Source organism: Camellia sinensis, chromosome 1 (genome assembly GCF_055761805.1).
Source record: "Camellia sinensis isolate YWXY chromosome 1, ASM5576180v1, whole genome shotgun sequence".
Taxonomy (NCBI): Eukaryota; Viridiplantae; Streptophyta; class Magnoliopsida; order Ericales; family Theaceae; genus Camellia; species Camellia sinensis.
This window is the reverse complement of record NC_138961.1, coordinates 16,621-88,709: the sequence shown is the minus strand read 5'-3', so window position 1 is coordinate 88,709 and position 72,089 is coordinate 16,621. Positions and strand designations below refer to the sequence as shown.

Genomic DNA, 72,089 nt, shown 5'->3' with positions numbered 1-72,089 from the left:
CTTGCCTCTTTGACCACCTTTTGGCCCTTTTTCTTGCATGAGAGTGCAGCCATACCTGTGTTTGTTTTTGGGGTTTTTACAGTTCTGAAAAACATCATATTTTGGGCCCCTCTTCAACTTTGTTGAAGGGCCCTAACCTGTTTGAGGACATCAGCTATGAGTTGCTTCTTAATCCCATGTTTAGGGCCATTTCTTGCATGCTAGTTTTTCCCTATCTTGGTTTGCTGTTTGGCCATGTTTTGTACTGGTAAAATGCTAATTTTGGGGCTGCCTTGCTTCTGTCTTTACATTCCATGTCCATATTATGCATGTTTGGTATAGCTATAGGCCATTTCGGGTGCCAAAATTCGTGTTTCGGGACTATTCCACGCATCGGGTGTGTTTTCGCCTCATTTCGGGGCTGTTTTCCCCCACTTTTCAGTGCTAAAATCCCATTAGCATGTTTGCATATCATTTTCCATGCTATTGCATCGCATACGCCAATGCCTCGGTTTGCGTGCCCGTGTGCACGCATTTCGAGGCACTTCATTTTCACCCACCGGCCTCTTATGTGAGTGTGGCTGAGGCTCTCTCATGTTAGTGTATGCCCATATCCTATTTCCATGTCATTGCGTTGCATGTGTCATTGCCTCGGTTTGCGTGTCTGTGTGCACGCATTTCGAGGCACTTCATTTTCATCCATCGGCCTCTTATGTGAGTGTGGCTGAGGCTCTCTCATGTTGGTGTAAGCCCATATCATATTTTCATGCCATTGCATTGCGTATGTCATTTTCTCGGTTTGCGTGCCCGTGTGCACGCATTTCGAGGCATCTCATTTTCATAGCATTGTGCATACTAGGCTGTATCTTAGTTGCATTCATGCATATCATGCATATTGCATCGTGTTCGGGATAGGAGTTAGCCCAGGCACGGGAAACGGGGTGCGTTTCGTACTCCGAGTGACGGAACGCGTCTCAATTCCCCAGTCACCGACACTCCGGATCATCCATGATGGAGTTAGGTTTTGTTGTGTTTTCATGTGCATTCATCCTACATTAAATTGTACAATTCGACTCCTCGGCCATCATGCCTCGGTATGCGTGATTGGTGGCACGAGGATCGAGGCATGCATATATTTGTGAAAATACATTGCTATGCCCCTTTCCTGCTCTCTGTTGCAGCAAAATGAAGAATCAGCAACTTTTCGGGACTTGACGCGCTTTCCAAGAATAACTGCTAAACAGAGGCTAATTGGGGCATCACGGTGGATTTCCGCGCAAGACAACCCGGACATGCATCATCCATCAGAAGCAAGGCAGTCCCTGACTCGCATGCCAGTTTTATTTACTTTCTTAGTTAATTTATTAATTAAGTAGGAATTTGTATATTATTCGGACTGTAACATTTGGACTGTAATATTCTTTTATTCGGGATTGTATATTTATTCGGACCCTCTGCGCGAGGGCACAACTGTAATAAGTGTGCGTGTGTGTGTTGTATGCCTTCCAACCCCACGTCTTTCTCCTTTTTATTTACCTGCTTATGATGGTTAGATTAGGGCATGTTTAAATTAGCATACAGTATGACAGCATGTTTGCATCATTCATCTGTATTGCATGCACCAGGCTCGGCACATCATACTAACTGCATTGTATTTCAATTTCAAAGTTGAATACGTGTTAGCTGTAGCATTCCATATGCCATGTTTAGAATAGCCGAGCCTGCTATAGTTACATTTTTGCATGTGTTGCATTAGGCATTTCTGTATACTTAGGATTCATGCATAGATTTCTAATGAATGTCTGTTTTGGCTTGGAGTACTCGGTAAGCTTTATGCTTTAGCATCCTTGCATGCGTGTGAGTGACTGCCATGAATAGCATGCTTACGATGAGGCTATGTGCTTATATGATATAACTGCCTGAATGCCTGTGGGTGGAGGCTGGGTTATCTGAATTGGAGTAAATCATCAAATGTTTCAAGCCTACCTGCGGGTAGCAAACCATTTTCAAAAAAGCGAACATGAAATGTTTTCTTGTTTCAATTCAGGCGATCCAGTCTATACTTGTATGTTGTGCGCATCACATAGTAACCTAGGCTAATAACCGGAATAAGGGCACACAAAGTTTTCAAATATTGATATCATGGTTAGTAGAGGCCGGTCTATGACCGGGCGAGCGGGGGTGCTCACGAAGTGACCTTCCCCAATCGTACCCAAGTTCCCGAGCCGAGGCAACTTTGGTGATGACGGACAAGTGGCCTTTTGGCACCGAGTCAGGGTTTCCTAAATTTCCCAAAATAAAATATTTAGGTGGCGACTCTGTATCTGGCAAAGCAGTCCATGTTTGGCACTTCTTTCAAAAATCTGTTTTCTCAAAACGATTTGCCGGATTTGGACTCTTTGGTTCAGACTTAGAACTGTGACTACAAGTCGAGTCCGAGCTGTGGCGAGGTCCCCCGTGGGCTTGTTACATGTGGTCACGTTTTAATGCATTCCCATTTGACTTGCAAAGTTATTTACATAATTGTCTTTGTAAGTAAAAAATTAAAAAAAAATTAAAAAAAAAACTAAAAAAAAAAAGTAGTGAATACAACTGTTAGGCAATAAAAATATGTTGGGATACCACATATATTATTACAAGAAAATTATTTTAGTAAAAAAATTAAAAAATTATTAAAAAGGTTAAAAAAAATTTAAAAATTAAATTCGTAAAAAAAAATGAAAGATTCATTCCTTTCCACAAAACTTTTTACACTTTTTTTTTTTGGTAAAGTTAAATTTTTTTAACAAACATATTATTTTTTTAATTTATATTTTAGTCAAAAAGAAATTTACTAAAAAATACTTTTCAAACCGACCAAATTCTCGGATCAAATTATAATTTGGGGAAATTATTATACAGTGCGAGGTTGGGGTAGGGGGGAAATTACCAAATGAATTGGCACCTCCACAATTTTTTAAATATTTTTAGTCAAATACGATAAATTATATTTTTCCCTCCGACAGCACAAGTAGAGCACATACGGGACAAAACAAAACTGGGTTATTGACTGAGTTGACCAGCAAATGAGTCGGAGGATCTAATGTGGGATGGAACATTCGAATTAATTAAAAGGACCAATCAAGAACTGAGCCGAATGAATCTTATCTTGGACCCCAAGCCTAAGCCAGATCTCTCTTTGCATGCAACGACATAGTTTTGACTGGAACAGAAGGCACACCAGATAGTCTTCTCTGGCGACGCTGGGGAAAACTTTTTTTCCACCGTTTTGCACACATTTCATATTGCCATGAAAATGCATTAATTGGTGCTTCTTTAAATTTATAGATATATACATATATATACATATATATATATATACATGTGCAGTGAAATTGACCTTCAGGGTTTTTGTTTGCTATTTCAGTGCAAGCAGTGTGATTGGAGTAGGGGTTTTGGGGTTCTATTATCCTTCCTTTTTTCTTCTTTCTTTGTTTCTCTCTCTAAAACTATCCCATATCCCCTATAATCCCTTTCCACACACTCTCTCTCTCTCTCTCTCACTCTCCATTTGGTTTTAGTAGAGCTTAATTTGCTGCTTATTTTTCTTGCGCACAAAAGTTATCATTTTTACACCACTTGCATGACACCGAATTTTACATAAATCCTTAAATCTAAATGTTCTAATTGAATTAACATATTTATAACAATTTTTTTGTATGTATAAATATTAATTATAAAACCAGACATAATTTTTTTTTATATGAGTGGAGTAGAGCGCATAAAAAGGAGAGATTCACGTATAAGAAAGTTCTATTATTAAAGTTTCACCTCAAAATTAAAAGACAAAAATGTTGTGATCATGTTGTTAGTGAATTCTCATTTAACTTACAAAGAAGAAGTTCTTTAGTTGTTTGGTAAAAAATTCAGTAGAAAATTTTGTAATCCCAACATTAGTCAAATACAAAAATGCTGTGGTCATGTTTTAATACCTTCTCATTTGACTTACAAAGTTATTTACCTTATTGTCTTTAGAAAAAAAAAATAAAAGTAGTGAATACAACTGTTAAGCAATAAAAATACGTTGGGATACCACATATATTATCAGAAAAAAAATTATTTTAGTAAAAAAATTAAAAAATTATTAAAAAGATTAAAAAATTAAAAAAAAATTAAATTCATTAAAAAAATGAAAGATTCATTCCTTTCCACATAACTTTTTACACTTTTCTTTGAGTAAAAAGTCAAATTTTTTTAACAAACATTAATTTCTTTTAATTCATATTTTAGTCAAAAAAATTACTAAAAAAATCACTTTTTAAACTGGAAATAACCAAATGAGTTGGCACCTCCATAATTTTATAAATATTTTTAGTCAAATAGGCTAAATTATATTTTTCCCTCCAAGTAGAGCACATAGGGAACAAAACAAAACTGGGTTATTGACTGAGTTGGCCCGCGAATGAGTCGGATCTGATGTGGGCTGGGCCATTCAGAATTAATTAAAAGGCCCAATCAAGGACCGAGCGGAATCTTCGGGCCCAAGCACAATCTCTTTCCATGCAACGACACTGTTTGATTGGAACGTCACAGCCGATAGTCTTCCCCAGCAACGACAATGAATCCTACGACATTGCGGAAACTGTTTTTGACAATTTGCGATCAAAACTTGAACTCGTATTGGGGTGAAAATGCATTGGTGATGTTGAAAAATGCCGACGACACCGTTTTGCACCGACTTTAAAATACTAAGTTTTATGTGATTATCCTCCTCCTGAGTCTTTTTAATGAGAGGCCATTTGAGTTTTTGAGAGATATTGCATATGACTGCCCTCTTGAACCCATGGTGGTGCTTCTTTAAATGTTTTTTTTCGTAGCATAGCTATAGATATATATATATATATATACATGTGCAATGCTGTTTCAGTGCTAGCAGCGTGGTTAGAGTAGGAGTTTTTGGGTTCTGTTATCCTTCCTTTTCTCTAATTCTAATTAAGAGTTTCTTTCTTTCTTTCTGTCTCTAAAACTATCCTCTATACCCTATAATCCCCTCCCACACACACTCTCTTTCTCTCTCTCCATTTTGCTCCTCCTCTCCTTATGGAGAGTGTCACCCACCCGTACTATTACAACTGTCCTCTGCTCCCCTCCCCCTTTGTGTAAGAGGCGCAGCCTAGTTTTTGCAGAGGTGTACTGGTACTCTCTCTGTCTCTCCATGTGTGTCCCGTAGTCTCTCTCTCCCTTTTCTCTCTCTCTCTAGAAAGAAAACACCACACATTTCTTCGGCCTCCGTCTTCTCTCATCCTTCCCACTCTCTCTACTCCATTCTACTCTTTCTCTATCTGAAGAGAGAAAACACTCATTAGTCGCTTTCCAAGAATTCTTACAGCCTACAGGTATTTTCTCTCTACACAAACACAATGTAACACATATTTGCAAGGGTTTTGCTTCTAGTGTACATATTGTTGGCTACATATTTTGTATAAGCCAATTACAATTCAACACGTGACAGAATGAGGGTAATACGGGAAGAATATTCAAGTCTTCGATTATGATCGTACACATGGCAGTTTGTATTGGTTATTACGAGATATGAGTAGCATTGGATTAGCAAAGAGATGCAAAGTGATGTGGTTTCAACGGTTACTCACATTCAAATTCAAAATTAACAGGGAAGCCTAACTGCAAGTGATGGCACAGTGGAGCTAATTATAAGGCAACATGATCAGCGATCATGGAGAAGCAGTTTGACGGTTGAAAATGCAGTTCGATGGTCATCCTTGAAAAGTATAAATAGCAAAGAAGGCCACAGAAAAGACCCTCAGACTCAGATCCAAAAAACCAGTCTTATTCTACTTTATTTCCTTTCTAGTTTTATCTTTCCAGTTTTACATTTACAGTTTTACATTTGCAATTCTTTACATTTTTGTACTTTAAAATTCATGCACTGCACTTCGTTCATAGAAATAGTTTCAAGTAGATTGTTGCTGTAAACCTCTACGAGGCTGAGTTTGGATCATTGTAAGTTTTTCATTTTAATGAGATGCTTCAATTGTTCTTCATTTAATTGTTATTTGCTTAATTCTCCTAAATCAAGCCACCAGTAAAAGTCTTATTCATTGAGGCTGAAAGAACTAAAACACAATCGTCTGATAATTGGTTGGCAATTAATTTTCTGTAAGGACTGATTGATCCTTGCTGGCACGCTCGTAATTACAAAAATAACCTTCGAAAGCCAAAAAGCTAACATATATTTTTGGCACGCCCAGTAGGACTAATTGAAATGGCTAGATGTAGAAGACAAGGAGAAAATGAAAGCTTGGAATAAGGCGTGGAATGAGAGGTAGAGATACCTAATCCAGAGGATAATGTGATAACACATCTTGTGGAAACTCCCATTTTATCAGAACCTATGGTCGAATAGACCAGCACTTCGGAACAAGTACCACATGTTCATAATATTGGACGAGACCAAGGAATTGGACCATCCACTGTTCCATCTACTTAGCCAATAAATCCATGGGGTGGCCTAGTAGATACCATGAGACAGCAGTTAATGAACACAATGGAAAGGTGGGCAACATCCTTTTTGGATCGAATGAATAACCACCAACCATCAAACTCAAGACACATGGAGGAAGTTTCAAATGTCTCTCAGCAATGATTGGCTAGAGATAAACAGCCTATGCAAGTTAATGGACATTCTAATAGTCAAACTCGTAATCCGAACTATAAAAGACTATCACCTCAGTCTTGGTACGAACCTATTCCGAGGCCTATAGCAGGTCAAAATGCCTCAGTACTTAACAGTGAAGCCATGCAAATTGGTGGATCTGGCCCAGTATAAGAAAATGGCATAAGAATGGTTCCAAATCCCATGTTCGAAGCCATACCTGGCACGAGGGGTTCACTAATCCCTTATTCGAATTTATACCTAGGGGGTTGAAAGGTTTTCCTACAAATGGAAGAGACGCAACACCTGTTCTAGCACCGTTCGCAGGTCCTTTCGCGGGACAGGCTTAAAGGGGTTACCCACACCCCCAACAGCAACCTACACCACAGGGACAATCAGTCCCAAATATACCACCTTATGGACCAAGAGGACCACAAGCACAAGGTTGTCTACCAAATCTTGTGTTTGTCCCTCCAATAGTGGTTCAACAGGCACAAAATATGGTTCTTAGGGACCAAATTGTTGATATTGTTAGAGAGATGTGTGGACCGATAGCTCGGGGGGTCCAGACTCCTGTGTACAGGAAACCATACCCAGAATGGGTAGATAGGGCACATAAATACCCAAGAGGTTTCAGGATACCAAATTTCATCATTTTTTATGGGAATGGAAACCAGTCAACAGTGGAGCATATTGCTAGATTTGCTGCTCAATGCGGTGAATTTACTAACAATGACTATATGAAGTTAAGGTTATTTCCAAATTCCCTAACTGGGGGAGCATTTGTATAGTATATTAACCTTACACCTGGCTCTATCCAAACTTGGCAACAAATGGAAGGGGCATTTCATGCCCAATTCTTCTAATCGGAGCAAGAGGTTTCCATGGCAGACTTGGCAAGATTGAGTCAAAGGCCTGATGAGAAGGCTACTCAGTTTATTGCCATATTTAAAAGGGCTCGAAATAAATATAGAGTCATCCTACCAAAGCCAGAATTCGTGAGATTGGCTCAAAATGGTTTAGAGTTTAGGCTTCGAAAAAAGTTTGACTCAACTGAGCTCAAAGACTTAGTGGAACTAACTTATAAGGTATCTAGGTATGAAGCATTACTAGAGGAGGAACAAGATCGAAATAATGCACCGTACAAGACATATTATAGAGATCCTAATTATGAGTTTGATGCAGCAAAGATTGTGGGTAAATAACCTGTGATCTGTTAGGCATTAATTCATACGGATAAAATAATTGACCAGCAGTTTAAAAAGAAAGACCTTCATAGGAAATACTCTTTCGATTTAACTAAGGCAGATGACATTTTTGATAATTTACTTGCGGCCAACTTCCTTAAGTTACCAAAAGGAGTCAAAATTCCATCTCCAGATGAATTTAAAGGAAAAGTATATTGTAAGTGGCATAATTCTTGAACTCACTCGACTAAGAACTGTATTGTTTTTCGAGACAGGATCCAAGAACAAATTCAAAAAGGAAGTTTGAAATTCCTAGCCAAAGCAGAAAAGGTCATGGGGATCGACAGTAATCCATTTCCAGAAATTGGAGAGGTGGCAGCCAATGTCATTATGCCAGACTTTCAGAATTTGTCCTTGAAAGACTTGGAAGAAGTCAATGTGCAGATGCATGTTGCCAACCAGACAACTATCAAGAAAGACACTAGAAATCTACCAGCAATTGGGCAAGGTTTCTCACACCAGAGGGAAGACTCTGATGAAGAAGCACTGGATAACGATTTTTTAGAGGCAGTTGTAATGCAAAGGATGTGTCCCAGGTGTAGACTGAGCCACAAGTGGTTGAAAGGGCTTCCAATTGATGGGAAGCAATATTACAAGGATGTGCAGAGGCGTCCTAAACCAACCAATGTTTATAATAAAAGGCCATATCCATCTGGTGTTAGGCAGCAGCCATTAATGGTTGAACCAACAGCCGATAGAATGCATTCTAAAGGCAAGAGGCCTTTATATGAGTCCAGGCCACCTAATTATTACAGAATGGAGAGTAGTCATTCTGAAAGGAGACTGGAGAACCAAATGATTTGGTTCATAAATTTGGTTGAAATTTTGAAAAGAGAAAAGAAAAGAGTAAAAATGAATAAAATATAATTATATTTTACTTATATTTTATACACATATTGTGTTTATTTTTTAATTTTTTTTTTAAAATTCATAAACCAACACAACCTTAAGATTTTTCAAGTTTGATTGGTTGTTATTGTTTTTGTTTTATTTTTATTATTTTTAACGAGCCCAGATCTTTTAAAGTAATTTTTCATAGAGTGATTTTGAAATAATTTTTCGTATGATTGAGATTTTTTTAAAAAAAAGTAATTATTAATACTATTATACCCTCAACTTAATATTATTGTTGCCAAATCTCAGCTTCTATAAAATTAAATCTTAATCATTTAAAAAATTACTTTAAAATAACTCTAGGAAAAATTTCTTAAGAAGATCCTGATTTGTTTTTAACATAAAGATAATAGGGAAAATGATATTTTATAGAGAAAAAATACTGATGCCTTTGACACATTTGAAATAATATGATAGTTGGATAGCTGTTTTAGTTTTGAAATAATGAGATACAAATGTGCTTTATTATTTTGTGTAATATTTCTGTTTGTATACAAAGAGGTTCATCAATACAAACAAAATTTAACTCATGAAAGCTATAGACCTAGCAAACACTTTCCACAACTTAAAAAAGGAAAAAAAAAGGTGAAACATCAAATTATCATATATGGATTGAGAGAAGTTGCAAATCTTTGCCCAAATGAAATGTAAATTTGTTTCCATTCCCATCATTAAGAAAGTTGAGGAACATTATTGATACAGAGTTGCCTCTTGGTTGATGGGTGGTGGTTCTGAGTTAGAACCTTTCCAATTCTCATCCCCCTGCCCATGTATTTTTATTTTTATTTTTTTTTTTCTCCCTTGTTATTGCCTTGTTTGCTTTGATTTTTTTTTTTTGAACTCCTATTTGCTTTGATTTGGGTTGCACAATATTTTCCCTTTATCTTGGTTTGTTGTGTTTTCTTGTACTTTTTCTCCCTATTTTAATAAAGCTTTTTGCTATTCAAAAAATGTAAGTTGAGAAAGAGATGTTAGAGTTCCTTCCCACTTACTTTTTTGCACTAAAAGACACAAAAACAGTAATAGTCACCCTTGGAGATGAGCCTCAGCTCAAGTCAACCATTGTCAAATAAAAAAGAGACAAAACCACAAGACCTAATTAGTAATAACATTTTCATGCATGCAAAGAATGAATGTGATGAGTCTTCCCATTGTAAAGCCTCAACTTGTATCTCAATAATTAGAATCAACAATATGACTTTGAAGGAGGAATTTTGAAAAACTAAAAGGGGAAGAAATTTCTAGAGGGAAGCAAGAAAACAGTAAAAAAAAAGAGAAAACCCAGGGGAAGACAAAGGAAGAGAGAATGGATTAGGGATTAGGTACTTAGTAGGAGTTTGAGATTGGATTTTTTAGTGTGTTTTTTTTTTTTTTTTTTGAAATAAACCTTGTGGCACATCTTGAAAGTTTAGTCGAAGCTTAGTTCAATTTTCATTTAGTGACGAATCTTCACTGTTTGTTCCTGTTCCATTAATTATTGATCTTGCTTACAAAAATATCAACAATGTTAGGACATAGAAATCAAACACAAGTTGGATACAAAAATAAATAGAAGGATAGGATTTTTAAGAATTAAGTCCTACTAATAAATCTTGAATTTTTTTTTTTTTTTGTCTATTCATGTCCTTTATGTGTAGTGTTAATAGACTCATTGATGAAACATCAATTAGGTTCATTTATTTAAACTATTTGTTACCGTGATTTTAAGGTTGTTTATCTCATTTTCATTTATTTAAACTCAATTATAGGATTGCCAACTATTAGATGTTGGGGGATTTGAATCTCAAGAATTTTCCTATCCGTCCTTATTTAGATCTTGATATTTAGAGTGAGAGAAGTTGAACGGGGAAATTTAGGATAAGAGAATGACGGGGAAAGATGCAAAATTTATTATTATTTTTTGATTAAGAAAGTACCAAGAAAAATGAGTTGAAATTTGTCACCCAAAAAAATTAATAATAATTTATTCAACTACCCTTAAAAAAATGTATTAGCAATTTATGTCCAATTAATTTTCTCCTTTATAAACCTAAGATTCAAATTTGGCACTAGTGTCCCATATGAAGAATGCCTCTGTTTCTACTTTATTTTCCTATATATGAATTAGATGCACAAAAGTAGGTGGGTTATTTTGGAAGTACAAAATGAAAGGCATGAAATATTTATGCATAGCCAATTTCTCATTGGAAATAGGCTACCTTTTGTTGAAGACACCTTTTATTTGAACATGGGACATTAAAAAAAACAAAAAAAAGTCTTTCATGTGCTTAAGACATAAATTCTTGACCTCCTAATCTTAATGAGGTGCAAGCTGATGTATCCCGATTTGAGTATTCATCTATCTAAAAAAAAAAAAAATACAAAACCTATTTATAAATGTCAGTAGCCTTGGGGGAAATTTTTTAAGTTGCCCTACATCATTCTCAAAATATGATTCATAAATCTTTTGTATGAGAATAACTCTGTTTTTTATTTCTATTTTTTTTATTTAAATTTTTATTGATGTTTGATATTTTGAAACTTGTTTTTTTATGTTTTAACTTTGGCCTTCTGCATTCTTTGGATAACTAGTAAAAAAATTACGATCGTGCTACGTAGCTCAAAAACAGGGAGCCCGAATGGCTCGATTTTTTTTTTTTTTTTTTTTGCAGAAGAAGAACGAAGACCAGGAAGAAGAAGGAAAAAAGGAGGATGAGGAGGAGGAGGAGGAGGAGGAGGAGGAGGAGGAGGAGGAAGAGGTGGAAGGAGGGAGGAGGAGGAGGAGGAAGAGGTGGAAGGAGGGAGGAGGAGGACTGGAGAGGGCATAATATTCGGGGGAGGAGGAGGCGGAGGCGGGGCGACGGCGGTCGGAGGCTGCGGGGGGGCTGGGCTGGGCGACGATTGGCGGATCGGCGGCTGGGAGGGGTGACGATCGGCGGCTGGCCGGGGTGACAATCGTCTTCTCTCTCTCTCTCTCTTCCCCTCTCCCTCTACTTCTCTCTTTCTCTCCCTCTGCTTCTCTCTTTCTCTCTGCGTCTTCTCCCTCGAGCCATTCGAGGCAAAATGTTTCGAGCTACGAAACATTTCCCAAAAAATTATTGACTGGTCCAAATGAAAAAGAATAAAAATATGACCCAATTAAACAATTTAATATTGGAGTTTCCGTAAGATACTTTATTTTATTTTTTTTTTCAGTCTTTGTTGTTTTGAAACTTCTATTATTTCTTGACAGGTTATGCTTGACCTCCTTTTTTTAGTGATTAATAAAAATACTAATTCATCTAAAGAAAAGAGTGCAAAATATGGTCCACATTAAAATAATTTGGATGGATTTTTTTTCAATAATTTTTTTTCTCTTCTTTTCTTTTCTTTTCTTTTCTTTTCTTTTGTGTGTGTGTATCTGAAGGTTTTATTGTTTTGATACTATGTTTGTGTCTTGAAATCCCATAGCTCAACCATTATACTAATTGAACCTAAGGAAAAGAGTGAAAATATGTTTGTGTTAAAACATATATAGGCATATAATTATATTCTTTTACATAAATAATAATGAAAAAATTAGGATTTTCATGTTTAAATTTTATTTTTAATAATAAAAAAATTAGTCTATAACTAGCTTTGGGCTTCTTTTTATTTTCTAAATAGCTTTATCCTTTTATGCTAGTTAAAACATATATTTTGCTATGTTTCAATAATCCCCCCCTACTTTGCATATTTCTGTTGGACAATCTTCACTATATTTAAGTAGATTAAATTCTGTTGTGTACTAAATAACAACTAGAATGTAAAGAAATAAAGGAAATGAGAGAATTTGTTTGATTACAAAAATCAAACTAGAAATAAAAATAAATAAATAAAAATAGATTTTATTTTGTTACAAAAATAAAATTAAAATCTGATTTAAATAAATAATAAAATACCGAAAATAAATTAAATAACTTACTTGATTTAATTTGTTCGAATTATAATCTGATCAAGTCTAGTGTTTGACACTATGTCCTTAAAGCAGATTCGTCCTCTCCACGGTGCTTTCAGAATTTGGACGCCTATCTCCCAGGATAAAATGATCTACTACAAACAATAGCAGTACTACAAATTGTTTGCCTTACAAACACACTAAGTGTTTACACTCTTTCTTTTAGAAATTAAATGCAGCAAAATGCAGAGATTTATAGCAGAGGATGAAGTACGAAAATTTGAGTAAAATCCAAATGGGAGACTAGTCTATTTATAAATGTAAAGGTGGCTGTTGGTTTTGAATTGAACAAGCATGAAACCTGTTGGTTTTGAATTCAAACAGATTTGAATCTGTTGGGTTCATAATTTAAACAGATACAAAAACGGGACGGGACCTGTTTGGATGTATGTTAAAAACCAGACTAGTTTATTTCGGGAAGGGCCCTGTTCGGATGTACAATAAAACCAAACCAGTTTATTTCCGATTTAATTTGAATTCTGGATTTTATTTTATACAAAATAAAATTAAATTCAAATATTTTTGACCCAAAAAGATTAGTATTGGGCCGAACAAGCCTAACCTAACCTCACACCACGCACCCGCGCCCAAGCCCAGGCCCAGCCCAGCCCGCCCGACCGAACGACGGCGGTAGCGGCACGCGCGCGCGTGTGTGGGGATTTTTGGGTCCAATGGATCTAGCCCATTTTGCCCATAACCTCTCCCTCTAAAACACTTGGGTACCCCTTGGGGCACACCCCAAGTACCAAACCCAAGCCTTATAAACCCATTCAAAACTTCCCACCAAATCAATGTGGGACAAGCCATTTTACAACCTTAAGGAATTTCTAGCAAAACTCCATTTCCATGGAGTACACTTTGTCTTCAATTTTCCATTCACTCGGTAATGTTTTTGAGCAACCAAATATACCACGTGAATCACAACGCGGCATAGAACACGTTACCACTTTGACCCGTGAAAATCGACGCACGGGGCCCACCTAAAAAATAGACCAAACTTAGGAAAAAAATTCTAGTTTATCCAGAATTTTATAACCATTTCCAACAATCCCCCACATGAATGGAATTTGATGATAACGGAAATGCAACAATATGCAGACTTTATCGAAAGAGTATAAGTCAAAAATATGTTGGATCAGGATAAGTAGCTTTCGGCCTTGAACCTTCCCTAGTGATAATCTATCGGACTTACTGGCTAACTAATGAACGCACTGCCTTGAATTGTTCAGCCGTTTGTGTAAGCCAAGACAATAGATTTCACACAAAATATCTTCTAACACATCGTGATTGTCACTGTTGTGTTCATTTTGGCCTTGAACGCTCCTGGTTTTCATAAGTGTTTCTAGAGAATTTAGCCTCTTTATTCTCATAGAATCGGCCCCAGTTCGACACTCATATATGTGATTCTTATTGTGAGTATCTCCTTATACTCGTCTTGATTTTATACCTTAATCAAGATATAAGTAATCATTAAAAGCAAAGCTTATCCTTATATCCCTACAGACAACACATGTTGCAGATATCACTCTCACCATAGGAATGGGTAGGGAATTTTAATTCCTTGGTGATTTCTGGCGAGCCATACATAACTTAGTTATCCCTTTGAACTTAGTTCTTGGGATCTCCAGTCATATAAGTAGGGTTACCATTATGACGACTCTTATGTAATAGGCCTTAATCTCATCCCCTTCGATGAACTATACACTAGCTCTTTTGTCAAACCTTTTGTTAACGGATCCGCAATATTCTCTTTAGATTTTATATAATCTATAGAGATTATTCCATTTGACAACAACTGTCTAACGGTATTAAGTTGATGACAAATATGTCGTGACTTACAGTTATACATATGATTCTGTGCCCTGCCTTTTGCAGATTGACTATCACAATGAATGCAAATAGCTGGCACAGGTTTTGGCCACATTGGAATGTCTTTTAAGAAGTGACGAAGCCATTCTGCTTCTTCTCCCTCTTTGTCTAAAGTAATGAACTCGGATTCCATTGTGGATCGTGCGATGCATGTTTGTTTCGTGGACTTCCAAGAAACAGCAGCGCCTTCCAGAGTGAAGACATATCCATTAGTGGATTTTGAATCTTTTGTATCCGATATCCAATTTGCATCACAATAACCTTCAAGTACTGCTGGATATCGAGTAAAATTCAAACCATGATCACGAGTGAATCTTAGATATCTAAGAACCCGAATGATCACTTTCCAATGGTCTTCTTCGGGGTTACTAGTGTACCTACTCAATTTACTAATAGCATAAGCTATATCAGGACGAGTACAATTCATTAGGTACATTAGGCTTCCAATGATTTGGGAGTATTTTAATTGAGACACTGCATCACCTCTATTTTTCGATAAATAAAGACTAATGTCTACAGGTGTTTTAGCTAAATTCAAATCATCCTTGATAAATTTATCAAGAATTTTCTCAATATAATGAGATTGAGATAATGCATATCCATCAGATATTTTAGTAATTCTCATTCCTAATATAACATCTGCGACCCCCATATCTTTCATATCAAATCTTTTGTTAAGCATTTGCTTAGTTGATTTGATCATGTTTTGACTGCTTCCAATGATAAGCATGTCATCCATATAAAGACAAACTATGACATATCCATGGTCAGTGTTTTTAACATAGACGCATTTGTCACATTCGTTTATCTTAAACCCATTAGTAAGCATTGCATGATTAAATTTTTCATGCCATTGCTTAGGTGCTTGTTTTAATCCATAAAAGGATTTTACAAGTCGACAAACTTTCTTTTCTTGCCCTGTGTGTATTTTAAGCTATATCGGGTTGCTCAATATAGATCTCTTCATTTAGATCACTGTTTAAGAAAGCTGTCTTAACATCCATTTGATGTATTTCTAAATTAAACAACGCTGCTATAGAAATAAGCATGCGAATGGATGTTATTCTTGTCACAGGGGAATATGTGTCAAAATAGTCCAGACCTTCCTTTTGTCTGTAATCTTTTAACTACAAGTCTTGCATTATACTTGTCTAGTGAACCATCTGCTTACATTTTTCTCTTGAATATCCATTTATATCCAAGAGGCTTAGAACCTGGTGGAAGATCCACCAATTCCCAAGTATGATTTTGCATAATGGGTTCAATTTTATTATTAATAGCCTCTTTCCACAAAGGTGCTTCAAGACCTGTCATTGCTGCCTTAAAGCTTTGAGGTTCATTTTCTAACAGGTATGTCAGAAAATCTGGACCAAAGGATTTTGATGTTCTCGCTCTCTTACTTCGTCTTGGTTCATCATCAGTTAAATCCTGTTGGTCGAGACTATTACTAGTCTCTTGTGTTTGATTGTCATTAGTCTCTTGACTTTGTATACAATCATAAGTTCTTTTCTTTGAACTTAATTCCTATCCTTTCTTGTAAGGAAAGACATGTTCAAAAAGCACAGCATTCCTTGACTCTATAATAGTGTTCACATTTATATTAGGTATTTCTGATTTATAAGTCAGAAACCAATATGCACTACTATTTTGAGCATAACCAATAAACACACAGGCTACTATTTTTTGTCCAATCTTAGTCTTTTTAGGAACAGGAACTTCAACTTTTGCCAAACACCCCCACACTTTTAAGTATTTGTAAGAAGGTGGTCGACCTTTCCACAATTCATTAAGAACATAATTAGCAGACAATATTGCTTCCCCCCACAAGTTCTGTGGTAAGCTTGAACTTAGTAACATGGCATTCATCATTTCTTTTAGGGTTCTATTCTTCCTTTCAGCAATTCCATTTTGCTATGGAGAATAAGGTGCTGTAGTTTGGTGAATAATGCCATGTTGTGCACAAAATTCATTTAATGGTGCATCATATTCACCACCCCTATCACTTCTAACCATTTTAATGGTTTTACCAAGTTGATTTTCAACTTATGTTTTGTAGAGTTTAAACATTTCTAAGGCTTCATCTTTACTTGTAAGTAAATAAACATAACAATATCTTGTGCAATCATCGATAAAAGTTATGAAACTTTTTGCCTCCTTTAGTTTGAATAAATTTTAAATCACATACATCAGTATGAATTAATTCTAGAGGTTCGGTTTTCCTTTCAACCGATTTAAATGGAGCCTTAGTTAGTTTCGTTTCTATACAAACTTCACATTTATGATTAGGATTAAGTTCAAACTTTGGTATATAATCCAAACCAATTAATCTATGCAAAGCATCATAATTTACATGTCCTAATCTACCATGCCATAAATTCGACTCAAGAATATAAGCAAAAGATGTGTTATTCTTATTCATAGCAACTTTTGGTACAACTGTCATTACATTCAACTTAAAGAGACCATCACTCATGTATCCCTTACCAACATACATACCACTCTTTGTTAATACAAATTTATCAGACTCAAATACAAGCCTAAAACCATTTTTACTTAACAAAGACCTAGAAACTAAATTCTTCCGGATGTCAGGTACATGTAGTACGTTGTTGAGGGTCAGTTCTTTCCCTGATGTCATCTTCAAGATCACTTTCCCTTGTCCAGCCACCGTAGAAGTAGAAAAATTTCCCATAAAAAGTTGTTCATCATTTGTAGCCTCATTGTAGGTAGTGAACATCTTCTTGTCCGTACATATGTGACGAGTTGCTCCAGTGTCAACCCACTACTCTTTGGGATTTCCAACCAAGTTAGCCTCAGACACCACAGTAGAGAGGTTGATGTCATTCACTCCGTCAGAGATGTAATCTAATTCAGTTACATTGGCTTGATTGGTGGTCTTCTTGCTTGTACTTCCATGATCCTTCTTAGGGCGGTGGCAATCAGAAGCTCGATGTCCAGTCTTGCCACAGTTATAGATTTTCCTTTGAACTTCTTGTTGCTATTACCTTGTTTAGGACCACCTCCAATAAACTTCCTCTTTTTGTTATGTGGTTTATGAACTTGTTCAACCACATTAGCCTTGGACTCAATGGGATTTTTTTCATTCATCTTTTCAGCCTTTCGGTTATCTTCCTCAATTCTTAATCTTACAATCAATTCATCCATAGTCATCTCTTTGCGTTTATGTTTTAAATAATTTTTGAAATCTTTCCAAGCCGGTGGTTACTTTTCCACTAAAGCAACGACTTGGAATGACTCGCTAAGAGACATACCTTCTGAATGAATATCATGCAAAATTATTTGAAAACTTTGAACTTGAGAAATTACCGTGTGGGAGTCTACCATAACAAAGTCCAGAAATTTACCGACGACAAATTTCTTCGTGCCGGCATCTTCTGTCTTGTATTTCTTCTCCAAAGAATCCCACAATTCTTTTATTGACTTCAAAGGGCTGTATACATTATACAACATGTTGTCAAGGCCATTGAGGATGTAGTTTCTGTACAGGAAATCTGAATGTTTCCAAGCATCTACAATGGCAACAACTTGCCGATCACTTTCACCCTCTTTAAGTGCTGGATCCTCTTCATGGAGAAACCGGGCCAAATTAAGAGTTGTAAGATAGAACAACATCTTCTGCTGCCATCTCTTAAACTTGGTACCGTTAAATTTTTTCGATTTTTCTCCATGATTGATTGGTACATGAACATGGTTCTGGACCGGTGTTGGTGTAACAATAGGAGTATCACTACCAGATGCAGTTTCAGTTGCAGTAGCCATAATCTCTGATTATAAAAATCAGAAAAAATTAAAACACAATTTAATTTTCTAGTTACTAAAATCAGAAAATAAATTATAGCACAAAATAATTTTATTTTCCTTGTTACTAAAACTAGAAAAATAAAATATCACAATAATTTTCTATAACACAAATTAATATTCTGCAATTGTTAATGACACCAGTATATTACTACTAGTTGTCAAAGAAAAGAGACAGTATATTGCTACTATCTGTCAAATAGCATAAACCACTATCTGTTTTTCCAACCAGAATATGTCTTATGAAATCACAGAAAATTAAATACAATGAAGATACCAAAAATAAAATTCTATCTTAAGATTGTTGGACAATCTTCACTGTATTTAAGTAGATTAAATTCTGTTGTGTACTAAACAACAACTAGAATATAAAGAAATAAAGGAAAGGACAGAATTTGTTTGATTACAAAAATCAAACTAGAAATAAAAATAAATAAATAAAAACAGATTTTATTTTGTTACAAAAACAAAATTAAAATATAATTTAAATAAATAATAAAACACCGAAAATAAATTAAATAACTTACTTGATTTAATTTGTCCGAATTATAATCTGATCAAGTCCAGTGTTTGACACTGTGTCCTTAAGACAGATTCGTCCCCTCCACGGTGCTTTCAGAATTTGGACGTCTATCTCTCAGGATGAAATGATCTACTACAAACAATAGCAGCACTACAAATTGTTTGCCTTACGAACACACTAAGTGTTTACACTCTTTCTTTAAGAAATTAAATGCAGCAAAATGCTGAGATTTATAGCAGGTGATGGAGTACGAAAATTTGAGTAAAATCCAAATGGGAGGCTAGTTTATTAATAGATGTGAAGGTGGCTGTTGGTTTTGAAATGAACAGGTATGAAACCTGTTGGTTTTGAATTCAAACAGATTTGAATCTGTTGGGTTCATAATTTAAACAGATACAAAAACAGGAAGGGCCCTGTTTGGATGTATGTTAAAAACCAGACTAGTTTATTTCGGGAAGGGCCCTGTTTGGATGTACAGTAAAACCAAACCAGTTTATTTCCGGTTTAATTTGAATTCTGGATTTTATTTTATACAAAATAAAATTAAATTCAAATATTTTTGGCCCAAAAAGATTAGTATTGGGCCGAACAAGCCCAACCCAACCTCACACTATGCACCCGCGACCAAGCCCAGGCCGCCCGATCGGATGGACGGCGGCACGCGCGTGTGTGGTGATTTTTGGGTCCAATGGGTCTAACCCATTTTGCCCATAACCTCTCCCTCTAAAACACTTGGATACCCCTTGGGGCACACCCCAAGTACCAAACCCAAGCCTTATAAACCCATTCAAAACTTCCCACCAAATCAATGTGGGACAAGCCATTTTACAACCTTAAGGAATTTCCACCAAAACTCTATTTCCATGGAGCACACTTTGGCTTCAATTTCCCATTCACTCGGTAATGGTTTTGAGCAACCAAATATACTACGTGAATCACAACGCGGCATAGAATGCGTTACCACTTTGACCCGTGAAAATCGACGCATGGGGCCCACCTAAAAAATAGACCAAACTTAGGAAAAAAATTCTGGTTTTATCCAAAATTTTATAACCATTTCCAACAATTTCTTTATGCCGCTCACTTTGTCTCCTCATTATGCTACATTAGTGTTTTTCTTTGTCTTGAAACAACATTTCAAGCTTTACATGCATATGTTTAACTTCTTCCCTTGTTAGTGTTTGTATAATCCATCGGAAAAGAAATTCCAAGTTCACTTTTTTTTTAGTCAAGATTTAAAGGATAGAATTATGTTGTCTTAAATTTGCAAGATGGAAGCAAGGAAGAAGACTTCTATGGGTATAGACAAGAAGTTGATATCACAAGCATCACAGGTTTGCTCCCAAACTCAAATCTTTGTAGTTTTGCTATTCATCCTTGGGATTTTTGGTTTGGTATGCTCTGATTCTTGAGCAAGTTGATTTAGTTCTTGAGAAAATTAGAGTATCAATTTACGTTGATTTAACTCTAAATTATTAATTTGGTAACCCAATCTAACTCAAGAAATGATGTTTACATCTATATTTAAGTTTTTCTATGTTGTTTAGATGTAAAGTTTAAAATTATTATTTGAATAATTTAACAATATTCTTAAGAATTGTTCTTATGTATATGTTTCATACCTAAATAGTTTATATTTTGTATATATTTCAAATAACTCCAGTAACGAAATAATGAAAATTAATGTCACATGCATCATGTTAACCATCCAAAAATTGAAGTTAAACATATATGTTAAAAATTTGATGTACTAAAAAACTATACATTTTTTTTTTTGAACAGCAAAGCAGAAGGAAATTTTTTATTAAAACAAAATCAAAAGGAGAACAAGAAACAAAAGAAAACAGAACGAGAGCATGGGGGATACTGCATCATTGTCTAAACACCATATCCTAATTAGATTGGCACCAAGTGGTAGACTAATCGCGTGCAACTCGATGCCAAGAAAAAGAGTTCAAGAGTTTCCAACTCAAATAGAACAACCATATATAGGCATAGTACCCTGACCACCCCAATAACAAAAGAACAATCAAGCTAAAAACACCTAGGATCACCTGCCACCGTGGAGGCAAAACCAAATTTGACTCAAATTAGGGACGAAAACATGGATTGAGAAAGCCAATCCAGCAGTGTTATATTTCACCCAGAGTGCAATTCTAACCTTGGCAATTTCACCCAAGTCTGCCGAGTTGGGCTGCACACCATTGAAGACACACTTATCTCTAAATAGACCAGAGGAGATCAAGCAAAATGGCTATTCCTTACAAAATTGTAGTGCACTGCAAAAGGTTTATTAAAACATAAATGTCCTGAATATTCCTTACATGATTAGTAAGTTGTATGCTATATATTAACTTATAGTTAGGCCTAGTTTGGATAAAGTTACTATAGAATGATGAATTGTAAAGATTTGGCATAAACATAGTAGTAGTGGGTGCTTTTAAGTTTGAATCTTGTATAAAGTACTATTTGTTAAAGTTGTACACAAATTGATTATGTAAAGTATATGCCATAATTATTTAATTTAGATTTGATTTTTTTTTTTTGCAGGCTAACTCTTTTGATAACATGCCGACTATTAATTGGATGGAAAAGGGTTTACTTAATGAAGTCAGAGATCAACACCATTGACGTAAGATCATTAAATCTTAGTACTTTTTATATTAATTTTAAACTACATTTTTTTTTCTTCATATGCATATGCTTTTTTTTTCCCCATCTTTTTTCTGCCAGATTGTTGTTGGGCCATTGTTTCATGTGCGGCTATTGAGGCATTGTATAATATTAAGAATCAACCTACGGAGCTATTTCAATTAGCTCCACAAGAATTGATCAATTGTGTGAAGAAAGATTATGAAGCGTGTTATTCATGCTCAATCAATGAAGGTTTTCGGTATGCCATACTATATGGCATAAGAAGCGAGATTGATTGCCCTTTCCAAGCCCAAAAACACCCTTGTGTCAATAAAGACAAGGATTCGGTAAACAAATAAATAATTTTATTTTTATTTTATGAAATCAAAATTACTATTTTGCTTAGTTGATTTGATTTTGTATTATTTTATTTACTTATTTTTTTGTTATAAAAGCTTGCTTTGAGAATTCAAAGCTTCAAGAACATAGACAAAGAAGATGAGGATGGTATAATTGAAGTTCTGAAGAAACATCCTCTAGGTGCAGCAATTCGTTTCATTGCAAAGTTGCAAAAATACAAGAAGGTTTGTACCCAAATAAAATAAAATAAAAATGAGTATGCTTTATTTTATGTAATAGTTGCATTATTTTTATTTTTTATGAGTTATTATTCATATTGCTAATGGGATGTGGTACAGATAAGGAGACGGGAAAGAATTTCTGGGTGATTCAAAATTCTTGGGGTACAAGATGGGGCATGAATGGTTATGCCAAAGTCATGTGGGTAGTCCATCATCTTGGATACAGGAACAATCAAGAGGATTCATAATCAAGAGAAACAGACAGTTCAAGTATTTTCTCTGTCAATGATTTATACATGTGTAATGAGAATTTTAACAACTCTTCTTTCTAAGGCTCTAAAGTGGTTGAACTTGTGAAAGCTAGGGTGGCCTTTTGGAACAAATATATACATATATATATATATATATATATAAAATAAAAAATAGAGCTAATGCTTCGTTTGTTTGGGCAAAAGATATTTTCTAAAACATATTTTTTGCGTTTATTGGTGTTTGTTACAACAGAAAATAAAAATAACATTTTCCATGGTCAACAGAAAACAAGCCTATTGGGACGAAAAATATTTTCTGCTTTTGAAAGGTGAAAAATATTTTTCAAACTAAAGTTTCACCAATGCTACCGCATTACCACCACTACTATCACCTCTACCACCACCATACCACTACCACCACCACCAACACCTCCACCTCCTTCCCGCCGCTGTCGCTACTATCACCACTAATGCAAGTAATAGTACATTAGTTTGAAAAACGCAATTGAACGTAGGAAAACATTTTTTATGGAAAACATTTTATGAAATTTTTTTTGTAATTTTTTACATTAAAATATATTTTTTGTCAAAACAAACAGAGCAAAGTTAGGGAGGCCTTCTGGACCAAAACTAGCCCTCCCTTCTTATATAGACTAGTGAATGACCCGTTCTTAAAGACACTCTAAGTAAAAATAATCTTTTGAACCATCCTTCAGTGAAAGAAAATTTTAATTTATTTCACATAATTGAATGCTAAATTCCCAAATTACAATTACACTATCAATGAAAAAAACTATGTTTACATTATAATAGTTAGTGTACATATTAGCACTCAAGACTTTTAACCCTTAAATGTTAAATAATCACAAATGATTAGATTAAAAAAAAAATAACGGATACAACATGCCTAATGAAAAACCCTAAGTTATGTGATTCATGATTCGAAATATATTCAATTACTACAAATCCCAAAAACACACAAAACAAATAATCTAAATCAACACAAATGAAAGTGATTGAGCTTGTTGTCTCACAATTGATAAATCAATACAAAAGATTTAACGTGGAAAAACTAAAATTGGAGCACCTCTAATTGTGATAGAAAAAATCACGAACTAAAAGCCACTAAACAATCCACTATGAAGATAATGAAATTACACAAGAGTACACGCCATGAACCAATGCTCACTGAAGAATTGACTTCCACTCCTTGTGTCTCTTCCACCAACATCTTCGTCTCAGAATTGCTTAGCCTAGTGTTGAATCCATAATATCCAAGTCGAATCCACGAGGATGAGCTACTTCGAATACCTTCAAAGCCTCCAAGCTCAAACCCTTCGGAATCCACCAATGAATGCTCTAGAAAAGTTGAATCATAACAAGCCCATTGATATGTGCAATTTAAACCATGTGAGGCAAAAAACTCACAAGATCAAGGGAAACAATAGCAAAGCTCTCCATAAGAATATACAAAAGTTTTCAAGTCTCAGATCTGGAAGTCGTAACATTAAAATATGCAATTACGGTAGATTTAAACAAAACAGTGTTATGAATACCACTCAAGTAAAGGAAAGACCGTTCGAGCAGTGTGTCTAAGAGGTAGTGGAACAAACAACACACCTGTCAATTCGCTCGAGCTCTAAAGCTATCGCTTCAGTGGTAAAAGAAACCTCCCAATATCTCAAAGCAAAGACTGAAATACTGGAAGGCCAACTTCTTTGCTCGTGCTCGAGTTCAAGCTCCTTTGGTCGAGCGGTCCATGTAGATTGACAAGATAAACAAGGATCCCATACATAGGACACAAAACAACCAAAAACAATAATACAACTTAAATGTGTTTTTTCGCGAAATTGACAACACAAGGAAGCTAACACCTAACTCAAAATCCATTCAATGCAGTACAAATTAGGTTGCAACACCACCATCATATTCATCAGCCCAACCCAATATTTGAGCAAATTTAAAATGAACCATGAGATTACATTAAAGCATCAGCAAAGATAAAATAAGCATATACCTGTACTTATGATCCTTTAGATATTATATCAAACAACCTATGTATCAAAACCTGATAAGATGTACGAGCAAAAAGGAGAGGTTTCATTAAAGCATTAAGGATGCTACACATAACCCAGTGTTAATACCAAAAAAGGAAAGTAAGAATTTTGAAGTGTCAAAGACTACATTAGATAGAATAAGACGGTAAATGAATGCAATTAAAAGAAAGTTGGAAAAGATGCCATCCATATTGGAAGCTTTCATTGTTCAACACAAAATATTTTAAAAAGTAACCATCAACCACTTAGTTCAAACAAAAACGATTTAAGAATACAAAAATGATTAGTTCAAACAAAAGGGAGAAACCATCAACCAGTTAAAATTTGAAAATTTTACTTGGAAGTCCCATCCTAGAAAAGTATGTACCAAAAAATTTTAAGAATTTTCTTGTAAACTATTAAGTCTCATTTAATTTGGAAAGGTAGCTTGAGGTCCTTTCATTATATTTTTTGGAGATTCCAAATGTGAATAGGTTTCATTTGTGCACTATTGTCTTATTAAATTTTTGTCAAATATGTCATTATTAGAATGTGACATCATTCTAATGTGTACACTATCATCTTATTAAAATTTTGTCAAATGTGTCATTCTTCTTTAATGTGACAATGAGATATTTGTGCACTATTTTCTTATTAAACTTTTTTCCAAATATATCATTCCTAATGTAACAATGTGATATTATTCTACGTGTACATTATTTTCTTATTTAATTTTTGTAAAATGTGTCATTGTGACAATGAGACATTTGTGCACTATTGTCTTATTAAACTTTTTTCAAATGTATCATTTTTAAAATGTGACATTGGGACATCATTCTAATGTATCTAGTATTTTACTATTATTATTATTATTATTATTATTATTATTATTATTATTATTATTATTATTATTATTATTATTATTATTATTATTTAAGTGTGTCATTCTTTTCAAAATGTGACAATGATATATTTGAGCATTATTAAACTTTTGACAATTGTGTCATTCTTAAAATGTGATAATGGGACATCATTATAATGTTTATTACGTTTCCAAATGTGGGTACGTTTCATTTGAGATATTTTAATATGAAATAGGACTTATAAACATATAAAAATATTTATGGGATAAAATGGTCCATAAGTTATGAAAATAAGATTTATTATATTAATGCTCCCTTAAAATTTTCCCACATCTCAAAGGGCACTTCACCAACATTAAATCCCAATGTTTCCCGTGTTTTTCAATTTAAACTCCAAAGTTTTAATTTAAACAATTAAAACCCTGACGTTGCTTTCATGTCACAATATAACCCTTTGTTTATCTCTGTTTGATGAAGTAACAAATATATGTCCATAAGTGGAACAAATTCTAACAAAGCATTAACAAAAGTAAGCATATAATTCTCATCAAAATCATTAAAATGAGCTAAACATGCTTCAAGAGGATTAATTGAAGAAGGGAGCAAAAACTGGTCCTGCACAAGAGTGTTAATCAAGTTCACCTCATAAGTATCCTCAAAATTCCTATTTGAATTCAAAATATAAAAATTATTTAATTCCAGTCATATTACCAAAAGATAATTTCATAACACCACTTCTACAATTAATCGAAGTATTAGAAGTTGCAAGAAATAGGAAACCTAAAATGACTGGACTTTGAGTGCTTACAAATGCTACAGGTTGTGTGTCTAAGATTATAAAATCAACAGGAAAATAAAATTTGTCAATTTAGACCAACACATCCTCTACTATACCCCTCAGTTTTCTCATAGAATGGTCAGCTAGCTGAAGTGTTATTGAAGTTGGTTTAAGCTCACTTAGACCTAATTGTTCATAAACCAAGCAAGGAAAAAGATTCACATTAGCCCCAAGGTTGAGCAGTGCAAGCTTTATCCTATGATTCCCAATCACACATGAAATTGTGGGACATCCCAAATCCTTATAGTTTAATGGAGAATTTTGTTGAATAATATCACTCACTTGTTCTGTCAAAAAGGCTTTCTTCTGTACATTAAGCTTTCGCTTGACTATAATTTTGCATATCACGAGATTTGTTTATATTGCATCTAACAAACACTACAGGAAATCGCACTTTTGCCGGCTAAAAATTTAGTTGGCAAAAGTCCATTTTTAGTCGGCAAAAGTTATTCGCGACCAATTTTTTTGGTCGCCACTTTGGTCGCCAATTGAGGGTCGGTAAAAGTAATTAGCAACCAAAACTGTTGTTAGTCGGGAAAAAGTTAGATTTGCCGAATAAATTTTTAGTCGCTAAAATACTTTAGTCGGGAAAGTGACATATTCCCGACCAAACATGTTAGTCGTCGATTGTCACATTTCTCGACCAAACATGTTAGTCGCCAATTGTCACATTCCACGACTAAACATGTTAGTCGCCAAAAGTCACAATCCACGACCAATAAATTAGTCGCCAAAAGTCACATTCCACGACCAAACATGTTAGTCGCCAAAAGTAATGTTTACATGACTAAAAGTTTAGTCGGCAATCGACCTATTCACGACCAAACTCTTTGGTTGTCAAAAGTTTACCGACTAATTATTTAGTCGCCAAATGTACCATTTTGCCTATCAACATTGTGGTCGGCAAAACCACAATTTGGTCGCCAACATCCAACAAAATAAACCTGTAATTGAAAGCAAATATTCCATCCAATCCATTCAATATAATCTATAATTAAAAATAATTATTCATACCAACATAGTATCTGAATCATGAACATTCAACGAAATACATAAATCATCCAATCCTGAACCTGTTTAATAAAAGTCAGCAACTATTACAAATTTCCATCTACAAGTAATTCCAAAGTACATATTCCTCCAATTTAAATTTTTATCCTTGCGCATCTATCAAAAAATATAACTAGTCTACCCAAATATTTTTCATATACACCCATCCAAAACTATAACTACTAGTCTATCGAAATATTTTCCATACACATCTATCCAAAAATATATTACACTTCCAAAAATGCTTATAGCGCCAATTAGTCCTGTACAATTTAGCTTCGTGCACGAGTTCATCCATTTGTACCAAAGAAAAAGAAAAAGAATGTCAAGAATTCAATAAGGTATATAATTTAAGTAAAACTTGTAAAGCTGAACTTACCAAGGCTTAACTAGATTATCTTGGTATTCAACCACCCAACCAGTCAACTAATTGAAATAGATAAGAACAACCAATGTAATGAAATTACAACTAGAAAAGACAATAAAGCTAAAAAAAAGCTCTTCCCAAGCACCCCCATATAACCCACACATCAGACAGTTTAGGAAATAAATTATAGATGATAAACTTACTTCAAAAATTTATCTAATTTTCCATGGAAAAATTATTGAGAACCGCCCAAAGCATATCAATGACATAGTGCTCCTGTCAAAAGAAATGATAAGTAGCCGTCAACTACAAAAATACGAAAGCTCAAAGTAGTGATACTAAAAACTTCATCATAAAAACAGATAAATAAAAAACTTAATCCTGATCATAATTTGAATTCCTTCGACTTTTTTAAAAACCCATAGAGCAATATACCATGCGTTAGCCAGAAATGAGTTGTTAAGGTAGCAAGATTAAGAGGTCTTAATCCAAACCCTGCACTATAAATTACATGCTACTCATTTCCAATTTAGTAATAGACCCAGTAGAGGAAATAGTTTTCTTTCCAATAAAAGACAGAACATAATGAACAAGAAAAAAGATCATCTAGTTAAGCCCAAATCTGCATACTAGGAAACAATAGAAATGCGACAAAAGAAACAGCACTGAAAATGGACTTCCCAAAATAAAGTTATTCCCAAACTAGGAAACAATAGAAATGCAACAAAACAAACAACACTAAAAATGGACCTCCCAAAATAAAGTTATTCCCAAACTAGGAAACAATAGAAATGCGCCAAAACAAATTGCGCTAAAAATGGACTTCCCAAAATAAAATTATTCCCAAAATACGAGCTCATACCAAATGAAGTTGAATGATCACAATAATTTTACTGGAGATAGTTCAATAAGTTAGGAAGATATTTCAAGAAGAACTCTAGAGCTAAAAATCACTTTATGATGGAGAACTCATTTTTGGAAGAAAACTGGTATATTCAAACAGTGAGTTCAGCAGACTTCAGCACAGGTAGTCTGAGTTAAAAAATGAACAGAGGCATCAAAAGATGTCCAAACTAACTGAGACCAGAACCATAGGAAAGTATTTGAGTTAGGGATATTTTATCAGCAGGATGAAAAGTCTAAAAATCACATCAAGGGGGTGAAAATACAAGTTCAAGCAGTACTGGTCTGTTCTTGTCGCGTTTTAGAAAAATGATCATAACTCTCTCAATAATTAATATTTTTCAGTGATTCTTGTGTACATAGAAAGGTATCTCATATATTTTTTAGTTTTTTAGTTTCCTAAATTTATTCAGCTCCTTAACCTGATTTTGTGATGCAACACTTTCAACTCAACAAATATAAAAATGCTACATATTAAGTGTAATATCCTTTTATGAACTGGTATGATGGTATTTAGTTCCTACTGGACTGTTGTATTATTGATAACATTTCAGATCTCTAATTTGGAATTTTTTAATCTAAATGATTCTCAGAATCAATGAATAAAATAAAAGAAAAGGTTGTGTCAAAGTTAGAGAGCATAGCACCATCATGATTAAAAAATTCACGGCATTATTTTTATAATCTATAGCAAAGGTTAAACTGAAGTTCAAATTAGTATCAGAAACATGGATTAAGTGAATCCACTTCTTTTCGGTAACAATTCATCATTTATTAGGTTTGGGATCACCCAGAAGATCTTGTTTTTGAAAGCTTGGAGCTTGGATTTTCTATGTTCTGAAAATAAGGCAGTTCCAAAACTATGCATTACAGTATGACGAGATTTTGTTCATTACAAAGGAGAAAATTAGGGCATTGGACACAACTATACTCCAAAAGAGCATACTTACATCTTGGACAATTGAAGTCTTTCATGCATGGAAGAATTCTCTTTATGTATAGATTCCTAATAAAAGAAAAAATAAAGAAAATTTGTCAGAACTTAAGAAAATTGCCATTTAGATGGGAAGTATGCAGAAGGAAGGAAGAAACTAAAATAGAGTAGTCTTACATGTTCTCCTGACAAGCAGGCTGATCAGGGCCTTGCCATGTAAAGTTATTGTCAGAACTATATAATTAATTAGAAATAAATGGGAAATATATAATTGAATAATTTCAGGGACACTTAATTTAGGAAGATTTGTAACTTAAAAAAATATATATATACATATACATATACATATACATAAGAAGCCCAAATCCACTCACAAAACCCCAAAACCCAAAACTAAAACCCCAAAACCCCTCACAATAATAGAAAATAGCAATTGTAACCATACATCAAACCATCCAATTAACAATGTTGAACAAGTGAATTTTTATCATTATTGTTGTTACTGTAAATAAGCTAGCACATTTATTTATTTTAAAGCATTGAGCTTGAGGTTATTGATCAATCCCTATAACCCACCAAAAAGGACAAGGTCTACCAAGAAGCACTTTGCAGTCCCAAAAATATAAATCACAAGCATGGTATAAATAATTTGACAATATTAGCAAAGGAGTGCAAGTTGCAGATAGAATCCTACCTAGGCCTCCTGTCCCAGATGCCTCAACATTTATAAAAGCTCCAATTGTGTCACGCCATTTATGTGATGTCATGAAGCCATGTGAACCCTGAAATATTGAGACCGTTAACAAGTTCAATGACTATTAGCTGGAGAACATAGCACTAGACTCTTATTAGCTTAAAATAGGCAATTGTGCAAAATAATACATTACCATTTACAACATTTGCCATTTGCAGTCTATCATACATTTTAAAACAACAGTGGCTTATCCAAAGAAATAAATAAATAAACAACAGTGATAAACGTACCATGATCTGCCAAAATGAGTAGTCACAGCACACAAGTCATGATGGGCCTATTGACTTTCTGCACATGCTTCCATTCAAGTAAAAAAGAAGTTACTCAACATTAAAATATATATGATCAAAAAGACAGTAAAATATATTAGCAATCAAAACCAACAAAGAATATGCAATGTGAGCAGAACTATCCTATTTTTTGCTTCGTCCACTCCGCCTAAAGTGTACAAATAACCCCATTTATAGTGCAGGCAATGTTGGGATTGAAATTAAATGCAAGGAAATGAAGAGGAATAAAATAACTACGCATTTATGTAAATAAAGATATACATTGAAATGGATTAACTTTGCAAAATATCAAGCCAGAATCCTGTGACACTGACAATATGCAAACCATAATCTTCATCCCTTTAACTCTCTCTATGTTTTGAGGGAAAATATTGACAAACAAAAAAGATGATTAATAATGGAAAGAAAAATAGAGGAAAACTAAAAGTTGTGTTACAAATGTCAAATCTCCAAAGGTGACCAGATTGCAGTAGTACAAATTCTGTTTCTAGAAACCACTTTGCCTTGCTTTAATAACTTTTAGATCCATAGGAGAAAAAACAAAGTACTGTTTAAAACATAACCAAATGCAACATAAATTTTGGGCATCATACTTACACAAACTTCAAATTATTTCCAGTAATGTCATTTGGAATTTCTCCCACTAACTTGTTAAAACTAACATCCCTGTCCAAATCACAATACAAAGATATATATATATATATATATATATAGAGAGAGAGAGAGAGAGAGAGAGAAAAAGGATAGACCGTCGAGGCAGACAACATCGAAGGGTTGAACATGGTGGTAATCGAAGAGAGCTTCAAGTTGTTCTTCGGTTGATTCGGCCTGTAAAATAGAGAAATCGGAAATCAAGTTCAGAAACCCTAGAAAAAAAAAAAACAAAACAAAAACAAAAACAGTACTTGGAAGATTAGGGGGTTAAAACTTGAAGTTTTGCACCATTAGGGTAGAAGAAATTGAGGCCGAAGTAGCAGTAATTGTCGAGGAAGAAGCAAAGGTGGGAGTTGGGATCGTGTGGGGTTTGAAGGAAGCAGTTCTGATTGTAGAGTTGTTGGGAGGGTTTGAGAGTGTTGGGGTAGCATAGTGATTGGAGTACAAGGGGGTTGAGGTCGAGGTGAGATTGGGTGAGGTTTGGTGGTCACAGACTCTGTGTATTAGAGAGAGAACAAAAGGAGGTGTAAACAAAACACGGCGCCGATATTAAATAGGAGCGCTAAATTTAAAATGTCAAATATTTTAGTTCTTTTGGCAACCAAAACAGTTTAGTCTTTGAAAATAAATGTTTGGTGACCAAATTTTTGGTCGCCAAAGAAAAAAAATAAAAGTTTTATTTTTTATTTGGCATCTAAAAATTAAATTAAATAATTTTTCATCTGTGCATGAGAGAGAATTGGCAAATGTTAATAATTGGCGACTAAAATATTGTTGTAGCCAAAGCTTAATTAATGGCGACTAAAATATTAGTCGCCAAAAGTATTAATTTGGCGACTAACTTTTTTTTGGACAGAAAAAATAAATATACGACGACTAATTTTTTTTTGGTCGCCGAAAATAAGTTTTTGGCCACCAAAATTTTGGTCGCAAAAGATAAAAAATAATTTTTTATTTTCCATTTGGTGACTAAATAGTTTTAGTAGCCAAAACTTAATATACAATGACTAAAATATTTTTAGTCGCTGAAAATAAGTATTTGGCAACCAAAATTTTGGTCGCCAAAAGATAAAAAATAATTTTTTATTTTCCATTTGGTGACTAAATAGTTTTAGTAGCCAAAACTCAATATACGGCGACTAAAACATTTTTAGTCATTGAAAATAAGTTTTTGGCTTTTGGTTGCCAAAAGATAAAAAATAATTTTTTATTTTCCATTCGGCGACTAAATTGTTTTAGTAGCCAAAACTCAATATACGGCGACTAAACTATTTTTTTGTTGCTAAAAATAAGTTTTTGTCGACCAATCTTTTGGTCGCCAATTCCACAACCAATTTATTTTGATTTTCCGGGACCAACTTAATTTTTGGTCACCAAAAGGTGACCTTCCGCGACCAAATTTGTAGTTGGTCGCCAAAACCATACCACTTTCTGTGACCAACTTTAATTTAGGTTGCCAAAATATGACCTTCTGCGACCAACTCATATTTGGTCACCAGAAACAATGATCATTCACGACTAACTCATATTTGGTAGCCAAAATGTAACTTTTAGTGACCAATTTTTATATTGGTCACGAAAAGTGGTCGCTAAAAGTGCAGATTTTTGTAGTGAAAGGTATGTTGACTTTGACTTGTTTGAAGATTTCAAAAATTTCTGAATTTTGGTTCAACTTCTGAAATGGTGGTTGCAACCTTAGAGGAAAAGAAGCAAAAATAGGACATCTCACCTCTTCATTTGACTCAGACTTGTTAGGTTTATCACTACTTTCAGGTTCTAAAACATCCTTAGGCTTTTGAGCCTTCATTGGAATGGGTTTGTCAATAATTTTTCCGCTACGAAGAGTAGCAACTAATTTAAGATGTTCAAGCTAAGTACTAAAAAGGGAATTATCACTAACACCATTTTGACCTTGTGGGTTAGGTAGAGGTTGAGTATGAAATCTACCGTTTTCTTGAATTCTCAATGAAAAGGTTAATTTAATGAGAGTGGTCTTCATATCATTAATGGCTTGAGATCTTTGAACATTTATAGTCGTCTGTCCTTCACTATAGAAAAATACATCTTCGATGACTAAAAATGCCAACTAAAAAGAATTTGAGCAACAAATGTACAATCTTTAGATACTAAAAACAATCTTTTCTTTCCTTTTTCATGAGAAAATTATTAGGTTTTTGTAATTGACAATCCAGTTTGACAAAATTCCTTTCAATTGTAATTTTATTTGCTCTTATGTTTTAGTGAGGATGTGAGTGTTTAAAAGCGAATCCAACCTAAATTGTGTCTCGTAATTGGCAATCTTGTTTGACAAAACTCCTTTCAGTTGTAATTTTATTCACTCTTATGTTTCAGTGAGGATGTAAGTGTTTAGATGCGAATCCAACCCAAATTGTGCCTGTACAAAGGAGTTTGTGATGTTGAGGATTTCATTGTTGGCCGGTTCGCTGACTCTGTATGGGGATCAAGCTGCCTGGTCAGCTTGCAGGGGTCCATGGGGCAACACCCCATGGCAGGTCCAGTGCAGTGCCCTTGAAGCCCAAGTTGTTTGACTGCTCAAGCTGTCATTTGTGCACTCGAGCTGTGAATGGCATCATCTAGTATTTTGGCAGAGCAGACTAAACTTCTGAGAGAATTTGTTTTGTGCTCGAGCGGTGGAGTCGTGGCTCGACCAATAGGCATGTGTTTTAGTGAGTTCGCTCGAGTGATGAATTGGTCGCTTGATCAGTCTTCGCGATTTAGTTTACTATAAAGTACGAAGTTTGCTATTTTTAGGGTTTAAGCCATCCAAATTCTGGGAGAGCAAGGCTACATGCTACCAAGGTTTTCTATATTGGAAGGTATTTTTATGAGTGTTTCCTTGATGATTTGAGAGTGATCAATAGATCTGTGAACTTCATATTAATATCATCAAGGGGGTTTGTTTGTTTTCTTTTATTCACAAAAGAGAGAAGCATTCTTCGATGGATTCTGAGGAACTTGGGCCTGAAGCTTTGGTGGATTCCAGAGTGGCTCATCGTCGTGAATTTGACATCAGCGTTGTTGATTGGCTCATCGTCGTGAATTTGACATCAGCGTTGTTGATTTAACGTTGGGCAAGACAATTCGAGGTGAAGACGGTGGTATAAGAGACACATTGGGGTCGGTTCAATTCGGGTGTGGATTCACTAGGTAATTGATTGTACACACGTGTAATTCCTTTTTATCTTCTTACTGGATTGTTTTGTGGCTTTGGCCTATGGTTTTTATTTTTTAATCACGATTGGAGGCACTTTAATTATGATGTTTTTCACGTTAAATCATTGTACCAATTTGTCTTGATTGTTTGATTGTTATTGTTATTTATTTTTTTAAATTGAAACTTAATCACGAATTAATATCTTAGGGATTTAGATTTTTCAGAAATCATTTCAATGAGAGATGTTTTGAAAAGCTTGCATAACAACATCAGTGGCGATCATTGCATTTCTAAGAAACCTTTAGGTTTCATATATATATGTTTGAGCTTAATTTGCTTGTTTTGCATTTTTTATTTATTTCTATTAAAATAATTTTAGTAAGCTTGGAGGGCATTGGTTGTCCTTTTCTTTTAGGAGTTTATATTATCCGTAGTAATCTTGTTAAAATGGTGTTGATTAAACTTGAATTAGCAAATAAGAATTACTTTAATTTATTACTTATAATTATTGGCATTCAATGCAGTATGATTTTGAAGGAGAAAAAGATTTAGTTAAATTTAGGATAAACTACCAATAGGTCCTAATAGTTTGACTTAATTCTCATCAAGTCTTATTGCAAATAACTCCTAGTAAAATTTTCACTAAAAATAATTTTTTGTGACGATTTTTTGTACGTCGCTAAAAATTGACAATTAGTGATTTTTTTTTTCTCACGATTTTTATAAATTGTCACTTAAACTTACTATTAGTGATTTTTTCTGTGATGAATTTTTCAAACTGTTGCTGAAAGTTGAAAATTAGCAACTTTTTTTTGTGACGATTTTTTTAAGCTGTCACTAAAACTTATAATTAGTGATATTTTTTGTGACAAAATTTTCTAACTATTGTTGAAAATTAACAATTAGAGATGTTTTTTTAATAGTGTTTGATGAAAAATGCCATTAATTATCATAGGACTATTGAATAATAAATCCACATATTAGGATCAATACGTAAGTCCCCCTTAAATTTATTAAATTGCTTCTTGAAGCTGGTTTATATGCTTATCTAAGGATTGGTTCTTATGCTTGTGCTGAATGGAACTATGGGTAAAGCTTATAAAATTTTTGTTCCAATCTATTGCATAGTATACAAACCAACAATATATTAGTGAACTTTACCTTGTAGACTTTGTCTTTGAATAGTGGGTTTCCTCTTTGGTTGCTTTTCATACCTGGAATTCAGTTTCGAACTGATAATGAGTCATTCAACGTATTCCCTCCCACTTTGTCCTACTGTTAAATTTTAAATTAATGGCCTAAATATGCTCATTGGACTTCTTTTTGTTTTAGACAGAAATGAAGTGATTAAACAACCAAGATTGTGGACATGATGAAGAAAGAAAAACTCTATGCATCCCAAGGCGAACCCATTATCTTATCCCATGTTAGTTCCTTAGTTTTATGTGGATTTTCCATATACATGCACCATTGTGTATAATTAGTGAAGTCCAATCTACCTTTCTAGGTGGAAGACACATCTTTGACGGAATCATGATAGCCAATGAGGTGGTGGATTGGTGGAAGAATTACAAAAAGAAGGGGATTAATCTTAAGTTGGATTTTGAAAAAGCATTTGACTCAGTAAATTGGAATTATCTGTGGTCCATGTTAGCAAGCTTTGGTTTCGGTAATCTATGGATGAGTTGGATGAAAGAGTGTGTGACCTCAACTAAAATCTCTATTCTTGTCAATGGATCTCCAACTGATGCATTCTTACCAAAAAGAGGGCTAAGGCAAGGAGATCCTCTCCCCTCTTCCTTTTCAACATTGCAACTGAATGCCTAAACTTGCTGCTGAAAAGAGCTAAAAACCTAGGGCTAATCAAGGGTGCTTCAGTGGGCCATTCTAAATTGAAACAATCCCATCTTCAATTTTCTAATGATTCTATTTTACTATGTGAAGCTAAGGGAGAAGAACTAGTGACCATTAAAAGAATCCTTTGACGTTTTGAGATAATATCAGGCTTGAAGATAAATTTTCACAACAGTGTGCCTTGTGGAGTAGGAATTGATGATGGCCTTGCCCTGGATTTGGCAACCATACTCATCTGTCAGTGCCAGAAGTTACATCTGAAATATTTAGGGCTGCCACTTGGGGCTAACACTAGAAGAAGAAAGACTTGGTAACTAGTGGTGGACAAGATCAACTCAAAATCGGCCCCACGGGAAAGAAAGTTGCTCTCATTTGCTGGTAGAGTGAACCTAATTAAATCTGTTTTGTCGAACCTCCCATGTTACTATCTCTCTTTATTCAAACTTGCTGAGGGTGTGGCAAAAACCATTGATAGATTGTGAGTTGCTTTTTTGTGGGGGAACACTAAGCAAAAAAGAAAGGCGTATCTAGTTAATTGGAAATCTGTCATAGTCAGTAAGAATCAAGGTGGATTAGGTATTGTGAATTTGAGGGAAATGAATAGCAGCCTTTTATTGAAATGGTGGTGGAGATATGGGGTAGAAGATAAGACATTATGGAAACAGATTATTAATAGCAAGTATGGTGCAGTTCGTGGGGGTTGGCTGCCAAACCTTGACCCCTTGGGGAAAATGTCTAATGCGTGGAAAGGAATTCTATCTATGGTTGAGGCTAATCTAAATCTATTTGACTATTTTCTATCTAGCATAGAAATTATAGTAGGTGATGGCAAAAGAGTACACTTTTGGTTGGATAAATGGCTGAGGAATACCAAACTTAAAGATGAGTTCCCTAGGTTATTCAGTTTGTCTGTTGAGAAGGAAAAATCCTTTGATTATTTTCTACAAAGAAAGGAATTCTCGAGGGGTTGGAACCTGTCCTTTAGGAGGCATTTAAGGCCTTGAAAGGAAGATGAGGTCAATAGGCTCTATCTTATGCTTTCTGAGGTACCATGTCTGAGTGCAATCCACCCTGATTCTCTTAGGTGGCGGTGGTCCTCATTTGGGTAGTTCACTGTTGCATCAATTAGATCATGGTTGGAAGCACATCATGGGCCTAAACTTTTGATTCCAAAATTATTATGGGGGTAATGTGGCACCTCTTAGAGTTCAATTTCTAGGTTGGCTAGCATGGAAAGGCAGAGTTAAAACCACTGATTTTCTGCCAAGATTGGGTGTCCTTAGTAGCAGCTTGAACAATTATGCCTCTTTTGCAAAGCTGAACCTGAATCCTTGAATCACATTTTTCTGACATGCAGTGGCATATGGAAGACCTGGGCTAATCTGCTACCTTGGTGAGATTTTCAGTAGGCAACACCTGCTTCAATTATTGATGTGTTGCTTTGGTGGTTGGGTACTAAATGCAAGAAAGTTCTATTAAAGCTTTGGAACTTAGTATCATTGGCTATGCTCTGGTCTATTTGGAAGCGCATGAATGACTGAATCTTCAATGGATGCCAACCCAATCTCACAGAGTTGAGTGATGCTGCCAAATGGAAAGTTTCTTTGTGGGCCGAATCTAACCTTCAAAGCCTTTCTTACTCTATGTAAGACATTGTCTCAAAACTTAGGCAGATCAAGTTTTGTCTTTAAGCTGTTGCTCTTATGAATCAGTGTAGTTGTCTTTGCTATGGCTGTCTTTTTTGTTCCTTTGTTGTTTGTTCCTCACCAACAGTTGTTTGGTGCTATCACATGATTGTGTGTGCTTATCAATGCCAACCTAATTGGGATTGGGCTGTTGCACTTTGATGACCTCTACACTAGCCTTCCCTTTATTGTTGTTCTTTCCTTCCTTGTAAGGTTTCTATCATCAATAAGTCTATTTTTGTTGATAAAAAAAAAAAAAAAAAATATGCACCATCGTGTAATTGTGGGTGCTGTGTAGCTTTATCTTAATTATTTTATGATGAGTGAGGATTGTAATACGAGAGAAGTGTCTTACTTTTGTGCTAGATTGAAAATGAATATGGGAACATTGACTTAGCATATGGATTTGCTGCCAAGACTTATATTAATTGGGCAGCAAGCATGGCTACATCTTTGGATATAGGAGTGCCATGGATGATGTGCCAACAAGCCATTGCACCTAATCCTGTAGTGAGTTCCTTGATCTTCTCTAAGTTTATTTGTGTAGTTTTTCAACTACAAAGCATTATATTTCGAATTCAAACACTAAACAAGATGTTTTTTTCAACTAAGACATGTTGGTTTCTTGTAGATCAACACTTGCAATGAATTTTATTGTGACCAATTCACACCTAATATAATTCTGCCAAGAAACCGAAAATGTGGACTGAGAATTGGACTGGAAAAAGGAGGTACTTCAACAAACCAGTACTATAAATTTGACAGTTTCACATATTTGTACTAATCCTTGGTCATCCATCATAGCTTTTGTGTGAGAAAAAACTAAGATTGAAAGTTTAATGTCATAGTTAAAAATTGTGACATTTAACCAATTTTGTAGTAGTGTGGATATTCTATTTTGACGTGGTACAAATTACCTTTTGGCATGATATTGTGAATATTACTTTTTTCTGTACAGAGAACATGGTTGTATAATCCTCAATTTTGTATGGAATTACTATTTTAGTTTGGATTATACTTGGTTTGTATAGAATTTCTATTACATTTGGAATTTGACGTTAAATATGATTTTTTTGGATAGTTGAAAGTGAAATATGTTCAGGTTGTGGAATGGTTGATAATATAATTGGTATATATGTATATATTGTTTTGTTTAATATACAAGGTAAATGTTGCACTAATAATGGAATAAATATAGGTGATCGAGAAATGAATAAAAAAGAAACTAAATAAATTTTTTGGCGACTAAACGTATACTAGCCAAAAAAAGAAGTGAAATTTTTGGCGACTAAATATTTGGTAATCAAAAAAGCAAGCAAAGGTTTTTAGTGACTAAATATTAGTAGGAAAAAAAAACAAAAGACTTTTGCCGACCAAATAGTTAGTAGCCCAAACACATCAAGATGAAAGAAGAAACAATTGTCGACTAAATATTTTAGTCACGAAAAAACATGGCATCCTTCGGCGACTAAAATGTTTAGTTGCAAAACACAATGTGACAAAAATATTAATTTTTTTGGCGAGTAAAATGTTTAGTCGTAAAAAACAATGGTGACTAAAAATTTGGTGGCTAAATGTGACAGAAATCGATGAGTAAAACAGTTAGTCACTAAATGTAGTACGTATTGGTGATTAAAATGTATTAGATACTAAATATTTTAGTCATTGGGAGAGACTTTTATTTTTGTTTGAGAACTTTTGGCAACTACACCTTTTTGTTGCCAAAATGTGTGAATTGGTTACTAAGTTTGTTTTAGTAGCCAAAGAGAAGATTATTAGTGACCAACATAAATTTAGTTGCGAATACTTTTGCCTACAAGCCTTCGGCAACTAACTAGGGTGACTAAAAATTTTAATTGCCATTGACAATCGACGACTAAAAACAAGTCTTTCGCGACTAATTTTTTAGTCACTGAAAGTTTATTCTCTTGTAATGCTTACATGAATTGTTACAATGTGTCCTCAAGGATCTTCCAAGGTGGGGGGACATGAAGGACAAAATTAGAAGGCCCTTGAGAAGGTAGGAGAGTTTCAACATTATTATTATTCCTCCAATTAAAATTTGAATGATTCTTACCATCATGAATTGTAGGTTTTAGAATGAGTAGATAGAGTAGGCTTTTGAAAAGTGTTCATAACATTTGCTTGATCATGTAACACCTCTTTGAAAGCAGGAATTGTTAGACACTAATGTGTCGGGTGTCCAATGGTCTCACAAATTCCACAAACATTTTCTATTTGTGCCACAGATGTGACTTCATTAATTCTTCTACCTCCTAGTCAAAGTAGCTACCCTTACACTCAAATCATCTTATTTCCTAAGTTGGTATTTCCCAACACTAAATGTAGATGAGGAAGGCCTGGTCTTGCTTGAATTTCCTAAAGGCTTAATAGTATACCAAGATTGGATATTCTCAGCTAATAGATTAAAAGATGTAAAGGCCTTATCTGGTTTTTCATTAAAAAATTCACCATTACACATCATCTCAATGAGTTGGTGCATTTGAGGAGTCAAGCTTTCATAGAAAAAACCAATAACTAGCCAAGATTCATAACTATGATGTGGGCAAGAGTTTAACAAACTCTTAAAACATTCCTGACATTGATAAAATGTTCCATTTTCTTTTTGAGAAAAATTCATGATTTGTCTTTTTCAAAAATTTGTTCTGTGAATTGGAAAAAAATTCTTCAAAAACTCAATTTGCATCTTTTCCTTGTGCCAATTGAACTAGATTTTTTTTAAAAAAAATTAAGCTATGTCTTCGCTTTTTTTTTAAGAGAAAAAGGAAATGATTTCAACCTGATTACTTCCTCAGTACATGTTTGGTTAACAAAGGTCACACATACTTTCACAAATTCTTTGATATGCAAATAGGGATTTTCATAATCACGACCATGAAATTTAGGAAGTGTGGTGGGTAAAAATTGAACCATTTGACTGCGGCGGTGCTCCGTCGAGGATAAGACTACTTGAGACTTGAAAATACACTCATAAAAAAGGAAAAGGAGTGGCTAGGGAGTAGCCTAGGGACTCTCCGATGCCTAAGTTAGTAAAATAGTAGACAATGGAGCAAAATGTGGGAGTATAGATTCAAGAAGTGTATTAAATTGTGCGTCCCTTAGACTTTGTTACCTTCTTTATTTATACTCTGCTCCCACTAGTCGTTGTGGACAGTTAAGCCTCTTCTCACCCCTCATGTCATCCTCTTTTCTCTAGGGATCGTGCACCAGATTGGCACGCTTATCTAGGAGTTAGTTGGGCCATTATTTTAGGAACGCGCCTTTGATTGAGTTTGACCCTTGCAAGCGTGCATCTTGTATTTCCTGGTCTTGATCATTTGAACCTCTAATTCCTAGACCCGGAGACCAATCGTCCTGCACTTTTAATATTCTGGACCTAGATTTCTGGTCTTGCTTTATAGTTTAATTTGCCCTCCCATAATTGCTTCTCAACTCTGACTTTTTCAGTTTCTGACCTCAAAAGAAGTTGAAGTTTTATTTATTTGGGAGCGGACCATTAAACTTTTGCTCCTCTTTTCTTAGGATTTTGAATTCCACAATGATTCCCTTGAACCAACACTTTTGGGCTGCTGTCCTTTAGTCTAATGCATCACGTCTGTCCTGGACACGTGTCCCCAAGTTATTGGACCTAATCCAACCTGTGCATTAGATGAAACAATGCGTGTGTCAGATCGCATTGATTCAATAAGTATAAATCTTCCTTCCTTGTATTCAAACATTTCACAATTCATCACTATTTCAATGATAAGTACCAAGCGAGAAAGAGAAGGAGAAGTTGAAGGATTATCGTTCGTCGTTCCTCTGCTACTCCAGTGAACTTGTTTATGCACTTTTAGTGGTTGTAAGTCCCTTTCTTCTTCTCTTATTGTCCTTGGCTTCCTTTTTCTTCTGAATCCATGGTTAAATATCAGCAACTCCTTGAGTCACTTGAAGCCCTTTCGGCTTTTTTTTACGATTTGGAATCACTAGATATCCATATTCGCTTAAGATTGCCACTGATGATCTTTATAGAGGTCTAGACTATACTTGTCTCTCCCTTGTTGCCATTGTTGAGGAAGGGGTGAGATTCCCTTTGAACCCCCTTATGCGAGAATGTATGAGTTCTTATTCCCTTGCCCCGATCCGACTTTCCGCCAACATTTATCGCACCATCAATGGCATTTTTGAGTTGAACAGGACACAAGGTGTTCAACTAGGACAGATGGAAATCCAGTCTATTTATGTTCTTATTGCCTATGATGCCAAAGCTTAAGTCAAAGACCTCAGGTGTTACCTAACTCCTAGGAAGATGTCCAAAAATATAGCAATCCCGGTTTTTCCATTCATTATTTACTGTATTTCGGACTCGGTTCCGTGGATGTGTGCTATTGTCGTTGTTGTCTATATCTTGTCTTCACCCTTTAACTCTTTGAATTTGTCTTTAGAAATGTCTTGGGCGTGTTTCGAAACAGGTTGGTTGAGTTTTAGCCTCTAATCTTGTTGCCCAGATTTTTGATGATCCGCTCGAGCGGGTCTTGTTACGCTCGAGCGGAGTTTGCAACCTTTCAGCATTTTGTACGTCTGCAGATATACTACAGAGGTGTTTTTCACGCTCGATCGGCATTCCTTACGCTCGAGCGGGTCTGAGCTCGAGCGGGCATCTTTGCGCTCGAGCGGGTTTTCGAAGTCTACAAAAGTACTGGAGGAGTGTATTCTACGCTCGAGCGGGTATCTTTGCGCTCGAGCAGTTAGTTCTTTGCTGTTGTGCCTTGGCGCTCGAGCGGGTTAAGTTTTTGTGTCTTACGCTCGAGCGGACTATACGTATATCAGATTGCGACTGTGTCATTTTAAATCACTTTTTTTATCCACTCTCTCTCTCTCTAACTTTTCAAAACCCTCATTTGAGAGCTCCTCTCTCTAGAATACAACTTCTCTCTACGAAATCATCTAGCTCTAGTGATCTTCTACCTTAGTCCCTTTATATAAAGTGTGGAGCTTGGCTTGATCTTCATTTGAATCCAAAAATTATTGGGTTTGGAGCATCTCGAGTTTTCTTCATCTTCTCCATTGGGTCTCTTCTTTTGAGGTAGGGATATCCTACTCCATCTTATGAGTTTTGACATAAATTTTAGTCATTTTGATTGAATGGGGTTATTTGGTAATTTTAGGAAAGTTAGGGTTTGATTTGAGGTTATGAAAAGGGGGTTTTCAAATGTTAAACCCCATGTGTATATGAGACCTTGGAAAATGGAATTATTGTTGTTAAATTGATGAAATTGAACCATAGGGTTAATATTTGAAAAAGGGAAAAAATGCCCTAATTATGTTGAATAATTAATTTGGGAAAATGTGAAATTGAGTTGAGAATCATGCAATTGGGGAATTGTGAGAGTGAATGGTGTAGTTGAATAAATTAATCACTCACCTATGAAAATGTTGGTATTTTATCTGTTTGATAAATTTATTAGCTATTTAGAGATAACTGCTTTGGGCTATCGGTGGAGGATAGTCTTGATTGTTGTAGACCCTGTATGTTGATTAGAGAAAATTGAAACTAATCATCCGGAATATGTCATTGAATATGACGGTTGGAATAATACATCGAATATGTGTATTGATTGATCATTATATATAATAAGTGTTTAAATACATTGTATATGTATATTGTTTGGGAGGAGATAGGGGATGTACTCCACGGTTTGAGAGGAGATAGGGGATGGACTCTCAAACCTGTTTGGGAGGAGATAGGGGATGGACTCCATTGATAATTAAGTTGGCCGGAGTGTCCAGGGTGAAAGTCCCGAAATCTTGATTACGTTTGCATGACGTAGATAATTGAAGTATGGAAGTGCTTTAAGATGAGTTGTCTCTCATGTGAATCGTGAATAATGGAAGTGTCTTTATATGAGTTGTAGCTTCACTTGATTGTTTGGCTAGATAACGAGCCAGGTTTATGAATGTGAATTGGACAAGTAAAGGGAAAGTGGAATGAAACATAGATGTATTTGTCATGGAACTGGAATGTGTTAAAATATTGGTTTATAGTGTTAACCATTTATCTAATGCTGATGTTTTAGTTATTGCTCATACGTGGTTTAGTATATTTCTACTGGGCTTTGGCTCACCCTTTATGGGACATCATTTTCAGGTACAGATGGCATGCCACCTCCAAGGACGTAGCTTGGGAGGTTTAGAGGCCGAATGACTCTTTTTGTTGTCTTCCTTTTGTATTACATGTAAATCAAGCCAAGGGCTTATTTTGTATAAAGAGTTAGAACTCTTCTTTTGTTGTACCCAAGTGTTGACTTAGAAAGTTGTAAGCCCGTAGGACATTTACTTTTGTTGTCACCATGTAATACTTTTGTAATGAATACTCTGATATATGGAAATATGTTTTATTCTCTTATGTCCAAGGATGTCTTGAATGTTTGATTTATAGGTTTAATTTTGAGGGTGTTACAACTTGGTATCAGAGCGTACCGAGTTTGAATACTTTGGGTATGTGGGAAGTGGTTAGTACCATACTGGGTTTGTCTCGCTTGTTAGAGACTTACGTATGATGTTATGTGCTTATGTGATAACATGTTTATGTGACTATATGGGTATGAAATTTAGTTTCTAGGATGTTGATTGGATCCTTGGTTTTCTGGGAGTCCTGTTGGAAAAGCACTTGATCAATGCTGTTTCTAACCGAAACTTTAGCAACGCCACGGGACTATCATTATCCGGAAATGAAATTCGTAAGTGCTTATGTGCTTAAGTGGAATGAATTACTGTTGTCCAATGTATTAGGACGCGAGTGAAATAGCTTCGGCACATTTGTGAATGTGCTAATGTCTTCGTTACCTTTATTAGGATGTTAGGACGAGGACGTGGTGGTAGGCATGGTAGGCCTAAGTGGTAGGAGATGCCTATACCAGATGAGATTCTGGCGCAGCAGGAGGGTGTTGGTCAGGCCAACGTGGCCGAGCCAGTAGGTCAGCAGGCCATGGGTGCCTTAACTCGCGAGATGGCCGGAGCATTGAGGGAATCTATGGACATTCTCAGAGTTGAGAATCAAGTCCAGGCCCATGTGGCTGAGGCAAGGCCTTCTTTTCTGAAGAAGGAGTTCTTCCGGTCTAATCTGGATGAGTTTGTGGGTGATCCTAAAGAGCCACTTAAGGATGACGAGTGGCTTGAGCAGATGATGAAGACGTTTGAGATGCTAGGCATCGAAGACGGAGCCTTGAGGGTGACCTTGGTGTCTTTCCAGCTAAAGGGAGAAGTGGGCCAGTGGTGGAAGTTTGTTCGGGGCCGTATTAGAGGGACTTGGGAGGCTTTCGTTGATGCTTTCTACGAGAAGTTTTTGCCTCCCGCTGTTAAGGAGAAGTTGAGGGATCAGTTCTGTTAGCTCAAGTAGCTGATTACACTATGGCAAAGTTTGAGGCCGCATTTACCAGTTTATCGAGGTTTGCACTTGAACTAGTGGCGTCTGAGGAACGTCGTTGTCTTGAGTTCGAAAAGAAGTTGAGGACTGGGCTCAAGCTTAGGGTTGCGGGGTCCATCACTCGGGAGTATAGGCGCCTTATAGATGGCGTGGCCCATCTTGAGATCATTATGCATGAGGAGGAGGAGAGGATGAGGGGCTCCAAGAGGAGTCAGGATGGTCAGGAGGACGGTAAGAGCCGGAGGGCTCCTAACCCTCAAAAGTCCCAGGGTGCGTTTGTGAGATCTACCTTTCCAGTGCCAAGTTCAGGTTCTATACGAGGCAATCAGGGAGACTTTACTTGTTAGAAGTGTGGTCAGCTGGGCCACAAGTCTCCAGCTTGTCCGCAGAGGGGAGGAGGACAGAGAGCAGCTTCATCTTCGGCTCGTCCTCAGAGCTAGAGTCAGGGCAGAGGCCAGCCGCTCTCTTGTTACCAGTGTGGTCAGGCGGACACCTGAAGAGGTTTTGCCCGCAGTTGAGTGCCACATCTGGTGCATCTGGATCGAGGCAGAGTTATCAGCCAGCTCAGTCTGTTCAGGCCTCGAGGGCCAATCAGGGAGCCTCATCGTCTCAGTCCGTGCAGCAGTCTCATGCTCCAAGAGGTGAGCAGGTAGATCAGAGACCTTCTGGGCGTTTGTATGTTGTTACCGCGCAGGATCTTGTACCGACTCCATCTGTTGTGAGAGGTACCTTTTTGTTTTGCAACTCGGTTGCTAATGTGTTGATTGATACGGGTGCATCTCATTCCTTTATATCTGTTGCATTTACATCTGTTTTGGGGTTGGAGTTAGCACAATTAGCATCTCCTATTTGTGTTGTATCACCTGTTGGGGGTGAATTGATTTTGAAACAAGGTTGTAGGGGTTGTGATATTGAGGTCGCCGACCACCGGCTTTCATTTTCTTTTGTAGTTATGGCTATGTCGGGTTTTGATGTGATTTTGGATATGGACTGGTTATCGTCATACCTAGCTATTATTGATTGCTACCACCAGAGGGTTACTGTATGTACCTTGAGCGAGGATTGTTTTCATTTCTTGAGTGATCAGGTTGGTAGAGTTTTGCCACCAGTGTATGATTCGAGAGGACGGAGTGTGCTTAGTTGCCTTATCGCTAGCTGTATGAGTAGTGAGTGTGATGAGACCCAGGTTGAGTTGCTGAGAGTGGTTTGTGAGTATTCGGATATTTTTCCTGAGGACCTTGTTTGTTTACCACCTCATCGAGAGATGAAGTTCTCTATTGACTTAGTGCCTGGTACGGCACCGATTTCCATGGCATCGTATCGTTTTGCCCCAGCCAAGTTAAGTGAGTTGAAGATTCAACTCCAGGAGTTGCCAGATAAGGACTTTATCTGCTCTAGTACTTCGCCGTGGGGAGCACCAGCCCTCTTTGCTAAAAAAAAAAAGATGGTGCCTTGAGACTTTGTATTGATTATCGGAAGTTGAATAGGGCTACGGTTAAGAACAAGTACCCCATGCCCCGTATAGATGATTTATTTGACCATTTGAAAGGGTCCCGTTGTTTCTCAAAGATAGACTTGAGATCGGGTTACCATCAGTTGAGGGTTAGGGAGGAAGATATCCTGAAGACGGCATTTCATACGCGGTATGGCCACTATGAGTTTTTGGTGATGCCTAATGGGCTCACCAATGCACCGGCAATGTTTATGGACTTGATGAACCAGATATTCTGGGAATTCTTAGATCGTTTTGTGGTCATCTTCGTAGACAACATTCTGATTTATTCACCTTCGGAGGAGGAGCACGAGGAACACTTGAGAGTGGTGCTTGAGTTGCTTAGAGCCCATAAGCTGTATGCTAAGTTTGGGAAGTGTGAGTTTTGGCTAAGAGAGGTAAAATTTTTAGGCCATGTAGTCTCCGGGGAAGGGTTGTCTGTTGATACATCCAAGATCGAGGCAGTGCAAGATTGGGCACAGCCTAAGAGTGTTTTTGAGATCCGCAGTTTTCTAGGATTGGCCGGGTATTACCATCGGTTTGTGAAAGATTTCTCCAGGCTAGCTTCGCCGTTGACTAGATTGACGCAGAAAGGGGCCAAATATGTATGGAGTGAGGCTTGTGAAAAATCGTTCCAAGAACTTAAAGTTAAACTTACTACCGCTCCAGTTTTGATTATTCCGGAGAGGGGTTTGGGTTATGCAATATACTGTGATGCCTCACGAGAGGGTTTGGGTTGTGTGTTGATGCAAGAGGGGAAAGTTGAAGCCTATGGCTTGCTGCAGTTGAAAACACATGAGAGGAATTACCCTACACATGACCTAGAATTAGCAGCTGTGATTTTTGCCTTGAAGATTTGAAGGCACTACCTGTATGGTGAGAGGTTCGAGGTGTTCTTGGATCATAAGAGTCTGAAATATCTGTTTACAGAAAAAGACTTGAACTTGTGGCAGAGGAGGTGGATGGAGTTTATTGAGGATTACGACTTCGAGTTGTATTACCATCCGGGGAAGGTCAATGATGTGGCCGATGCCCTTAGTAGGAAATCCATTAGTGATGTAGCTTGTATAGCCATCCGGGAGTGGAAAATGTTGGGTGCACTTGGCGAGTTGGATTTACTTCTGGGTGAATCTGTTGAGTCTGCGGCCTTGTTTTCTGTAGTTGCGCAGCCTACACTTGTGAATCGAGTGTTAGAGGCACAAAGAAGTGACCTTGACGTAGAATCCCTCCGAGAGAAGATCTCCAGTGGAAAGGTTGAGAAGGGTTTGACTGTGTATCCCGATCTGAGTGTGAGGTACCGAGACTGTTTGTTTGTACCAGAGACTTACCAAGAGGAAGTACTCCGAGAGTTTCACCATTTACGCCTTGCAATGCATCCGGGAGGCACTAAAATGTAGCGTGATTTGGGTCGCCAGTTTTGGTGGCGGGGTATGAAGAAAGATGTGGCAGTTTTTGTATCTAAGTGTCTTACTTGTCAGCAAGTAAAGGCCGAACATCAGAGGCCAGTGGGTTTGTTACAACCCTTGCCTATTGCTGAGTGGAAGTGGGAGCATGTCACGATGGACTCCGTTGTAGGTCTTCCGAGGACTTAGCGGGGTAGTGATGCTATTTGGGTGGTCGTGGACCGGTTAACTAAGTCGGCGCACTTTATCCCTATGCGCGTGAGAGATTCAGTAGATCATCTTGCCGACTTGTATATTCGGGACATAGTGAGGTTGCACAGGGTCCCAGTGTAGATCGTCTCAGATAGAGATCCACGTTTTACTGCTAGATTCTGGCAGAGTTTACAGAGTGCCTTGGGCACTAGATTGACCTTTAGCACGGCTTATCATCCTCAGACTGACGGGCAGTCCAAGCGTACTATTTAGATCCCTGAGGATATGCTTCGAGGCTGTGTCCTTGACTTTAGTGGGTCATGGGAGAGGCACTTGCCTTTGATGGAGTTTGCCTACAACAACAGTTTCCAATCGAGTATTAGCATGGCACCGTTTGAGGACTTGTATGGCTGACCGTGTAGATCTCCGGTGTGTTGGGCCGAGGTGGGTAATGCACCTTTGTTGGGCCCAGAGTTGGTGCGAGAAACGACGGAGAAAGTTGAGCTTATTCGTAGGAGGCTTGTTACAGCCCAGAGTCGCCAAAAGAGTTATGCCGACCGTAGGAGAAGGCCTTTGGCATTTGAGGCGGGTGATCACGTCTTTCTGAAAATATCACCTAGGCAGGGTTTGATGAGGTTTGGAAAGAGTGGGAAGTTGTCCCCTCGGTTTATTGGCCCTTTTGAGATCCTTGAGAGGATTGGCGAGGTTGCCTACCGTTTAGCTTTACCGCCACAGTTGTCCAGAGTGCATGACATATTTCATGTTAGTATGCTTCAGAAGTACGAGCCAGATCTGTCACATGTATTGGATTGGACCGACTTAGAGGTTGATGAGGATGCCTCATATGAGGAGAGACCGGTGAGGGTCTTGGATAGGCGGGATCAAGTCTTGCGAGGCAAGACCATTCCCTTGGTAAAGGTTTTGTGGAAACATCACGGGGTGGAGGAAGCCACTTGGGAACTTGAATTGGAGGTCCGAGAGAAGTATCCGGATCTATTTGTCGATGTTTGAGCATATGTTGAATATTTTGTTGTATTGATAAACTTTAAGAACATTGAATATGTCTCAAGTGGTAAAACATTGTATATGTTTCGGTTTATGGAAGTATTGTTGAATATGCCTTGAAAATGAAAGTTTAATTTAACATTGTATATGTTGAATGTATTGTAGAAATGCAAATATATCATTACCATTGAATATGTTATGGAATGGTGGAATATGGTATTAGAATTTGTTGGATTTCGAAGAAAAGCATGTTGTTAATGCATGTTGAATTATATTGTAAGTTGCCTCTTGAAAAGAGATGGGATGACCAGTAATAGGTCAAGAGAATGAATGTTGAATTATAATATAGTGGGAATTGGAAAAGATCACAATTTTGAAACTTATTCATCTAATTTCGGGGATGAAATTCTTTAAGGGGGGGGAGGTTATAGCGATCCCGATTTTTCCTTTCATTGTTTACTGTATTCCGGACTCGGTTCTGTAGATGTGTGCTGTTGTCGTTGTTGTTTATATCTTGTCTTCACCCTTTAACTCTTTGAATTTGAGTTTAGAAATGTCTTGGGCGTGTTTCAAACAGGTTGGTTGAGTTTTAGCCTCTAATCTTGTTGCCCAGATTTTTGATGATCCGCTCGAGCGAGTCTTGTTACGCTCGAGCGGAGTTTGCATCCTTTCAGCATTTTGTACGTCTGCAGATATACTGCAGAGGTGTTTTTCACGTTCGAGCGGCGTTCCTTACGCTCGAGCGGGTTTTCAAAGTCTGCAAAAGTACTGGAAGAGTGTACTCTACGCTCGAGCGGGTATCTTTGCGCTCGAGCAGGTAGTGCTTTGCTGTTGTGCCTTGGCGCTCGAGCGGGTATTTTTGCGCTCGAGCGGGTTAAGTTTTTGTGTCTTACGCTCGAGCGTCCTATTCTTCGCTCGAGCGGACTATACGTATATCAGATCGCGACTGTGTCATTTTAAATCACTTTTTTTTATCCACTCTCTCTCTCTAACTTTTCAAAACCCTTATTTGAGAGCTCCTCTCTCTAGAATACAACTTCTTTCTACGAAATCATCTAGCTCTAGTGATCTCCTACCTTAGTCCCTTTATATAAAGTGTGGAGCTTAGCTTGATCTTCATTTGGATCAAAAAATCATTGGGTTTGGAGCATCTCGAGTTTTTTTCATCTTCTCCATTGGGTCTCTTCTTTTGAGGTAGGGATACCCTACTCCATCTTATGAGTTTTGACATAAATTTTAGTCATTTTGATTAAATGGGGTTATTTGGTAATTTTGGAAAAGTTAGGGTTTGATTTGAGGTTATGAAAAGGGGGTTTTCAAATGTTAAACCCCATGTGTATATGAGACCTTGGAAAATGGGATTATTGTTGTTAAATTAATGAAATTGAACCTTAGGGTTGACATTTGAAAAAGGGAGAAGATGCCGTAATTATGTTAAATAATTAATTTGAATAATTAATTTGGGGAAATGTGAAATTGGGGAATTGTGAGAGTGAATGGTGTAGTTGAACAAATTTATCACTCACCTATGAAAACGTTGGTATTTTATCTGTTTGATAAATTTATTATCTGTTTAGAGATAACTACTTTGGGCTATCGGTGGAGGATAGTCTTGATTGTTATAGACCCTGTATGTTGATTAGTGAAAATTGAAACTAATCATCCGGAATATGTCATTGAATATGATGGTTGGAATAATACATCAAATATGTGTATTGATTGATCATTGTAAATGATAAGTGTTTAAATACATTGTATATGTATATTGTTTGGGAGGAGATAGGGGATGTACTCCACGGTTTGAGAGGAGATAAGGGATGGACTCTCAAACCTGTTTGGGAGGAGATCGGGGATGGACTCCATTGATAATTAAGTTGGTCGGAGTGTCCAGCGTGAAAGTCCTGAAATCTTGATTACGTTTGCATGACGTAGATAATTGAAGTATGGAAGTGTTTTAATATGAGTTGTAGTCTCATATGAATTGTGAATAATGGAAGTGTCTTTGTATGAGTTGTAGCTTCACTTGATTGTTTGGCTAGATAACGAGCCAGGTTTATGAATGTGAATTGCACAAGTAAAGGAAAAACGGAAAGAAACACAGATGTATTTGTCATGGAACTGGAATGTGTTGAAATATTGGTTTATAGTGTTAACCATTTATCGAATGCTAATGTTTTAGTTATTGCTCATACGTGGTTTAGTATATTTCTACTAGGCTTTGGCTCACCCTTTATGGGACATCATTTTCAGGTATACATGACATGCCACCTCCAAGGACGTAGCTTGGGAGGTTTAGAGGCCGAATGACTCTTTTTGTTGTTTTCTTTTTGTATTACATGTAAATCTAGCCAAGGGCTTATTTTGTATAAAGAGTTAGAACTCTTTTTTTTGTTGTACCCAAGTGTTGACTTGGAAAGTTGTAAGCCCGTAGGGTATTTACTTTTGTTGTCAACATGTAATACTTTTGTAATGAATACTTTGATAATTGGAAATATGTTTTATTCTCTTATGCCTAAGGATGTCTTGAATGTATGATTTATGGGTTTAATTTTGAGGGTGTTACAAAAAAGCTTGTCACCATCCTCATCGAAACCAATAAAGACCTGGTGGAGGACATTGTTACTGTTTCTGGAAAATGGGAATTTGATGATGATTCCCTCAAAGTTTGGCCAGTCCCAAGAAAATTTATGCAGCAGGTTCTGGTTTGGAATTCCCCTCTTAACTTTTCTTTTTCGTTAATTCGGCCTTGTTTAATTTGATCTTTCTTTTTGTTTCAAACTCCAACATTAACGCAATCAAAAATTTGTGCAAGTATCAAGTGTGTCTTGACGATTTAAGAAAGATTTGGGCCTTTCCAAAAGCTGAGAAATCTGCAACCAAGCTTCTTGGGCATGTGCCTTTTGGACCCCATCTACCTGACGAGGGAAAAACCCCTGAAGAGTCCTCTAATCAACATGATAGTTCAACTGGTATTGTCTCGAGCAAGAAGAAGTCTGAACCTTTCATTAACCTAATAATGGAGATGCCTGGGGTTGAAGTGGAGGATCTAGCGGCTGCTCTTTTGGCCTGTCACTCCAGTCCTCCTATTCTAGAGAAAAAGAAAAGGTTGCGCAAGTCAACCGAACTCCAATCCTTAAAGAAAGAAAAGGGGAGTGGTGCTTCCTCTAAATCTGGTCTAATTACTGCTATTATCGGGTTAAAGTCCTTTGAGTCTGTGAAGTCCAAAAAGCCTTCTACCATGGGTGAACTTTCTTCTCCAGAACTTCCTGCCCCCAAGCGTCAGAAAGCTGAAGGATCCTCACAAGTTGCGCCTACATATGTGCCTGCTGACCACTTCAGGCCCCAGATGTTTCGACCCAATCGTCCCACCTACGTGTTAACCAATGATAGCTTTATGGAAGCCGAGAATTGGGTTTTCAAATTAGCAAAGGGTTTTTTCTACCCAGGGACATTGCTCTCTTCAAAAAGCTGGATGATGGAATGCTGCATTGAGTTAGCATTTCTAGTGCCATCAGGGTTTCTCCTAACGTTTCCCTTGCCTACACTTTTCCTTTTATCTTCTGGTTTTAGTTGTCTAAATATTTTGTTTTCAAGCCATTCAAGTCTGCCATGAGAGCATAACCAGAATTGAGAATGCAAGGATCGTTGCCCATATTGAGACCAAAAAGGCAGTTGGGTCCATATGCTCTTGTGACGAGTTAGAGCAAAAAGTGAACCACACTATTGAGTTGGCTAAGAAACTTAAGGAGAAAAAGGACATTGCCGATATCGCGATTTAGACACTTCGGGTAGAACTTACTGAAACACAAAAGAGTTTACCCTCTACTCTTGCTAATAATGTGGAAGTGAGGAAGGAGGGAACAGAAACTCTTAACAAGTATTCCTTCTGCCAAAAAAGCAGCAAAAGAGGAGGTTGAGGAAGATGACTAAGTTCCCTTCGAATAAGATCCTATAGTGGCCTCCTAAGAGTAGATCGCTGGTTTTGGAGGTTCTGAATCTCTAAAAGAGGCCTCCCTTCATGTTTCTCTTACTCCTCCATCTGTTGAAGATCCTACTTCTTCTGCTTCTACTCAAAATGAGGCTTCAAAGGCAGTGCCTACTACTACTCCTGATCTTACTGCTGCTGAAGACCCCGCTCCTTAAAGTTTTTTCTTTGTTTTCCTTTGGCGCACTTTTTGCTTCCTTTTCCTGTTTTTTGCTCTTTGTCTGCTGCACTTTTTGTTGACTGGGGCCAGATGTTTTATAAGGCACAATCTTTAGATGTGAATGGTTCAATCTATTATGCAGTTGGTTTTTGAAACAAAAAGTTTGGAAAACAAGATTAAGTGTATAACTTCCTCTTGCCTCTAGGTTGGTTGCTTTCAAAAAGTAACCAAGGTACTATCAAAATTTTTTATACTTATAAAAATTTAAGAATTTAACCAAACATAAGAACAGGGCTACAATCCTAGGCAGGATTGTCAAACTTTCTTATACTAAGAAAAATTTAGGAATTTAACAAAGCATAAGAACAAGACTACAATCTTGGGTAGGATTGTCAAACTTTCCTAAGCCCAAGAGTTGATTCTCAGGGTACAAACTAACTATAATCCTGAGCTGGACTATTTTATGTTTTGATACTTCAGCAATTGCTAGAAATTATACTTGAATAATAGAACCATGCACACGTATAGAATGAACGAACTGATTTTATTGAACTAAAGAGCTGAAATCACATACGTACAAACTACTTTAATTCTGACATTTAATGAAAATAGATTCTGAGGTTTGCTGCATTTCATGGATGCGGTACAGTCTTACGTTCCATATCTTGCAAATAATAAGCTCATTTCCCTCCAAGTGCAATAACTTTGGATAGCCCTTCCTAGTTAGGGCCCAATTTTCCATCGGTTGGCTTCTTCTGGTTGTCTAGAAATTTTCTGAGCACCAAATTCCCTAGCTGGAATGACCTAGGCTAGACTTTCTTGTTGTGGCATTTTGTAATCTACTCTTGGTAGTTGGCTAGACGGACTAGCATTGTTGTCCTTTTTTCCTCATCAAGATCAAGGCTTCATGTTATGGCTTGTTCATTCTAGGTAGGTTCATAAACTTTAATCTTATAGTTTGCATTCCTACTTTTAATGGAATTATAGCTTCCATTCCAAACGCCAATGAGTAGGGTGTTTTTCCTATTGCTCTTTTGGGGGGTGGTGCAATATGCCCAGAACACATTGGGCAATTCGTCAACCCACCCTTCCCTTAAAGCTTTCCAAACGCATTTAATTCCATTTAACACTATCTTGTTGGAGGCTGTAGCCTAACCATTGCTCTGGGTGTAGCTAGGGGTTAAGAAGGAATTCATTATCCCTAGTCCTGAGCAGTAGTTTTTGAACAAGTTGTAATCAAATTGCATTCCATTATGAGAAATGAAAGCATAAGTGATGCCAAACCTTGTTATGATGTTGCACCAGGCAAAATTTTTTATGTCCTTGTCCTTGATAGTGATCGATGGCTCAGCTTTTCCCTATTTGATGAAATAAATTATTGATACTAATAAGAATTTCTTACCCCCTCTGCCTTTAAGAAGTGGTCCAACCAGGTCCATACCTCACTAAGCAAAAGGCCATGGGTCGGTCAATGGTTACAAATTCATGGGCTAGTTGGTAAATCAAAGAAGAAAAATGCTAATACTTGCCACATTTTTTGACATAAGCTTGTCCATCCTTGTGCATGAATGGCCACTAGTAGCCTTGAGTAATTGCACGTTAGGGACTGTTACCCAGTATGCATTCCATAAATGCCTTTGTGTGTTTCATAAAGGATATTTTCCACCAGAGGTAGGTGCATACAGAACAAGTAAGGTCCAATGAATGACTTTATGTACAGGGCTCCTTTTTTTGAGATCTAAAACTTGGGTGCTCTCGTTATGATTTTGTTTGCTTCTTTTTATCTTTTGGAAGTACTCATTCTCTGATATACTTGATGAGTAGATCCATCCAACTTGGTCCTAGATTGATACATAGGACCAACTGTTTGTCCAATTGCACTTTAGAAATTCAATTGCGATCGTTTTGGCCTCAATTTTTCAACTGCTGAGGCAAGTGTGGCTAGGGCGTCGGCGTGAGCATTCTGCTTTCTTCCTATCTAGATAATCCTAAAGTTTTCAAACATTTTTACTGAGTTATGAACCCTATCTAAATAAGACTGCATCCTTTCGTCTCTGGTAGAATATTCTCTTCATAACTGATTTACAACTAGCTGGGAGTCACAATGTACAATTATATCTTTGACGTTCAGGAGTTTACCAATCTTTAATCCTGCTAGGAGGGCTTTATATTTTGTTTCATTATTCAAGGCTTTAAATCCAAGGTGGATTGCGTGTTCATGTAGAATGACTTTGAGGAGAGAAGAGCTACTCTTACTGCTGCTCCTTTTAAATTTGATGAGCCGTCGACAAAAAGCTTCCAATTCTTAAGGTCTCCAACGTACATTTTCCAAATAGCCTCATGTTTTCGGGTAGGGTCAGGCTGGGCTAAATCCACTAGAAGTTTTGACCTTTGACATTGTTTTGGAGTTTAGGAGGTTGTGCCCTATTGCCCCCTAGTTCTGTGGTTGATGATTCAGCCACTAAACTCAATGGTTGATGCTCGTATGAAAATTATGCTACAAAGTTAGCTAAAATTTGGGCTTTGATGGCGGTTCTGGGATGAAAAGTGACATCAAATTCTCCTAATTATACTGCCCATTTAGTGATGTGCCCAGAAAAGTCAACTTTTTGTAAAAAACTCCGCAGAGGATGTTGAGTAAGTACTATGATTGGATGACCTCGCAAGTAATGCATAAGTTTCCTAGTAGCCATTATCAAGGCCAAAGCTATCTGGTTTCTACGCTGTTGAGATTCTTATTGGTATAATAGATTGGTACTTGCGTTCCCTCCACATCCTTGCCTAGGATTGAATTGACCGCGTGTTCTGATACTGCTAAAATACAATACAACATTTCACTCTGTTATGGGGTTGAGAGCAAAATGGGTGAAAGGAGGTACTATTTTAATTCCTTTAATGCCTAGTCCCACTATTTATCCTAGTCCACTCCGCTTACTTTCTTAAGGAATTAAAATAAGGGTTTGCATTTGTCTAAGGAGCGACTAATGAAGCAATTAAGTGTTGTTATCATCCCAGTAGACTTCTACACCTCTTTGAGTTTCCAGGGTGGCTGTAAGTTGGGGATGACCTTGACTTGCTGAGGGTCTGCTTTAATCCCCCTCCTCATCACTAAGTAACCTAGAAACTTGTCGAAGCCAACACCAAAAGCACACTTAGTTGCATTTAATTTCAATTTGTATGCTTTAAGGATGTCAAAGGTAGTTTGTAGGTCTTGTAAATGTCCTGCTTCTAGTTTTCTTTTCACAACCAATTCATCAATATAAATTCCCATGGTCTTTCCAAGTTAGTCAACAAACATGGAAGTTACTAGCCGCTAGTAAGTGGCTCCAGTATTTTTAAACTCAAAAGGCATTACTCTATAGCAGTACAAACCTCTAGGAGTTATAAAGGTAGTCTTTTCTTGGTCAGGTTCGTGCATTGATATTTGATGCTAACCCCTATAGGCATCTAAAAAGCTCATTCTAGCATGTCCAGAAGTTGCATCCACTAGTTGGTTTATCCTGGGTAGGGGGGAAGCAATCTTTTGGGCAAGCTCTGTTAAGGCTAGTAAAATCTACACATACCCTCCATTTTTTGTTTTTGTTTTTCTTTTTAACAACAATAGTGTTTAAGAGCCAAGTGGGGTAATAAATTAATTTTATGGTCTTAGCATCTAGAAGTCTATCAATTTCCTTAATCACCGCTTGAACGTGATCCACATGTGTCCGTCTACTCCTTTGTACGACTGGCCTATATGTGGAATCCACATTCAAATGATGACTGATAATACTGGGGTCTACTCCAGGCATTTCATGCAAGGTCTAAGCAGAAATCTCAATATTATCCAACAGAAATTTAATAAAGGGTTGTTTTTCCTAATCAGATAAAGAGGATCTGAGCAGAAAATACCTTTCTGGATTGTCAGATTTGATCTGGACCTTGTGCAGCTCTTCCATTATGCGCTCTTTTGACTTCTTTCCAACATCTTCCAAAACTTATTGATCTGGAGCTTCAACAGAGCAAACTAATTTCTGGGTCCTCTTTGCCTCATTCTGTCCTAGGGCTAGCATTAAACAGCAACATGCAGCTGCATGATAGCCTCTGATTGTTTCAATCCTACATTGATTGTTTGGAAATTTAAAGGCTTAGTGGAACGTTGAGGGCACCCCTTTAAGTTGGTGTAGCCACGGTCTCCCCATGATTGCATTATAAGGCGATGGTATGTCAACTACCAAGAAACAGACTGCAAAACAAACAGATCATGTCCTTACCGGTAACGTTACCTTCTTCACTGGCCAAACCGGATTGGAATTGAAACCTAGGAGTGGTGAGTCCACTCTTCTTAGTTCTGCTCCTTCAGGCTGAGACTCTGGAACAACTTCTAATACATAATTTTTATAATGCTACCTTCGTCCACTAATATCCTTTGTACTCTGAATCTATCCAGATCCAACTTGATAATGAGGGCATTTGAATGTGGCTGAGCCAATCCCTCCAAGTCTTCCTCTGAAAAAATTAATAATAATAATAATTGGACCCCAGTTGGAAGATTCAACTCTTGGTCTCTTGTATTCTACGGGTTGCTCTGCTTGGCAAACATCCCTGAGATGCGTAGCCTTCTGTACCTCTCCCCTGGACTGTGCTATTTCTTTTGGGTGTGTAATTCCTTGAATCACATAAGTCGATCTTCTTTGCATCTAGATCAATTTTCCATCCGTAGGGTCGAGTACGTAAGTCGATCTTCTTTTGAGTACACCCTTCATGTTGTTTTACTCTAGTTTTGTTTTTTTTTATTTGGTCTCTCACCAACTAAGAGGTTTGAGATTTTTTTTAGCTCCGAGCTCCTCTTTATTCATGTATTTTATCATATTCTACATGTTTATCATCAATAAAAATTTTCTTTTGTCGATAAAAAAAAAGAAAGAAAAGACATCACTCCCATGAGGAACTTCACACTCTTTGTATCAGAAGCTCTATTAATTTATCATTAATAAATGAAAATGACCAACTTCAGGGCCTTTATGAATACTTATTTGTTTGCTTATTCTCGAAAATAATAGATTAGTCCTACTTTTCCCATGGACAAACAGTTCAGTCCTATCAAGTTTTTATTATAACAATTCAGTCCTACTTTTCATAAATATTTTTAGAAAAGTCTTATTTTTCTTATATTCCTCCTTTACCATTTAAAATTTTACTATGAAAATTCCATACTAGAATTTTATTGCATCAGCGCTGTCTTTATACCAAGGTTTTCAAAGGCGTAAATGAGGCGTGAGTTGAGGCGAGGGGCAGCAAAAATGCACAAATGTGTTCTTTTTAAGGTGAAGACTCCAGCTGTACGCATGCCTAAATTGCAGAGGCGTATGCATCTCTCACGCTTTATGGTCTTTTCATACATACGATGGTGAGGTTCAAGCCTTTGAGGAGTTTGATTTCAAAAATAAAGAAGGGAAATGATAGAGTATTTACCTTGTAAGTCGATCTTCTTCAAATCAGAGTCCTAACAACTTCGAATCAGTCTTCTAATCTTCTTCAATGAACTGGGGTTTCAAGGTACAAAGTATATTTCTCGAGTCGAGTCTCTCTCGTTTTGTTTTCTGCATCTTCTCTCTCTCTCTCTCTCTCTCTCTCTCTCTCTCTCTCTCTCTCTCTCTCTCGTTGTTTCTCTGTTTATGTATCATCGTTTCAAATATCTATAGAGATAGTATTTATGTATCTTTCTATTTTGCACTTATCTAGACTATTATTATTATTATTATTATTATTATTATTATTATTATTATTATTACTTGGTTTCTTCTTCTTTAATTTATTATTATTATTATTATTATAACTTACTTAAGTTATTATTTTTTTATTATAGTATTAATGAGAATGACTTAGAAAGCTCTTATAATACTTGAATTTATTAATTAATTTTGACTTTATGCTTAGAATGGCTTTTATGAATTTTATTTGCTAATTCTTTTTTTTTTTTACTCTTTTTACGCTATATTAAATTAATTTTGTATTTTATAAAAATTGAAAAATTCAAAATTCAAAAGGTAAGGCTTACACCTCGCCACAACAATGGTAAAATGCCTTGCTTTTCACTTTCGCCTTTAAAAGCATTTCTCTATACAACGACTCACTCTAGCTTTGTCCTTGTGACATTGATGACAATGAAAATGGGAGCACCCTACTCTTGTATTTCTTGCTTCATCTGTTTTGGGAGCAAAAATGATAGCTTGTTTTATAGCTAACTCCTGGCATTTGCAGCAAAAATGTGTTGTCAATATCAGTATACTTATAGCGCCTTCTTGGTGAAGATGCTCATATAAACCCATCCACCCACTGTCTTCCTACCATTTTAGCCTAATAAGTTAATGCTGTTTAATATGAAATTTTTTTAGGTATTCTTTTTTTTTTGACAATCACCTTTAGTACAATTATAATTTTGATTCACACATTTTTTTCTTTGATGTTGTGAACTGATTCATATTTTTTCGTTAATTTACCTTTTTATTGATTCATATTTTTCTTGACAACATCAAATATGGTTGTTCATGGTAGCTAGGGTTGTTAATGGGTTTACCTGTGGATCAAAATTAATGTTGAATTGGTAAAGATGGATGAGAGAAAGGAAAAAAAGAATGATAGAATTGTGTCAATGATCACTGAGTTATGTGTATAGTGATTAATAGCCATGACAAAGGGTAAAGTTGAAATAAAGAATTAGTATTGAACTACTTTGGAACAAATTATTCGAAGTAGGACTTAATTGTCCTACTAGAAAATTTATAGGACTTGTTAGTATTTTTCTAGGAAAAATAGGACTAATTGGTTACTTTTCCTACTTATTTTGTATAAGGTAACATTGGAATTTGGGCTTTTATGTTGTTGGTGTATAGCTGAAATCAGGTACAGTTGAAATGGGATTGGAGTTTATATTTAATAAGATCTCTGAACATTAAAGATATATTGGTGTTGTGGATGAATCTTGGTGGCCATCTATGATGTCAATGCTATTTATGCTTTAGTGAAATATGGAAATCTAATTTATGCCTTCTTTTTTAGTAAGTCTTAGTTGAGTTGAACCAAGTGTGTGGATGGTTAATTTATGTGTTATTTATTAACACGTTGATTGTTCGTTAACAATTAATTTTTAGTTTTCTACTATAATGACATTCTTTTTCATTTTTATTTTTTCTCTTAGCACATCTATGTTATGTATGGATTCACATGGATCATCGTTTCATGTTAATGCAATGCTCATCTGCATTGCCTTTTTGTATCTTATGCATCACACTCTTAACATGTATGCATTTTAATTACACATCGTGACTTCAATTTGTATTTTTTTTTGTATTATATTTTATTTTTTGGTCCCCATATCTATTTTCAACAATGCTGAGTCTAGTTGAAACTTCTAATATTTTTCTTTTGATTTTGTTGTTAAGGGGATACAAAGATCAAATATTAATTCTATGTCTTGCATGTGCATCCCAATTGCAAAAATTAATTCCAAATTATATCACATCAAAAGTTCTTTGAAATGTTAGACGAACAATTTTATGAGTCACAGCATCACAGGACAGTTATTCAATTTTATCTCTGCACAGTTAATCAAGCAATTTCATAGGGATGTTTTATACTTCTACAATTGTTGAAAGAGTTGTGCTTGATGTTGATATCGGCGGGCCCACAAAAGGGTCCAACCCACAACTCAAGACCCAGCCCACATACTAGATATTAAGGCCCAGTAATCTTAAGAAATCAATGATAGACCAGGACCAATAGCATTCAAACGCCTGTCAAGCAGAGGTCTAGCCACATAAGTAAACAAAAATCCTGCAAAGTTATTGCACCCATATATCTGCCATTAATGAGGCTCTCACAACATTAAGTACGACAACCTCTTCACATCGAAATATACAGACTCACCATAAACGATGCGAGCTAGAATATAAAATTTTGGCTAACACGACAGTTGGAGTGGACAAGGAAATGATGAGCAAAGGATATAAGGAAGTTTCCAAGACGTATCAGGAGTTAGTTTTTCTTCATTCCTTTCTTCTCTTTCTACAACGTCAATCTATCTTATTCTAACTCGATCGTCAGAGGGTCCGTCGGGGGATTACCTCCCCCTTTGGACCTTTTTGGAAGAACGTTTTGTAGGCTTCAAGACCAGCAAAGCTGTTAGAAGTGTGGATCAGTTTGACCCATCTTCTGTTGGAATTACCTTATCATCAGTTGGCGCCGTCTGTAAGAAGACCATTTCGGAAAGACAGTTGTGTTCATTGTCGTCGGAAGGAACCCCGTAATCACCCACCCCCTGTACTAGGGTGAATGGTCACGACTAGATCCATGGCTTCCCAACATAACGCTGGTAACCCTGAAGCTAAGCCCTCTAACCCAAATAACCCATCTCCATATTTTGTAGAACTCACCAACAGTATTAACCAACTGACCGAGCAGAACCAGGCCCTGATCAATGCCTTACTCCAGCGTGACCTGGCTATCCCGCGTTTACCATAACCAATAGTTCCCCCGCACCAAGAACAAGCCCACCATCACTATCAATTCCCACCACACGTGCCTCAAGAAACATTTCCACCCTTCGCCCTGCGGCCTTAACCGTCGAATCTTGACGGTGTACACCCTCTCCCGTCAGGCTCGCAGCCTCGTCAAGATATGCCACCACATTTCCATAACCACCCCTTACCACACCATGTAGTCATCCATAAAGGTGAGGCTAGCAGTGTTCAGCCCTCGATCCCTGTTTATGGGGATAATGCTCCCGTTTGGGATGAAGAACTGCGGGCCATGAAACTCCAACTACAAGGGGTCATGCCAAAACATACAGCACAAGACTTCCTCTATCGTTAACACTTCTTTTACCACGTCCATCTAGGATAAAGCTCTCTCTCCCAAGTTCAAAATGCCATTGATTGACACCTTCGATGGTACCACCGATCCCGTCAACCATGTAGAAGCATATCAGACGCTTACGATCTTACATGCCTTTCTAGACAAAATCATGTGTTGCGCTTTCCCTATCACGTTGAAGGGTTCGGCGTGCTTTGGTTCAGTTAGCTCCCCCCAGACTCAGTCACTTCATTTCACTAGCTCAGCGAATCCTTCTTCATCCATTTCATTGGTGCTTAGCAACAACAATATCCAGTCACCCAACTACTAAACATCAGACAGACAAAAGGAGAGTCGTTACGTAGCTATGTCACCCGCTTCAACACCGAAGCCCTACAAGTGGAGGAAAACGACGACAAGGTCATTATCGCAGCCTTCATGGCCGGTCTACGCTCGTCCAATTTCCTCTTCTCCCTCTCCAAAAATCCCTCGACTACCATGGCCTCCCTTCTCGCCAAACCCAAAAATACATGAACGCCGAAGACTTTCTAGCAGCTTGCCAAGACTCCACATCCAAAGCCCCACCCTCCTAGGACAAAAGAAAAGAGCCCGAGCCCCACGTACCATCTAGCCATGAAGTTTCCCACTGACCAAGGTGTCAGCATAGTGAGAGGTGAATAGATGGTAGCCCGGGAGTGCTATGTCACCTCATTGAAAGAAGTCAAAATGTAATAAGCTATCATCATTGAAGGCCTTGATGTTAGAGACGTGGAAGAGTTAGTTAGAGAGGAACCAGTGGAGGAACTTGTCGAAGTACCTGTCGATCCTACTGATCCAAGGAAAATAGCTAAGATTAGCAGCCAGATGTCCTTTTAGGCCAAGGCCGATCTCACGGCTCTCTTAGCCGAGCACAACGATGTCTTTGCTTGGACCCACTCAGACATACCAGGTATCGACCCTTCTTTTATTACCCATCATCTCAGCATTGAACCCCAATTCCGACCGTTTTGCCAAAAGTAGCGCATTTTTCATCTGGAACGTAACAACCTCATCGTTGCTGAGATTGACAAGCTACTGAAGGCACAGTTCATTAGAAATGTGGACTATCCCAGATGGTTGTCCAACTTGGTCTTGGTTCGCAAGAACAACGACAAATTGTGACTCCGCATCAACTATTCCGACCTCAACCGAGCCTGCCCCCAAAAACAGCTACCCCCTTCCCATGATAGATCTATTGGTCAACGCAACTGCGGGACATCAGATGCTTAGCTTCATGGATACTTTCTCCAATTATAAGCAGATCTTATTGCACGCAGCCGACCAGGAGCACACATCTTTCATCACTAACAAGGGGACTTATTACTACCCTGTCATGCCGTTCGGTTTGAAGAATGCTGGAGCCACTTACCAACGCTTGGTTAATGCTGTTTTCCAATACTAGATAGGTCGGAACATGGAAGTCTACATCGACGACATGCTCGTCAAGAGCAAACTCTCCTGTGATCACTTGGCAGACTTACACGAGACTTTCCAAACCTTGTGCCTTCATTAGATGAAACTGAATCTGGAAAGGTACGCCTTCGGCATTGGGTCTAGTAAGTTTTTGGGGTTCATGGTCAGCCAAAAAAGCATTGAGGCCAACCCAGAAAAGATCAAGGCCCTAATAGAAATGCGGTCTCCCAGAACGGTCAAGGAGGTTCAGCGCCTCACAGGTAGAGTTGTCGCCCTCAACCGTTTCATTTCGCGAGCGACTGACAAATGCCTTCTATCCTTTAAAGTCTTCTGGCAGGCCTTTGAATGAAACACTGAGTCTGAGGAGGCCTTCCAGCAACTGAAAAATGCATGGTCAACCCCCCCTCTCCTCTCTTAAGCATTGCTAGGCGAAACCCTCTTCCTCTACTTAGCTGTGTCCAACACTGCTGTCAGTGCTGCTCTTATTAGGGAAAATGGCTCAGTACAGCGCTCAGTTTACTATATTAGCTGCGCACTCAGGGGAGCCAAATAGAACTACCCTCTATTAGAAAAAATGGCTCTCGCCTTGGTCATTGCCTCCAGACACCTTCGATCCTATTTCCAAGCTCATTCCATAGTGATTCTCACTGACTAGCCTTTGAAAAAGATTATGCAACAACCATAATCATCAGGCAGACTCATGTAATGGTTCGTTGAACTAAGCCAATACGACATCTCTTACCGACCACGAACAGCCATCAAAGGCCAAGCTGTTGCCGACTTTATCTAGGAATTCATAAATCTTACCCCACAGGCGCCTCCTCCGCCAGCACATGGCACTATTGAGGAGGAAGACCCCCATTCTTAGACTCTTTGTGTCGACGGTTCATCCCGTAAAAAGGGCAGCGGAGCCGGTTTAATCCTCACCACCCCAGAAGGAGAATACTTCAAATGCCCCCTCCGATTCCTATTTACAGCAAGTAACTACCGGGCCGAATATGAAGCTCTCATAGCAGGTCTCCAATCGGCTAAAGATATCAGAATCGATCATCTCTAACTATTTAGCGACTCTCGGTTAGTAGTCAACCAAGTAACGAGCGAGTTTGATGCCAAAGAAGAAGCCATGCGATCATACAGGGACATTTCTCTTCCTCTGACCCTCCTCTTTAATGGCTTTCGTATCCGACATGTCCCCAGTTTAGAAAACTCCCAAGTAGACGAAATGGCATAGTTAGCCTCAGCAGACCAATCAGACTTCTACCGTGGTGTCCGGGTTAAGTACTTGACCCATCCAGTAGTCTCACTAGATCAACGAACAATTCAACTGCTCCAGGACGAGCCCATTCCATGGGCCCAGGACATCATCGCATTCCTCGAGCAAGGAACACTTCCAGCAGACAAACACGAAGCCACCAAAGTTAGGACTCGGTCGTCGAATAGATGCCCCAATAATGACCAATGAACCTATGTAGTGAGAGAAATACATGAGGGAGTTTGTGGGAATCACTCTGGGGGACGATCTCTAGCTCATAAAAATCTCCAAATAGGTTACTTTTGGCCCATACTCAGTCAGGATGCTGCTGATTCTGTGATGAAATGCGACAAATGCCCGCGCTTCGCTAACATCTCCCACACCCCTCTAACGGAGTTGATCATGCTCAGCAGCCCTTGTCCCTTCGCTATATGGGAAATCGATCTCGTGGGTCCTTTGCCGACCGACAGGGGTCAAGTAAAGTTTGTCGTCATGGCCATCGATTACTTCACCAAATGGGTCGAAGCGGAACCTCTCGCCAAGATTACTGAGTGGAATACCACTTAGTTCATCTGGCAGTCCATTGTGTGTCGTTTTGGGATTCTCTAAGCCATTATCTCCGACAACGGTAAACAATTCGACAACGCCAAATTCAGGGAATTCTGCACAGAACTCAACATCAAGACTTGTTTTTCCTCCCCAGGCCACCCTCAAGCCAACGGTCAGGTGGAGGTTACCAACTGCTCCCTGCTGAAAATCATCAAGACCAAGCTGGAGCCCACCAAGGGCCTTTGGGCAGAGGAATTGCCCAACATCCTCTGGGCCTATCAGACGACCGCCCGGACTCTAACTGGGAAGACCCCATTTTGCCTAACATATAGTGCCGAAGCAATCATCCCTATGGAAGTCGGCCTACCAATGCCCAAAATCATCCACCCCAATCCATACCTGAACGAAGACCTTTGGAGAGCCGACTTAGACCTCATAGAGGAATTGCAAGAAACGGCCACCGTCCGAATAGTCTCATATCAATAGAAAGTAAGGAAGCACAATAACCGCAGAGTCCAATCGAGGACATTCACAATAGAAGACCTCGTCTTACGCGAAGCCACTATCGCCACCAAAAATCCAACCAAGGGCAAGTTAGCTGCTAAATAGGAAAGCCTTTATATCGTCAAAGCAAGGCCTTGCCCAAGCGCATACCGTCTCCAAGACATAGAGGGTAGAGACCTTCCTCATCCATGGAATGTCGAACACTTGAAACGCTACTTCTAGTAAAGCGACAGTTCCTGCTTCTTCTTTTATTTAAATTGCTGTATGTTTCATTTTGGTGATCGGAATACTTGTCCATTTTGGCTCTTGCCATGCCATGCATGTATTTATGATTGCAGGACTATGACAACAATTCAAGATTCCCATTATTTGTGTTGTGCCTTAATCCAAAAAGTAAACAAAGCCTCAGCCAGACTGAGCATGAAGAGCTCAGCCAGACTGAGTTAACCATAGCTCAGCTAGATTGAGCCCTCCAAAGCCTCAGCCAGACTGATCATGAAGAGCTCAACCAGACTGAGTTAACCATAGCTCGGCCAAACTGAGCCCTCCAAAGTCTCAGTCAGACTGAGCATGAAAAGCGCATCTAGACTAAGTTAAACCGTACAATGCTTGGTCCTATTCACGTGTCCATTCAAATATACCAACCAAAATTTCTAACAACTAATTAAATCTAAGTTCATTTCTATCCAAGGCCATTTTTACCGAAGTTAAACTATTTATCCAGTTTTACCCAAGGCCATTTCTATATTTTCCAATAGTTTAAGGCATTAATCATCCTCACACAATACAAACATAACAACCACAAAAGATATTCTAATTTTTATTTATTAACATCTTGAAAAAACCATACATCTCAATAAAGAAATTACATCTCTGCACCCCAAAAATATATATATATATATATATAATAATTAACAAGGTACGACATGAACAACCCTCAAGCCTAGACTCCCCTTTCCTCACCCTCGTTGGATACCAAATCTTCTTTTTCGACGCCCTCATCCAACGAGGTTTGGGGAATTTCCTCCTCTCTTGGCCTCACCCTACTGAAATTTGTGCCTGGGAAGAGTTCCTCCCTCTTATACTTAAAGATTGTCTAGCCACTATCTCAATACACACTCATCTCATGTTTGTAATAATCCGACTGCTGAAACCGTCGAATTATCTCTTCTTTGGTTTCCCCGTCCACCAGCTCTGCAGTGGCCATGTTCGATAGTCTAGCCCCACCATCCCCCTCTCTGGCCAAGCTCCTTGCCACCGCTCCGTCCACAGCCATTTGGAAATCTGGGGATAACTTAAACTATTCCACTGCCGCCGTACACAGATCTGGATAGGCAACCTTCTCAGATTCCATCCTTCTGCCAACTCTACTGTCTTGGACTTCTTTTCTTCCAAGGCTTTCTCCAAATTAGTGATGTGTGCATCCGCATCCTCCTTATCTTTCACGGCCGAGTCGCACAGCTCCTTATTATTCACAAGGGCCTCCTTCAACCTCTCATTGGTAGTAGCACAGAATTGCTGAGCCTCGTCAGTCCTCTTCTACTCACTCACCAACTCAAACTCTAGTGATATCACCCTGTGGCATACCACTTCTAGTTCAGACTTGGCGGCTGACAGCTCGGACGTAACCTGACTCATCCTGGCGCATTCAGTCAAGTAACCCTACACCACCACCAACACCTCCATCTTTTTTTCCCTCTGAGCGTGGGCCAGACCTTTCGCACAAGCACTCCGCGCCGTTTTTCTCTAACCAGCTACCTCCCCCCCCCTTAAGTTTTGGACTTGCGCCCGTGTCTCTTCTAGTTGGGCCTTCAGCGACTCCGCTTCCACCTTCGCCCCGCTGCCTTACCTAGAAGGGTTGTAGCCAGGGTCGCCACTTCCATCTGCGCTGAGCAGAATCCTCTAAGGAGGTCGACCTCTGTAATTCGCACCACTCCGCATCGCCGCATCTTCCACAGCCCCTAACAAACGGTCTGTGGCCACCCTCGCTTCGCCCCATCATCTCTTAGGTAGCCAACCACTACGCAAACATGGTGCATGGCGGTATTCAACGTGGCACCCCCCTCTACTCCGTCCGACCGCCCTACACCCAAATTCTGCCTTAGCGGCACTTGTTTGCAGGGTACATCCTTGGGGGGCAAGTCTGTTGCATGATCGCCATCCGGCAACCCTTTTTACTCATCCACTACTTCCTTCCCCCCTAACCTTGCTCTCTTCTTCCCCTATTTTTGGGGGCCTCTCCGCCACGCCCTCTTCACCACGAATCATTCTTCTCCGCCCTTTGCAATCACTCTCCTCATCTTCCTCTTCAAAACCAGGTCCATCTCTTTATCTCTTCTCGCTTTCAGCTGGTCCACTAGCGCTCGTAACGGAACTAAATCGGTTAAGTCCTTCTCGCCTAAAGGCTTCAGTCGTGGTCGGACCGGCCAGTTCACGACCAACTTAGGCACTGGGCCTAATTGCTGCTCCTTGTATTTTTCAGCCTTCGCGAAAGCACTCCTATCCTTCGCCATCTGTGCCATTCTCCTCATCTCTATATCTTCTAGAGGAAGGTCTCCTTTGTTTGGCTTAGGTCCCAGGTTCAAGGCAAAGAGGGCCAAAGGTTGGACAAGATCGTCCCACTTCAGTTCCTCATTTTTCTTCTACTCCTTCACCTGTTTCACCCTACTCTCTGCTGCCGCCCCCAACTTTGGCTCCAGTGACTTAGTGGGAACCTTCCAACTCATGTGCACCCGCCTCCAGCCATTCGCTGACACATAAAACCATATCGTCCTTCAACCCTTCACTGACGAGGGCAACCCCGCCACCGCCTGTAGTGTCACCTAGGTCTCCTACTGCTCTGAGGCTTTGTAGCATGAAAAAAATTCATCCATAATCATTGCATTCCCCCCAGTTGCCTATAGCCACGCAATCGCGCAGGCGAATATTATCTTCCAGACGGTTTAGCACATCCACCACTAACTGCGAGAGGGGCAACCTCAGGCCCCCATGCAATGCCTCTTCATACAAAGTAAACTCCATCGGTTGTGCATCTGACGCCCTCTACTTCGTCGTCGGCACTCTTAACTCCACCTCCTCTGAAATTTGATATCTACTCCAAATCTCCTCCAGATCTTCTACTGTTAACACAGATTTTTCCACCTTTGTATACCAAAGGTCGGGCGCTGCTAGGCTAATGGGTTGGACCGTTTCCATCATCGTCGTTGACACGAATCCCACAGGCCGCTCCACACCCTTCCCCGCCCTACACTGCTCCGCCAACTCTACCGCATCATCCTCTCCTAACGATTCTAAACCCACAGCAACTACTTTGTCTTAGGCCATCTCTGCCATGCTTTTTACAATTGTTTCAGTTGCGGGCTCTAGTAAATCTGCGATTTACAAGAGGGGAGAGTCCACTACGATGAAGGAACTCAAGTCTGGAATACGATGATTTTTCGAAATCAGGCAAGTAAAGCGTATTACTCCAAAGGCCTAGGGTTTACCTATTTTCCAAGGATCGCGGTTAAAATTAGCCAGTTTGAAAATTTCACCAAGTTAAAACCTTCATCTTTCCCACATCCTATACTAACCCTTCGCTTCTTACTAACTCATCACCTCCCCACCATTGGCCCTGATTACCCCACGTGTACGACCATGATTCATCTATCAGTCATCCCTCATCTTTCCTCTCCCTCGTCTATTCTACTTCATATCATCACGTGCTTCGTCGTTCCTCGAGCCCCGTGCGTCATCACTACCTCTTCGGCCCTCCTCTTGATCAGTCATCCTGTTCAGCCCCCTTCGCGGTTGGCCCTCCCTACGATCGGTAATCCTGTTCGGCCCCCCTTCGCATTCGACCCTCCTTACGATCGGTCATCCCACTTGGCCTCCCTTTGCGTTTAGCCCTCCTCACGATCAATCATCCCGCTCGGTACCCTTTGCGATCAACCCTCCTCACGATCGACCATCCCGCTCAACCCCTTTTGTAGTCGACCCTCTTCATGACCAGTCATCCGCTCAGTTCCTCTTCGCGGTCGGCCCTCCTCATGATCGGTCATCCCACTCGACTCCCATTGCGGTCGACCCTCCTCACGATTGGCCATCCCCCTCGACCCTCTTTGCGGTCGAGCCTCTTCACGATTGGTCATTCCGCTCAACCCCGTTATCCTACTCGACCCTCCTTCGCATTTGGCCCTCCTCATGATCGGTCATCCAGCTCGGTCCCCCTTCGTGGTCAACCATTTTCATGATCTGTCATCCCGCTCGGCCCCCTTCATGGTCGGCCCTCCTCACGATCGGTTATCCTGCTCGACCCCCTTTGTGGTCGGCCCTCCTCACAATTGGCTCATTACTTATTCCCTTCGTTGGACTAAAGCTGCACTCGAGAATGGGGGACTACTAATATCGGTGGGCCCACGAAAGGGTCCGGACCACGACTCAGGACCCAACCCAAGGACTAGATATTAACGCCTAATAATCTTGAGAAATCAATGATGGACCAAGACTAATAGCATTCAAATGCATGTCAAGCAGAGGTCTAGTCACATAAGCAGACAAAGATCCTGGAAAGTTATTGCACCCATATATATGCCATGAATGAGGCTCTCACAACATTAAATATGACAACCCCTTCACGTCAGAATATACAAACCCACCATGAACGATGCGACCTAGAATATAGACTTTCGGCTAACACGACAGTCTGGAGTGGACAAGGAAATGATGAGCAAAGGATATAAGGAAGTTTCCAAGACGCATTAGGAGTTAGTTTTTCTTCGTTCCCTTCTTTTCTCTCTACACAGTCAATCTATCATATTCTAACTTGATCGTCGGAGGGTCCGTCGGGGGATTACCTCCCCCTTTGGACATTTTTACAGGAACATTTTGTAGGCTTCAAGACTAGCAAAGTCGTTAGAAGTGTGGAACAGTTTGACCCATCTTCCATTGGAATTACCTCATCATCAGATGTTATATTGTTCTTGACTGTGTATTTGTATAAAAGAAGAAAAGTAAATGACCACTGCATGTTGAATAATATCTCGATCTGATATTAGGAAAACGATTAAAAACAAAAATAAATAAGCTGAGTCATTATGTGATCAGATGATACGACTTTAGATCTGAGTAACTTTAAGTGGTTAGAAAGGGTTCAATATGAGTATGTTAATTTTCATTTTCATTTATTCTTGCATATTTGTATGTATGTGTCTGTGTATATTTATTCTTACTGTTCATTTCAGTTTGATACTTTTCAAATTTCTCGTTCAATGCAATAAAATTCATCAGTTTTCCTTCTATGAGGTTTGTGTTTGTAATTTCTGTAATAACAGTCTTCAACTTTTCTTGTATTTGGTGTATTGACTAGTCATGTTTTACAAGAAGGTAGTCTAATGACATACATAGACTTAGAGCCTTGGCATTTACGAGCCGAAAATGTTTAGATGGCCAAGTAAAAGTTGAGGATACAACTTGAAATGATTAGAGATTCTGAGAGCTAACACCAATTTGGGTTGCCCATAGTCTAAACAAATTATTGCACTATGCTGTATGAATAAAATCTATACTAATAACTGGCAAATATAGAGTGGGTGAAGCAATAACTAAACACTAAAATTTGATGTTGCAAGCACTTGCATATTTGTTTTGATCACATATAAAACTGTACAGCCATAAAAGTGTTTTGTCTAATCCAACATTGGTGAACAAGTGGTTGCTTTCGATGCCTTTGTTTTAGAGTTGATTGTACAGTTTGGTTACTTGCAGGAGTGATTGAAGATTTCACGAAGGTAATATGCATATGGAGTCGCAGTCAGTTGTTAGAAGGGTGTGTGTAGACGCGCCCCCGAGGGCCTCATGCTACAGTTCGGACTCAAATGTCACGGTTCTTATTCTGATCTCACAATGTGCGATGTGAGATTGATAAATCACCAAATAGTCCAAATCCGGCAAATCGTTTTGGAAAACTGATTTTTAAGAAAGAAGTGCCAAACATGGACTGCTTTGCCAGATACAGAGTCGCCACCTAAATATTTTATTTTGGGAAATTTAGAA

General features: G+C 37.9%; 1 protein-coding gene across 18 annotated transcripts; it reads right to left on the bottom strand.

The window, feature by feature from the left end:
* Window positions 1–23,296: 23,296 nt before the first annotated feature.
* Window positions 23,297–59,134, bottom strand: LOC114303514 (uncharacterized). Of its 18 annotated transcripts, XR_014330222.1 has the most exons (10): window positions 31,382–38,133; window positions 31,189–31,267; window positions 30,380–30,437; window positions 30,090–30,177; window positions 29,573–29,603; window positions 29,412–29,467; window positions 27,762–27,834; window positions 24,422–24,472; window positions 24,025–24,146; window positions 23,298–23,763 (listed from the first exon to the last, which is right to left on the bottom strand). XR_014330222.1 is itself a non-coding variant. In XM_082869903.1 (7 exons), the coding sequence occupies exons 3-7, from the start codon at window positions 30,380–30,382 to the stop codon at window positions 27,771–27,773; spliced, it is 231 nt and encodes a 76-aa protein (XP_082726029.1). In that variant the 5' UTR covers window positions 30,383–30,437; window positions 31,189–31,267; window positions 58,922–59,131; the 3' UTR covers window positions 27,218–27,770. The 18 variants fall into 18 exon arrangements, 4 of the variants coding, with proteins under 4 accessions (XP_082726029.1, XP_082726016.1, XP_082726024.1 ...); XR_014330201.1 differs by lacking the exon at window positions 30,380–30,437 and having other exon boundaries at window positions 23,297–23,763; window positions 29,573–29,592; window positions 31,345–38,738; XR_014330227.1 differs by lacking the exon at window positions 30,380–30,437 and having other exon boundaries at window positions 31,345–38,132.
* Between the last annotated feature and the right edge of the window lie 12,955 nt (window positions 59,135–72,089).

Excerpts from the sequence above, each read along its gene's own strand:
- LOC114303514 (XM_082869890.1), bottom strand. The coding sequence starts at position 31,221 with ATGTTCAACCCTTCGATGTTGTCTGCCTCGACG. Across the intron at positions 30,178-31,188 it reads CGATGTTGTCTGCCTCGACG|GGTTCACATGGCTTCATGAC; the intron begins GTCTATCCTTTT and ends TCAATATTTCAG. Across the intron at positions 29,468-29,572 it reads CCTGCTTGTCAGGAGAACAT|GAATCTATACATAAAGAGAA; the intron begins GTAAGACTACTC and ends TTCTTTTATTAG.